At 41.5% G+C, this 65,981-nt stretch overlaps 2 protein-coding genes across 2 annotated transcripts; one reads left to right on the top strand and one right to left on the bottom strand.

The window, feature by feature from the left end:
- The first annotated feature begins 30,800 nt into the window (after positions 1 to 30,800).
- Positions 30,801 to 39,500, top strand: LOC109243237 (fibrous sheath CABYR-binding protein-like). Its single transcript, XM_019410150.1, has 4 exons — positions 30,801 to 30,921; positions 31,144 to 31,235; positions 39,133 to 39,288; positions 39,405 to 39,500. Exons 1-4 carry the CDS (start codon positions 30,801 to 30,803, stop codon positions 39,498 to 39,500), a joined length of 465 nt encoding a protein of 154 aa, XP_019265695.1.
- Positions 39,501 to 47,323: 7,823 nt separating this feature from the next.
- Positions 47,324 to 49,986, bottom strand: LOC109243236. Its single transcript, XM_019410149.1, has 4 exons — positions 49,653 to 49,986; positions 48,885 to 49,181; positions 48,743 to 48,792; positions 47,324 to 47,407 (listed from the first exon to the last, which is right to left on the bottom strand). The coding sequence occupies exons 1-4, from the start codon at positions 49,984 to 49,986 to the stop codon at positions 47,324 to 47,326; spliced, it is 765 nt and encodes a 254-aa protein (XP_019265694.1).
- Positions 49,987 to 65,981: the final 15,995 nt, after the last annotated feature.

Genomic DNA, 65,981 nt, shown 5'->3' with positions numbered 1-65,981 from the left:
TTCCCCTTACCCCCCCTCCCCCCCCCCCAACAAACAATCTAACAAAACCCTTCCCCTCGCCCTTCCCCAAATCAAAAACAACACACCCCTCCCCCTTCTTCTCCCCAATTATTTTTTTTAACTCAACAAAATCTCCTCCCCTTCTCCCTCTTCTCTACTCAACCACTACCCTAACTCCATTCCTCACAAGATCTTCAAGTAAGTAACATGCTTCTACTTTCTTTTTTTTAGTTTTTTTTTTAATTTTTTTCATTCTTTTTCTCTTCTATTGTAAGTGTAGGATAGTAGAAGTTATAGGTACTCTTATCTTTGTTTTTGATTGTTGGTATATATGTTTGTATGTGAGGATATTAGATTTGGTTGGGTTGGGGAAGACATTGTTGAGTTTGTGAATAATGGAAGTTTAATTGGGTCTTTGGGTACATAGGGGGGCATATGCACAGTAAGTGTTTGTTGAATTGCCACAATGAGTTTTTAGTATAAATTATGACCAATGATGCGAGTGAAGTCTGAGTAACCACCCTTGGGTCACATATTCCCTCAATTGTTGATAGTGGTGGTTGTTGTGTAGGTACCATGAGATCTTCAAAGAAGAGACGCACTACCGGTGCCTCATTAAGTGGTCATGGAAGCTCGTCCCGGGCATGGGCACCAGCCAGTTCAGCTCAGTTTGATCGAACCAGTTTTGTCTCCAGAGCTGCCCAAAACCGTTTCATTTGAAGGCTATTAGAAAGCCTAAACCGGAAAGGGGAGTTGACAGGGGATCCCTCCAAGCGAGTGCCCCAATATGTATTGGTAGTTGATTAGGCGCAGGATGGACATTTTCTTCAAAGAGCCGGAGGAGGGTAACTTGATGATTGTTAGGGAACTCTATGCCAACCGCTCTGAACACGAGGAGCACATTTGCACTGTGCGACAAAAGAGGGTGAATGCCTCGGTAGAAGACATCGGGAGAGTGTATCGATTGCCTGTATTCACTGGGGAGGTGGATTACTATGATACTTACCGGCGAGAACCAAATAATTGGCACATGTTTTTCAGAACTATATGTGTACCAGACAAAGAGGTAGTGTGGGTTGTACCGGGATCGAAGTTGCACTCAGCCTCACACACCTTTGAAGGAAAGTGTTGGTTTTACATCATCGATAATCGACTGCTGCCGTCCCACAACACCACATAGGTAAATGGTCCAAGAGGTGCTTTGATCTGGTGCTTCGTGAATGGCCAAGATTTTGATGTGGCCAAGGTTATTCAATCTGAGATATTCATCCGTTCAACACTGAGGAGGTATGGTTCTTCTTCCCATCTCCGGTCACTAGATTGTGCCGGGTCGTAGGGGTGCCAGAGAACCCCAATGTGGATGGCAAGGTAAAGAAAGAAGCAAATTTTCGAGCAGACAAAGTGACCATTAGGAAGGACACGGTGGTACCCGATACAGCTGATAGTGATGATTCTGAGGCGTCAGAGGAGAGCGATGAAGAGCAGGAGGAAGTTGGGCCTTCTTCAACCCCACAGGAACAAGTAGCCGCGGTTGAAGGACCATCTGTAGTCAGACAGAGTACGCGGATGACAACCTTAGAACAGGAAATGGCAGGGCTGCGCACTTTCCGTCACAGAATTGGGGACTAGAGTTGATGCCTTGGCCACCTAAAATGCAAAGTCGGAGAAGAAAATCATGGGTTGGCTGCGTGCGCTGGGGAGGGCGTGTCATCTCGACCCTGGCACTGTCTCCGATCAAGACAGATCTTCTAGGGAAGTTCCTTTACCTCGCATTACTTTATTTTGTATGACATGGGGACATGCCATCATTTTAAGTGTGGGGTGGGGGATACTTTGTGGTATGCTGTATGTAGAATAGTTTTGTAGTTTATTTACATAAATCATTTTCGACTTGTCCCGATGATGGATATCATTCGACGGGTTTCTTGAGGGACTAAAGTCTAAGAAAAAAAAAACACTAAAAGATTTCTTTTGTAGTAGTGTATCAAATTCCCCTTGGTTTTTCTTTAAGCCACAGTTCTTTTCCAAGGGTTTCATTTGAACCGGGCGTAGTTAGTTTTTTTTATTGTTAGTAGGAACTTTTGGGCTATGGGCAGAAATAGAAATAGGATCTCTTAACGTCGTAATGCCTTGAATATAGCGGGTACTTTGGTGTGACGCTTAGGCTCAGTTGTCAACTCTTGTAAGAATGACTTAAACTGTATGTTCTTAATTTGGCTTGAGTACCCTGAGAGTGTTTGATAACCCAATCTGGAGTGAGTCATGTTCCATGGTTGTGTGAGGCTTGTTGTATTCTGTGCACGACATTTGATGCCTAGAACTTGCCCCGTGTGTCTGCAAAGCGAAATAGTAGTCTTCTTTAGTTTGGGAAGTGATACAGGTATTTCTTTGTTGAACCATATATATACTTCTTCCACCCATTTGTTATGTATCGTAGTTAACCCCGTTAAGCCTGTAATCCTGTTTCTTTAGCAACCAGACTACAAGCCTTACTCATTTGTTTGAATTAACCATCTATTTGAACCTTCTAACCTCTCATGAGCACTTGAATAGTTATGAACTTTGTAAAAGTTAAAGTGTGGCATGGTTGGTTTGGCTTTTGAGTGGAACTAATGAAATAAGGAGAAAGGTGCACTATTTTGAAAAAGTAAGAGCCACTTGAATTGAAAAAAAAAGAAAAAAAATAGTAGTATTGCTGTGAAAAAAAAAATATTCCTTGAGAAGTGGTGACTATTGATGTGATTGTGCTTAAAGAAGTATGGGGTAATATACATTGATGTGAAGGTGGAATTTGGTTTGACATAAGTATGGGGTTTGTATGTTAAAGTATATGTATTAAAGTGCATAGGGAGGTGTAGTCACTCATCTAAATGTATCCTACCCGTCCCGCAGCCTATATTACAACCAAATAAAGTCCTACTTGATCCTAGACTGAATGAGCTCGATTAGTAGAGTGGTACACTACAGGCAAGACTATGGTGCATCTTTTGTGGCAAATGAATGTCATTTCTGAGGGTGAGTAAATTCTGTTCTTATTGAAGTTCCTCAGTGTGTGTGCATTTTATTGATTGTGATGAGTCTCTTTTGTTGTGAGCAGGTACTTGATTCATGAAGGAGAGGTAAGTCTGGACCTCTGAGTTAGAGTAAGTAAGTCGGTTAGGAATATTGCGTGGCTCGCGGGAGTCAACTCTTGAGGTGTGGATGTTACACTACTGCACTCAATCTATGTGGAAAATTCTTGGTGTGACGAGTTAGGGAAGTCGCTCAGGGAAGTTTGGCCTTTGTAGAGTGTGGTTTTATTGCTCGAGAACGAGCAAAGGTTTAAGTGTGGGGTGTTGATAGTAGACTATAATTATGCAACTTAGATACTATTTACACTCTAATTTGGCCGCACTTTATCAATGTTTGAAGGTTAAAAGATAACAAAATGCTCTAATTAAGAGTTTTATGTTTTGCAGGAGCCACTCCGAGATATGAGGAAGCTAAAGAGTGTTTTGGAGTCAATATAGAGCGTGGAAGCCCAATCAGAGGTTAGCACGGTCGAAAAGGAGAAATAAAAGCAAGTGGGAAAGTCCCCTCCAGGTGCGCGGCGACGGATTGAACCGCGGATTGGCCGCGCACTGAGGCAGAATACTGGGCGAAATTCGCGGTCCAATCCGCGGCCGCGGACGAGATGACGGAAGCCAATAACCCAGGGTAAATTATGTAATTTCCAAGGCGACTAACCTAAACTTATATGAATCCTAATTCGCCCATAAGAGAAGGAGAGTTGTTTTTAGAGAGATTTTGAAGGCAAGAACATGGGAGAAAGATAGAGAATTCCCTTAGAGTTTTCATCTTCTTCTTTTTAATTCCATTGTTGATTATGACTTTCTATAGTGAACTGTTATCTATTAGTATGAGTAGCTAAACTCGTCATCTAGGGTTGATGGAACGAATTATTGGATGAAATCTTGACTCTATTTTGATATAATTGAGCCGTTTTTACTCTATGATTGTTCAACTACGTGTTGTCTTGTGATTAATTGAAAGGCCCCTTGATTATTCGTGTCTAGTTATCTTGTGTTGCTTGAGAAAGAACACTTGGTTAGATTGTTGTTGAACAACACCACTTTTGGGTAAGTTAAGAGATTAATTACTTGAATTTAAAAGCAGGGTTAGAGATAACGAAGCTTTTGTGGGATAATTCTGAGTTGCATAAATTGTTAACTAGAGTAGTTCGAAAGAATGCTTCTAGTAAATTATCGTAATTGATCGAGAGATAATTGCGGTAGCCCAGAACTCATATTCCTTATAGAGTGTTACGGCGAGATTATAGCTAACGTGTCAGGAATTAATCCGACAATTGGGGAAATCAATAACCCTAGACCATTTTACCATTGAATTGAACTCTATTCTTGATTATTGCTAGTGTTATAGTTATTTTTCCTTAGTTAACTTAATTCTACTCATTATCCATTAAAAATCTTGCATTCGGGGATTGTTTGAGCTTATCATTAGCAGTGTTAAAAGTTATAGTAAATAGGTTAGTTCCCTGTGGGATTCGACTCCGGACTTGAACCAGATTATAATTACGGTGACCGCTTAGTCTTTTTTATAAGGCATAGTTCGGCGTGATCACACATTACAATAGCCACCCGTATCACTCCGCGTAATAGTCACCCTTATCGCTCCGCCCAAATAATAAATACAATAGCCACCCTTATCACTCCTCTCAGACAATAAATTACAAGACCCACCCGTATCACTCCGCATAATCAACAACAGTGAGATGCCACCCTTATGCTCCGCACTGTAACAATCAATCCACACACGAATCCACATGTTCTAACGTCACAACAACACAACATATCAATTTGTATCATAAGTGCCCATAGGCAACAACCTTTCCAAAACAACAATACTCATGTAAACACAACACATAGACCACGACTCAACCTCGATGTTAACAAGAATCTTTATAATAACAGAATGCAACGGAAAATAACTCAACAATGAAGGATACTCCATAAAACAACAACTTCAACTAAACAGGTTAATAACTCTCAATAAACCCACCTTCCATTAGTTGCTTATGAATGAACTTAACAATGAAAGTCATGACGTATACTAACAACTTCAATTGAATACATATAAGAGTAACCCAACAACGATGGATAGAACACGTACTAACAACTTCGGTTAAAGCATAATAAACTAGACAATGAAAGATATAGCATGTAATAGTAACGTCAATTAAGACACATAAGAGTAAATTCGACAATGGAAGCTAGAGAATAAAATAAAGACTACAATCTAAGCATATAAGAATGAATTCAAGAACAATGATGTAACAATTAATAATAACTTCTAATTAAATACATATAGTAACCTAAGAGTCTAAACCGGTCAATTTTGCCACATATAGGCCGTGTACACACGAGTCACCTCATGTACACGTCTCCACATAATTCAAACAATACAATCAACCCGAATCCTAAGGGGTAGTTCCCCCACACAAGGTTAGGAAAGATACTTACCTCAAAGAAGCTAAATCAATACTCTAAAAGGTCCTCTCCGTGTGAAACAACCTTCGGACGGCTCAGATCTAGCCAAAATAACATAATATGATAGATAAAAGCCATAGGAAAACATTCTGAATAATAAAGCTTCGATCTTTAATGAAAAACTAAAATTCAACCGTGGGCTCGCACCACGGAACCCGACAAAATTCACAAATCTGATTACCCATTCCGATACGAGTTCAACCATACTAAAATTATCCAATTCCGACATCAAATTGGCCTTCAAATCATTATTTTTGTGTTTTAGAAAGTTTTTACAAAAATCCCGAATTTCTCCCATTCAAATCACTAATTAAATGATAAAAACAAAAATTGGAATCATGAAATATAACCAAATCCGAGTAAAAAAAAATACTTACCCCTCTACATGCAGACAAAATAGCACATCTGTGAGCAAAACCACATCTGCGTCTTCCACTCATCAAAACCAATGTCCGCACCTGCACAAAGCCTTCACATATGCAACTACACAAAAGCGCCAAAAACAAACTTCTTGCATCTCCGATCCATAACCCGCAGATGCGACCATCACACGACTTATCCTGCACCCGCGAAAGAGAATCTCCCGCGCACGCCACAACATCACAGAAGCGACACAAAATCATGCAGAAGAGGATCGCATCTGCACTCCAAAATGCGCAGATGCGAACACCAGAACCAAACCTCCTTAACAGCATGAAAATGATCTGAAACTCATCCGAAACACACTTGAGGCCCCCGAGACCTCGTCCGAACATACCAACAAGTTCCATAACATAATGTAGACTTGCTCGAGGCCTCAAATTATACCAAACAACATCAAAACTACAAATCGCACCTTAATTCAATCCTAATGAACTAATGAACTTCTAACTTCTGCAACTCGTGCCGAATCATATCAAATCAACTCGGAATGACCCTAGATTTTGCATGCAAGTTCCAAAGACACAACGGACCTATATGAACTCCCAAAATTATAATCCGAACCCGATATCAATAAATTCAACTCCCGATTAAACCTCTCAAACTTCCAAACCTTCAACTTTCCTAATTTTGCCAAAAAGCATCAAATCAACCTACGGACCTCCAAATCAAAATCCGGACATACATCTAAGTCCAAAATCACCATACGAAGCTATTGAAATCATCAAAAAATCATTTCGGAGTCGTCTCCGCAAAAGTGAAACTCCTGTCAACTCTTACAACTTAAGCTTCTAAGATAAGGATCATTCTTCCAATTCAATCCTGAATTGCCTAATAACCAAAACCGACCATACAAGCATGTCATAATACATAATACGAATCTTCTCAAGACCATAAACCACCGAACAAAAACGCTAAAGCTCAAAACGGCCATTCGGATCGTTATAAAATATTTGCTACCAAATTCTTTTAGGTGGGTTATGTTAGGTTTTCTGTCCTTAATTAAATCATAAAGGGTCATATTAATTAGTGGTCTAATCATAAACTTATTGATAAAGTAACATGCAATGTTAACAGCTTCAACCGACGTTTTAGGAAGCTCACTAGCAATTAGCATGGTTGTTGCAATATCTTCTAAAGTCCTATTTTTCCGTTACACAACACCATTTTAGTCCTAGGTGCAGAGAAATTATGATCTATGTCATTACTTACATAAAACTCAAGAAAGATGGAATTTTCAAATTCAGTTTAATGATCAGATCTAATGCTAGCTATATGCATGAACATCTATTTTTCTTTGTAATTTCACAAAGGTCATAAAAATATCTTATGTTTCATCTTTAGTTGCCAAAAATATGGTCCAATCTAGAAAAGTCATTAACAATTACAAATACATACCTTTTTCCTCCTCCACTCTGAACCCTCATAAGTCCACATAGATCCATATGGAGCAATTCTAGAGGTCGATATGTACTTACAACTTTATTTTATTTGAATGATTATCTGATATTTTACCTTTAGCACAAACATCATAAATTTTATCTTCCTGAATTTTGATTTTGGCAGGCCAAATATCAGGTCCTTGGAGATCAGTTAGTTCAACATAGAAAAACTGACATGCCCTTGCCTGTTGTATCATAGAAACGAATCAGTATCAAGTGCATTAAGACATGATAGTTTATTTTCAGGTGAAGACATAATATCAACTTTATTTATATTTTTGTGGATTTTTCCTTTGAGAATTAAGTTTCTGTAGTTTCATTTCTAGCGATATAATTTTTAGAAGTGGAACGAATTGGGTTCTCTTTGTCATACATTTAGGTACACTCAACAGATTGTGCTTCAAACCTTTAACATAATGCACATTTTTAATAGCATGAAATGAGACTTACCAACCTTACCTATGCCGATTATGTTATCTTTCTTGCCATTTCCAAAGACTATACTCCCTCCTTGGTAGGCTCTCAGTGAAAGGAAATTATCTCTATTTCCAATCATATTGCGGGAGCAAGTATTATCCACATACCACTAGTTCTTTCTTCCTCTCACTTTATCCTGCAAAAATGTTCAGGGGTTAGTTTTAAGAACCCAGACAAGCTTGGGTCCCTTTTTTTAGAGTAAAAGAATAAATCACATTTTTAGTCCATCCTGGTAGTTTTTCACTTTTCAGTGAAGAACCAGGTTTAATAGGCAGAATAGTTCGGGACCCCCCTGAACTTGGCAACTTTTGTTTAGTTCCACGTAAACTTCATGTGGTCTTTAATACACCCCTTAAACTTGGAAAATATGGATTTTTTTTGTCTATGTGTCTTTTTTTTACAATAATTTTTTTTTATCTTTTTAAGTCCACCAAATATTTAAATCATTTTTTTCGTGCCAAAATCTGTATAAAAAAACTTGAAACAATGTTATTTTGACTATAATTTTTATTTGGATAAAGATAATAATATTTTAATCAAGTTACTTTTACATATTTGGTCAGGAAAAGAAGAAATATACAGTTAGAACATATTATCATTGCATCTAAAGAATTAAAAAAATACGTTGTTGGAACTCCATATATTGGCTAAATAAAATTTTTAGCTCAGAATAGTAAAATTCCGACTAAATATTTACGAATTTGACTCGAAAAAGAAAAAATCTTAGTTTAAATAAATAGTCATCGCATGAAAATAAAAATAAAAATAAGCAGTACTTTTCTCTTTTTGTAGAAAATATAGCATTTTCACTTCATTTCTTCGGCTAAATCTTCTTTTGATTTGGCTAAAATAAATGGATTTCAGATAATTTTTGTAGATTTGGGCTAGAATAAAAGTTACGAAATACATAGTTGAAACATCTACTCATTGTATTTACAAAAAATTGTATAGGAAAAAAATATGCAATGCATAGTAGGAAGAAATAACGAGAAATACAATTGGAACAAATAATTCGGTATATTTGATTATGTGACAATTAATTTTTGTAAAATATCCCATTTGAAAGCTAATTTTTTGATTTTTGTTCCTTCCCACGTACCTAAAAGAGAGTGTATTCATATTATTTGCCACACCAACATCTAGGAGGGTCAAGACTATCAAATTTTCATGTTCTGGGGGGTATTAAAAACCACATAAAGTTTAAGGGAGAAACTAAATAAAACTTTCCAAGTCTAGGAGGGTCCCGAACATTTCTGCCAGTTTAATAACCTTCCTTTTCTCAAGATATGCGACATTATTCTGACTTGCTTTGATTCTAGCTTTGTATGTGTCTTGAAGTGTCGATTATTACCACAGTTTGCTCATAGACGATTGTCAGGGATATCAACATACTTGCTATGTGGATTATATGGAGTTTTAGCCTTAGTATGTCCTAGACTCATTTTTTTGATACTATGGTTTTCATGCACCTTAAACATTACATGTGAAGACCTGGTCTTTTTTAAATTTATTTCTAATTCATGTTTAGCCTTATCTAGATTTTCCTGAAGCACCCTAACTTTTTTGAATTCAGCTAGAAGATTTGTATTAACTATCTTTAGTTTACTCTCTAGTTTCTCCTGAATAACAGTGGCTAAGTCTTTCCCTTGGTGGGATCATTGAGCAATTTCTTGTTCTCAATTTCTAAGGCAGCCTTTTCATATTCTAAAGCAAGAATCAGGTCCTTGAGATCAGTTACAGAGACTTCAAGGTTCTCTCTACTTCCTTCTAGATCTTTGTTCTCAAACCTAAGTGAAGCATTCATTCATTAATTGTTCCTTTTCAGAGAAACCTTTTGATATGCATCAATCAAGACACCAAAAAAGGAGATTAATTTCTTTATAGAGTATATATGAATTTTATCTTTAATATCCTGAAAACGTATCTCAGATTCTTCTTCTCATCAACATCATAGTCTGAGTTTGCCATTAACGCCAAGAAATCTTTAGGTTCTGAATCATTATCTTTATTGGCCATCAACAACTGATCATCTTCATCACTTTCTTCATTATCATCAAACTCATCCATTGAGGATGATTGCATAGCTGCCATTGCTCCTTTTACAATTTTGTTCATAGCCTTATTTTTCATCCTTCGTCCTGGAACCCGGTCTCTTTTCTGTTGTTTTGCCTTCTCACGGTTGTTCCTCTTCCACTCAGTTTTCCATAATAGGCAATCCTTGGTAAAGTGATCTTTCTTTCCACACTTGTAGCATTCATCAGTAATGTTTTTTCTTTATAGCCTTGGTTTTTGATGAACTATCTTATTTCAGAAATCCACCTTTCTTTATTGTTCACTGGAAACATCTAGTAAGGAGTGCCATGTCATCTTCTTCAATGTCCTGCTTCTGAGTGGTCTTGAGAATTAGGTTATTAGTCTAGCGAGGTTCAGCGAATTGTCAAACTAGACGATTTTGATTAATCTTTAAATCATTCTTCTCCAGGATGCCAATAAGATCATCAAGAGTCATTGTGTTCAAGTTTCTTGCATCAATAATTGTATTGACTTTACTATCCCATGAGAGTGGCAGTATACTCAATATTTTTCTCACATTTTGTTTCGTGGGATAATTTCTGCAGGAGATATCACCTTGTTGATGATTGACGTAAGCCTTGTATGCATCACCAAAATTGTTTCTCCCTCTTTCATCTAAACAATTCATATTTCCTAGTTAACATATCGATCTTTGACTGTTTAAATTGAGGGTACCTTCATGTGCACATTACAAGGCATCCCATATTGATTTTACATCTCTACATGCTGAGATTCTATTGTATTTATCTAGACCAATACCACAGATTAGAATCTTCTCGACTTTAGCAATCTTTTGAACTCTTTTGATATCTTCTTCAAAATATTTTTCTCTTGGATTTGGTCCAATGGTGATACTTTTGTCATCAGCCAGCATGGGAATCTTTGGTCCCTTTCCAATAATATCCCAAATCTACAGGTCTTCACCTTTCAGAAAATCACGCATCTTTTTCTTCCACCAACCATAGTATTTTCTATTAAATAATGGTGGTCTAACAGTTAATTGTCTTTCTTGAGCATCCAGTGCTAAAAACATTGTAGATACTTTTAAGATGTTAGCCTCTTATGAAGAACCTACTCTGATACCAATTGCTATTTTAGAGTTGAATCAGGTACAAGAAGGGAGGTTGAATTGTGTCTTACCTGATTTTCGCGATTTCAAAGAACACGGTGCTTTGAACTAGGAAGACATACACAGGCATAAATAATTGCAAAAATTAAATGATACAACGATTTTTACGTGAAAAACCTCCTTGCTCAAGGAAGTAAAAATCACGACCTACCCCAGTAAGACTTGCCTCAAATTTCACTAAACTTCAATGAGCAATTTTAGGTTACAACTCTATAACAAAGAGGACTAACTCTGGAACCCTAACCTCCCAATTAACTCAATTGTAGTTACCCCTTCCCAAACTAACTCTTGTCTAGGAAGCTACCAAAAACTCAAAGTTTTAGCACTAACCTATGATTATACACGTCTCAAAAGCAAATAAGTTACGATTTAGAATACTTGACTCAAGCTAAACAACTAAAGAGCTTCGACAACTTTGTCTTCAGACACAGGTTCTTCAGTTGAGAAGCTTGAGTCTCCAAGGGTATCTTCTTGCGTTAATTTGTATTGCTTGAAGTAATTTTATGTGATTTTTCTCAATAGCATTAGTCTTGAATTGCGGCAGAAACTCTCTTTTTATCGTCGCAAAGTTGGCCAAAATCTTCTTCAATTAATGCTCCAAAACCTAGAATATTTCGGTTTAGGAAAACCTCTCATGTTTTGATTTAATTTCCTTATTTGTTTCTAACTCTTCAACCTTTTCTTTCCATGCAAGTTTTCTGCCAAAAAAAAAAAAAATCTTTTTTACCACGAAGACCTCTAATTAATGCTTTCCGTGCCAAGTATGGACAGAGCTTCTTGAGGAATCCAACTTGCATATGTATTCTGATATTTTGCGTTGGATCATCACTCTGCTTTTGTTCTGCTACGAATCTGGTTCATTTGTCAATCTTCATCTAACATCAACACACATATTATCCTGGAATATGAAACCTTGTTCTTTTCAAGATAATCAGTTCTAGTTTGTTAAACACTCAAAATATAATACATGCTCAGCTCAACATACTCCAAGATAGGGGTATCCAGGAAAATCAAAATCACCAAGAAGAATAGTTTCTTTGAGAAATTAGTCCTCCTTATGAAAGGGAGAAAAACGGAAAAAGGGAGAAAATAACAATTATGAGGTTAAGGAAGACAAATACAAGCCCCTAGATCAAGATCAAGGAATAGAAGCACGGAAGAGTATAAGACACCAAAATAAGCTGAACCGGGAAATGGGAAGACTTCCTAATCCCCCAGATCAAGAGCTAATACCTAACAGAGAGGACGGGTTAGAGAAGAGAGAGGATCAACCATATACACAGGTTCTTATAAAGAAGTCTAACAACAAAGCAGAATATGCAATAGAAAGTGATATTAGAGGAGAAAGTAATAAACGTGTAGAAGGTAGTTTTGAAACGGTTATTCAACATACTTAGGAGAATTTAGATGATGAAGCTGCGGAAGCTCAATTTCAAACTGGTAAGAACTCTCTCTCGATAGTGAATTAGAAACTTCAAAGGGGGACCATACTAAGGTGGATGAGGATGTGGATATGATATTAAATCAAGACAAAAAAATTGTGACAGACACACACAAATTATCACCAAGAAGACACTCTTCTAAGAAGAATGGATGGCCTAATAGTGAGAAGAACAAAGCCAATATGAATAGAAACACAGATCTAGCATCCCTTGTCTCTAATTACTATTGCAATTTTTGGAATATAAGGAGTGTTAAATCCCAAAGTGCTTATGAAAGACTCAAGACACTCAAGAATCAATACATGGTTAATTTCATGGGACTACAAGAACCTTTTGTGAGTGCTGAACAGCTATATGGATACACGAGACAAATTGGGATGCAGGGATATAACTCTAATATTAATAATAAAGTCTGGTTTCTTTGGTCCAATGACTTTGAGATTGAGGTTGTGACTGATACCGCACAAGGTTACCTACAGACTTCATCGCATAAATTCTACTAAAGTGTTTCATATTACTATTGTTTATGCCAAATGCATAACTCTATTGCAAAAGGATATATGGGGTGAACTGAATGATCTGGCTTACATTAATAAGTTTTTAGGGTATAATGAGTGATTTTAATGTTACAGTTGAACATGAGGAGAAAGATGGAGGAACATCCCATAGAATTGCAAAGAGTTTTGGCTTTATTTCTTATATGACAGAGTGCGGTATGCAAGATGCAGGTTTTACTCGTAATGTTTTTTCATGGGGTAATAATAAAGGTGCTCCTAGTACTATCTAGAAGAGGTTGGACTATTTTCTGTATTTTTATGAATGGTTTGATCAATTTAGCAAGAATATTGTACCTCACTTAGTATGGGCTTGCTCTAATCTTACCCATCTTCTTATTCAACTTGAAAATGTCAATGGAAACAGTCTTAAATACATTACTTTGTAAATTTTTGACTGAACATGTTGAGTTTCTGGATGTGGTCAGAAGCATTTGGGAAGAGGGATGTCAAGGAAATCCTATGTGGATTCCACATCAGACGGTGAAGAAGGTTGCTACTACGCTTAACTCTTGGTCAACAAAGATTTATGGGGATATCTATGAGGACCCTAAAAGATTGAAGAAAGACATAGCAAACTAAGAACAATTGTATACGGTCAAAATCAAGGAGCCCGATTTCGAAGTCTTAAATTAGGCTATAAGTCCGACTCCGGGCGACTCGAAGTGGAGGTCGGACCCGGCTTAAGGACACACACCTCGAGGAAGCAGATCGAAGGCCTAGCATGATCTACATCGAGGGCAGCACAATCTCGAAGACACTCAAGAAAGAGCGGGAATTTCTCAAGGACACGTGGATCAGGGCATAAATTAAAGGATTAGATTTGTACGAAATGGTACAGGTCCGTACTAGGTTGTTATACACCGGTACCAATAGAATTCTTTACCACAATGAGTAATGTACTATATTGGGGGTTTTCTCCTACTATATAAAGTGGACCCGAGTCATATGTAAAGGGCATATTATTCACTGCAATAGAACATTCTACTTTGCTTTTCTTGTTTAACGTGCTCAGCAATTGTTCTTCAGCTTTATTGTATTTACTTTATTGTTCATACTTTATTGTTCTTAACTGAGCTTGAGGCCCCTAGGGTAATCAAGCTCGAAGCCCCTATTGCTCCAACAACGCTGATTTGGTTCACCAATTCTTCTTACTTAAGCTTAGTATTACTTGTATAATCACTAGTATTAGAATATATCACATATCTTTAGAACCACAAATTATCTTTAATTGTCACTCACATTTTTCGAGGTAAACAGTTTGGCGCCCACCGTGGGGCTAAAGATAATAGTTATTATTTTAGTGCTAGTTTTCTGATAACACACGTTATTCTTCACACTTTTTCTTGTCAAAGATTCTTTGATTTCAGATTTGGATATGTCTTGAACTCAAAACGCACCTGCTCATGACAGTGAGGGACTTGGAGAAAACAGCAGTATAGGGGTCGGTGTACCACCCATAAATCCTGAGTGGGTGCCAAATTTGGAGCCCGTTGATATCAGTTCACATAACGCTCTAAACACGGATGCAGGCACAAACCCCGTAAGGAATGCACACAAGGAAGCCCGAGCCAGAGACCAGGAAACGCGAGGAATGGAAGAAGGAGGAGTCAGCCTCCAAGTGATATTCGAGATGTTGCAAGCTCAGCAAGTCGCCATCGCTCAACTTCAGAGTTAGAACAGAACTCCAAACACCCCCGAACCAGTGGACGCCGGGCATACGGAACCTGCACCTGAAAGGCCCGATGCAAATGGCTCGGGGACTGATCCTGCTATTATGAAAATGCTCAAAGAATTGACCAAAAGAATCGAGTCCGGAGAAAAGAAAATTGAGGAAAATGACAAAAAGGTGGAGACGTACAATTCAAGGGTCGACCAGATACCAGGAGCACCTCCGATTTTGAAAGGACTGGACTCGGAAAAGTTCATACAAAAACCTTTCCCCCCAAGTTCGGCTCCAATGCCCATTCCCAAGAAGTTTCGCATGCCCGATATATACCAAAATATAACGGAACAACTGACCCTAACGAAGATATTACTTCGTACACTTATGGAATCAAAGGAAATGACTTGAATGACAATGAAATCGAGTCAGTATTATTGAAAAAGTTTGGGAAAACACTATCAAAAGGAGCTATGATCTGGTATCATAACTTAGCTCCTAATTCTATTGATTCATTTGCTATATTGGCAGACGCCTCCGTGAAAGCACACGCCGGGGCCATAAAGGTGGCCACAAGAAAATCGAACGTCTTCAAAATAAGACAAAGGGATGACGAGATACTGAGGGAGTTCGTGTCCCGGTTTTAGATGGAAAGGATGGAATTACCACCGGTCTCCGATGACTGGGCAGTTCAGGCCTTTATGCAAGGTTTGAATGAAAGAAGCTCGATTTCATCCCAACAGCTAAAACAGAACTTGATTGAATATCCAGCTATGACATGGTCGGATGTGCATAATCGTTATCAGTCAAATATTAGGGTCGAGGACGACCAGTTTGGAGCCCCCTCGGGCTCACTTCATCCTAAACAGACCGGGGATCAAGGTTCAACAAAGAACGGTATCAATCATATGCCGATCGAAGAAACAATGGCCCGAGCCACAACATCTATCGGAGCGATCGAAGAAGTGACCCAGGTCAAGGTTCTCGGGGACTCATGACCAAGAATGGGTTAGATAAGCACGCCGACCCCGGCGAGGTCCCCCGACTATCAGAATACAACTTTAGCATAGATGCATTAGGGATCGTCTCAGCTATTGGGAGAATCAAAGATACTAAGTGGCCCAGGCCAATATAGACCGATCTCTCCCAAAGGAACCCGAACTTGATGTGCAAGTATCATGGCACGCATGGTCATAGAACGGAGAATTGCAGGCAGCTAAGGGAAGAAGTGGCTAGGTTATTCAATGAGGGTCACCTTCGAGAATTCCTAAGTGATCGGGCTAAGAATCACTTCAGGGAGAGGGATGCAGGCAGAAAGAATGAACCTAAAGAACCTCAACATGTCATTCACATGATCATCGGTGGAGTCGATGTTCCGCAGGGACATATATTAAAACGCACCAAAGTATCCATCACTAGGGAGAAACGGACCCGGGATTACATGCCTGAGGACACCCTTACATTCAGCGAGGAAGACATCGAGGCTTTATCTCAACCTCACAACGATGCACTGGTAATTTCTATCCTTTTAAGAAAAGTTCAAGTTAAACGTGTTCTCGTGGATCTAGGTAGTTCATCAATTATAATAAGGTCAAGGGTCGTGGAGCATCTCGGGCTGCTCGATCAAATCATACAGGCATCTCGGGTCTAGAATGGCTTTAACATGGCAAGTGAAACAACGAAGGGAGAAATCATCCTCCCAGTCAACGTGGCCGAAACCATACAAGACACCAAATTTCATGTCATCGAAGGTGACATGAGGTATAATTATTTGCTTGGAAGGTCGTGGATCCATAGCATGAGGGCAGTGCCGTCGACCCTTCATCAGATGATGAAGTTCCCAACGAAGGATGGCGTGAAAACAGTATATGGAGAGCAGTATGCAGCTAAGGAGATGTTTGCAGTACATGACTTGGCACCGGTATCGACACCATCCACATCAAAAAGTCCAACGACGAACAGGTGGCCAAATAGCAATCACAGTCCGTGCCCTCGGTTGAGCCCGAGGGACAAGTGTCCGATGAACAGGTGGCTGAGGACGAAGAAGAAGATTTCCTCATCCCCCGAACCTTCAGTGCCCCTAAGGAATCGAATGCGATGAAATCCATGGTCGAAGAACTCGAACAGGTCATATTGATCGAGCATCTTCCAGAATGAAAGGTATACCTGGGGACGGGGTTAACCCCCGAACTCAGGAAAAAACTCATTCAGTTTCTCATCGATAATATTGATTGCTTCGCTTGGTCCCACTTAGATATGACAGGGATCCCACTGGATATAACTACCCATCGACTAAGTGTCGATCCCAGATTTAAATCGATGAAGCAAAAGAGGAGACCTCAGTCCGAGCTAAAGCATGCATTCATCAAAAAAGAGGTAATCGAACTTCTCAAAATAGGGTCCATAGGGGAAGTAAAATATCCCAAATGGCTAGCTAACGTAGTGGTATTCCCTAAAAAGGGGAATAAACTTAGAATGTGTGTAGATTACAAAGATTTGAACAAAGCATGCCCTAAAGATTCTTTCCCATTGCCAAACATCGATCGTTTGATCGATGCTACGGCCGGCCACGAGATCCTTACCTTTCTCGATGCCTACTCCGGGTCCAACCAAATTCAAATGAACCCAGCGGAAAGGGAAAAAACTTCATTCATCTCGAAGTACGGTACATATTGTTATAATGTAATGCCCTTCGGGCTAAAAAATGCAGGAGCCACATATCAACGCGGAGTTAATAAGATGTTCGAACATCAAATAGGCAAATCCATGGAAGTTTATATTTATGACATGCTAGTTAAGTCCCTGGGAGCAGAGGACCATTTGACCCATTTGCAGGTGACATTCGACATCCTTAGAGTATAACATGAAGCTGAACCCCGAGAAATGCGCTTTTGGAGTCAGCTCGGGCAAGTTCTTGGGCTTCATGGTATCTAACAGAGGTATCGAGATCAACCTCGATAAAATCAACGCCATTGAGGAAATCACCGTGGTGAACAATGTGAAAGCTGTGCAATGGCTGACCGGACGGGTAGCTGCCCTAGGTCGACTTATCTCGAGGTCGTCAGATCAGAGCCATCACTTCTTTTCCCTACTTAAAAAGAAGAACAACTTCGCATGGACTCCGGAGTGTCAACGTGCCTTGGAAGAATTAAAATGGTATCTCTCGAGCCCACCCCTACTCCATACTCCAAAGGGGGATGAAACACTCCACTTGTATCTGTCCGTGTCCGAGGTAGCGGTAAGTGGCGTGTTGGTTCGAGAAGAGCAAGGTACACAATTTCCTGTCTATTATGTAAGTCGGACCCTAGGAGACACTGAAACCAGGTTCCCATAATTGGAAAAGTTAGCTCTTGCATTAATAAGCGCATCTAGGAAATTAAAACCATATTTTTAATGTCATCCTATATGTGTGCTGACTACATACCCGCTTCGAAATGTCTTGCATAAGCCCGAATTATCGGGCAGATTGGCCAAATGGGCCATCGAACTTGGAGGATATGATATCGAATATCAGCCTCGAACGGCTATCAAGTCTCAAATTTTTGCAGACTTCATGGCCGACTTCGCACCGGCCCTCGTACCCGATAGAGAAAAGGAACTCTTGTTAAAAACGGGTACGTCATCGGGGGTTTGGACCCTCTTCACAGACGGTGCCTCGAATATGAAAGGATCCAGGCTCGGCATCATTTTGAAACCGCCTATGGCAATGTTATTAGGTAATCTATCAAAACTCCTAAACTAATTAACAATGAGGCCGAGTATGAGGCCATGATTGTAGGTCTTGAACTAGCCAAGGGCCTTGGAGCAGAGGTCATCGAGGCAAAGTGTGATTCCCTTTTGGTAGTAAATAATGTAAACAGAAGCTTCGAGGTTTGAGATGATCGAATGCAAAGGTACTTAGACAAACTTCAAATGACATTGCACCGTTTCAAGGAATGGACACTGGACCATGTACCTCGAGAACAGAATAGCGAGGCCGATGCACTAGCAAACTAAGGGTCATCGGTTGAAGAAGACGATATCGTCCCGGGGGCTATCGTCCAGCTATCAAAAATGGTGGTCGAAGAAGGCCATGCAGAGATTAATTCAACAAGTTTAACGTGGGATTGGAGGAATAAGTACATCGATTACTTGAAGCATGGGAAGCTCCCTGCGGACCTAAAAGACTCAAGAACACTTCGAGCAAAAGCAGCTCGATTCTCGCTCGATGAAAATGGAATGTTGTACAGAAGAAGCTTCGATGGACCACTGGCAGAATGTTTAGGACCCGGGGACACTGATTATGTACTATGGGAAATCTATAAGGGCACCTATTGGAACCATACTAGTACAGACTCTCTGGTTCGCAAGGTGATCAAAGCAAGGTATTACTGGGATAACATGGAAAAGGATACCAAGGAGTTCGTTCGGAAGTGTGATAAATGCCAGAGATTTGCACCAATAATCCATCAACTCGGTGAACAACTCCACTCGGTCCTATCCCCGTGGCCATTCATGAAATCGGGGATGGACATCGTCGGCCCCCTACCAACGACGCCAGGTAAAGCCAGATTTAATTTGTTTATGACTGACTACTTTTCAAAATGGGTTGAAGCGCAGGCCATCGAGAAGGTAAGAGAAAAAGAAGTCATCGACTTCATACGGGACCACATCATGTGTCGGTTCGGGATACCCGCCGAAATAACATGTGACAATGGAAAACAGTTCATCGGCAGCAAAGTGACAAAATTCCTTGAGGACCATAAAATCAAAAGGATCCTATCAGCACCTTACCACCCAAGTGCAAATGGTCAGGTCGAGTACAGAAACAAAACCATCATTCGAAACTTGAAGAAAAGGTTAGATGATGCAAAGGGGAAATGGAAAGAAGTGTTGCCCGAGGTGCTATGGGCATATCGAACGACGTCGAAGTCAAGCACGGGGAAGACCCTTTTTCCTTGGTATATGGGTCCGAAGCATTAATTCCAGTCGAAGTCGGGGAACCCAGCGCCAGGTTTCAGCATGCCACCGAAGACTCAAATCACGAAGCAATGAACACTTCTCTCGAACTACTAGATAAAAAATGCGAGGCCGCATTAATTCGAATGACCATGCAAAAATAAAGGATCGAAAGGTATTACAACAGAAGGACGAACTTTCGATATTTCAGAGTCGGGGACTTAGTCCTAAGGAAAGTCACTCTTAACACTCGAGACCCAAACGAAGGGAAGCTAGGTCCCAATTGGAAAGGACCGTAGTTCTCGGAGTCACAGGGAAAGGATCCTACAAACTTAGCACAATGAAAGGCGAGCAACTACCAAACAATTGGAATATATCAATGCTCAAGTGATATTACTGCTGAGATGTTCGATTGGATACATCGATGCATCTTTCAGCTCGAACACCTTGGGTTTGAAAGCATGCGTTGCACTCTTTTTCCCTTAGATCGGAACTTATCCCGAATGGGTTTTACCGGCAAGGTTTTTAATGAGGAAACACCTATATGCTACCTAAGGAACATTCAACAAGTATTCAAGGCATCTTTTCGATGAACCTCAAATACTGGGGGGCATCACCCTCGGAGGTTATATTTTTGAGAAAGATATTTCACGCCTAAGAGGGCCCCGATAGGAGAACTTTATAATGGGCCAAACGGTCAAATGAACCGTGTCCATATAGAATAGTCGATCCCCGACGACAAAACATGTACGCATGTATCAACTATTTAAAGAAGCATTCTGGTTATATCAAAAAGACTTTGTATCTCGTACGAGCTCTACACTTACAATCCTACGGGAAGCGGCTCAAGGGCCGAAGCACCCCGAAATACCCGGGGACTGTCACTGATAGTCAATATATCCGAGTCATCAAAAATCGGACTCATAAGACCTCAAAGAGGCAGCCCCTCGAAACAAAGGCCAAGGCTAATAAACTCGGGGACTAACTTATCGAACAAGTTCGGAAAGTTATCGAGATACAAGTTCAAGTGACAAACCTGAAGGCTACGGCCATACCAAAGACTACGGTCACATAAAGGCTACGGCCAAAATAATGCGATTTGGAGACGTCTGATTTTCGCTATAAAATTAAAGGCCTTCAAACATTTAAAAACCGGTTAAGTTAGGCTACCCCCGACAAAAGCAAAATATAAGGGGCTTCGATATATTCGGCCCCTGAAAAATCTAAGGGCTTTGATAAATCATCCCTCAAATAATCCAAAGGCTTAGATAACACCAGCCTTCAGAAAACCCTTAAGAGGTATTCGATTATGTCTACACAAACGAAATGACTAATAAGGTTCTGATACGTCGAGCCTTCGAAAAACCTAATGGGTACAAAAACACATGCTAAGGCATAACTAAAATTTCACTAAGTCTTTTAGCCGAAATGAGGGAAACATTATATAACCATTTTAGAGGCCGAAACGGCGCAATTAAAAGATCATAAGGGCCAATTCTAAAAAAGAGCCTAAGGGCCGATATACAAGAGCCTAAGGGCCAGCTTAAAAGAGATATAGGGCCAAAATGTTATGGGAGTCCGAGACTCCGTTCTCATTCAACTTGAAACCAAAGGCCCCATTACTCCGAGCTCGCATTAAATTGATTTTAAGTTCGGCTAGGGGATCATCTAAAACCCTAAGGGGTATGATCTTGAGCAATGAAAGCCTAAGGGCTTATTACGAGTCCAAACGGATACTCGAGCTTAGTATTTGAATCATCGGAATTTTTCATAAATGGGGACAAAATAAAAGTCAGCACAAATCAAGGATAGAGCAAAAAGATACTTTATATTCATTAAGGAAATTTACAAAACATATTACAACGCCCACAAGGGGCCCTTGCACAAAAAGGGAACCTAATCTATTTTCGGGGCCACGCCCCCCGGAGTGTAGTCTTCATCTTCAGTGTCTTTATCTGCAGGAGTCTCTTCCCCTTCGGGAGCATCTTCTTCATTTTCCTTGTCCCCGGAGCTGCTCACCATATCCTCGTCATCGGAGGAGACAAGAAACCTAGCATCGATTTCCCGCGCCTTTGCTTCGGCTATCCCCCCGACGAGGTTGAACCCTCGGGCATGTGTTTCTTCGAGAGTCTTCCTCCGGGCTTGAATGGCTGCAGCTTCCCTCATGTATATAGCAATGGATTTATCAGCCGCAACATTCGTCTTCTCAGCTTCGGCCTTAGCCAGTACAGCTTCACCCTTAGCCTGTGCAGCTTCGGCCCGGGCTTTAGCCAGCTCGGCCTCCAACCCCTTATTTTTCCTGGCCTGAGCCAAATCCTTCGCTTCAACGCCTCGGAGCAGAGCTTCAGCCGAGGCCAGTTGGGCCGTAACAGCTTCCTTTTCGGCAGCAAGTTGATCCATGTTCTTCTTCCACTGATGACAATCAGCCCGAACTCGATCTACCTCGCCTCGGAGCTGCCCAAGCATATCAAGCTTTTGCTGCAGCTGAGATATCGAAGTGTTAGCCTCTGAAGTAGGGCCAAGAAGGCCAAACATTGTTAAAATCACCGTTACCTGCTCATCTAGCTCGGACTCGCTTTTTTGAGCTTTAGCCAATGCTGTTCGGAGATCCTTATGCTCCTCTTCTCTTTGGCTACAGAGGAGCCTCAAGGCCTTCTCTTCGCCTGAAACCTTCTTGAGCTCGGCCTCACATTGGCTCAACTCAGTTCTAAACTTTGCAACGGCCTATGCATGAAACCGATAGGGCATGTCCTTACCCGGATAAGGAGACGTTGAGCCTCTTTGAAAAGGGAGGATGCATCATTAAAGTTGTTGGCATCCTCGATCCCAACATAGCAACCCTGAAAAGGACCATCTTCGATAACCTTATTTGCGTCGGGCTTAAGCATAGCATTAGCTTCTTCGATTGCCCCCTCAGAATAAGTTAGCAACGAAAGGAGTGACCCGTTATCGCGGCCCCGAGCTCCTTGCTCGGGGCGTTCTCATTATAATTGGGGGTCTCAGCATCTACCCCCTCCGATATAGTTTTTGAAGGCAGAGGGTCAATCTCGACCTCCGGAGATGCAGGGGCCTTTCCCATTTCTCCCTTCGGGGCACCCTCACCACGGGATGATGTGTCCAATTTGGAAGGCTTGGCGACCTCGACTGGCTTCCTAGTTCGAGTCACCAGCGCCGACCCTTCATCATCATTCTCTTCATCATTCAGGAAGTCTTGGGCCGAGTCTGCGACCGTTTGAACAAATCTTTTCCACAACCTTCGAGCGGGGGTCTTCTTATCTTGAGTGTCTTCGGGTTTCGAGACCCTCTTTCTTTTCTTGCCCTTCTCGGACTTCGGGTTTGAAGGCTTGGTCTTTTCTCCAGGCGGGGCCTGCCTCATCTCGGATGCATCGCCAAGGCCTGTACAAGCAAGCGTGAGTAAGTAAAAATGCTGCCAATATATGGAAAGTGTTGGAACTGCTGAAAGGCACTTACCACGGTTCTTGGCCTCCCACTGGCCCTTTAATAATTCATACCACTTGCGCTCATCATAGGAAGAAGTGGCAGCTAACTTTTGAACCCAATCCTCGAGGTCGGGCACTGCCAACATTGCCCAAGCCTTATCTGTCAAATGAAGGGCAACGACGTTATAGAATATGGGAACAGAATATGAATAGGTAACAGGAAATACGAACTCCACTTACGGTTAAAGTTCCACCTCTCTGAGAACGGCATTTTATTCTCGGGAATGACGTCCGAGGTTCTTACTCTAACAAACTGGCTCATCCAACCCCGATATTTGGTTTCGTTAATGCTGGCGAAGAAGGACTTCGATGTTCGGCGTTGCAACTTGATGAGCCCTCTAAATAACTGGGGCCGATACAATCAAACCAGGTGACTGAGGGTGTATTCCAAACCCTCGGCCTTTTCAGGAAAATACCGCAACATGATCACGATACGCCAAAAGGAAGGGTAAATCTGACCGAGGGTGACTTCGTACATTTTGCAGAAGTCTATCACTACCGGATCGAGGGGACCCAGTGTGAAGGGGTTAGTGTAAACAATCAAAAACCCCTCCTTGTAGGTAGTATTCATCTGGGCTCGGGATCTGAACCTCAACCTCGTCTCCCCAGCGACATTCCTCATTTACTTCCTTGGTAAGCTGCTTCGTTATCAAGCTAATATATCGGGATACGTGTTTGCATTGTCCTTCGACATCGGGAGGATTCTCGATACCAAAGTCTTTCTAGATGATGCAATTGTCGGGGGTGATTTCGTCAATTGTTGGCGGTACCACCGGTTTGGTCGGCCGGGAAGCAGAAAAAGATGATGTTGTGTCCCTTTTGGGGACTGTCTTAGAAGTTCTGGCCATGGTTATAAGCTAAGTAACACGGGTGCACAAGGATATGGTGTTTCAGACAAGAGCTTGGCATTTTCCGACGCTTAAAGAGGCGAAGGAAATAGGGGATTGGAGAAAGAGATGAAGATGGCAAAGGGAGGAAGAAAGAGTAAATTTCTCTACTTGGTGGAATCGCTTCATATTTATAGAAGGGAAATGACGGTTCGGCGGCATCAGTGGCCGGCCAATACTGGCATGCATTCAATGTTTTTGGGGAAGCGGACTGACGGGACGTTTCGGTCACTTCGAATGCTGGAATCATGGGGATGACATCATCACTAAGGACTTCGGGAATCCAAATCGTTTCATATCATTTCATTCTAAGAAACGCGGGGACTATCTGTATATGGTCAAAATCAAGGAGCCCGATTTTGAAGTCTTAAATTGGGCTGTAACTCCGAGTCCGGGCGACTCGAAGTGGAGGTCGGACCCGGCTGAAGGACACACACCTTGAGGAAGCAGGTCGAAGGCCTAGCACGACCTACATCGAGGGCATCACAATCTCGAAGACACTCAAGAAAGAGCGGGAATTTCTCAAAGACACGTGGATCAGGGCATAAATTAAAGGATTAGATTTGTACGAAATGGTACAGGTCCATACTAGGTTGTTATACACCTGTACTAATAGAATTCTTTACCACAATGAGGAATGTACTATATTGGGGTTTTCTCCTCCTATATAAAGGAGACCCCAATCATTTGTAAAGTGTACATTATTCACTACAATAGAACATTCTACTATGCTTTCCTTGTTTAACGTGCTCAGCAATTGTTCTTCAGCTTTATTGTCTTTACTTTATTGTTCATACTTTATTATTCTTAGCTGACCTCGAGGTCCCTGGGGTAATCAAGCTCGAAGCCCCTATTGCTCCAACAACGCTGATTTGGTTCACCAATTCTTCTTACTTAAGCTTAGTATTACTTGTATAATCACTAATATTAGAATATATCATATATCTTTAGAACCACAAATTATCTTTAATTGTCACTCGCGTTTTTCGAGGTAAACAACAATTACAGGTGGAGAGTAAGAATGAGAATAATAGAATCAATCTGAATAAAGCAAAAGCTTAATACATTCAATATCTCAAGCTACAAGAAAACATTCTGAAATAGAAAGCTAGAGTGGACTGACTCACTGATGGAGACTCTAATACTGCATATTTCAATGGAGTTATTAAGGACAAAAGAAGAAGGTTTAGTATTGTCACAACCCAAAATCCCAACCACGGGGTCATGACGGAGCCTAACATCCACTTGCTAGGTAAGATAATGTTAGTTAAAGAATTAACCAATTTTAACAATTTAAAAGCAGAATAATCATAATTAATGACTAATACTCTTTGAAATACATGAAATAAATACATATGTCACGCAGTTTATGCTACTCCCAAAAATTTGGAGTCACAAGTACATGAGCAACTAGAATTCTACAAATGTGGTCTGAATGAAGATATATCTATTTGAAGAAAGATAAACAGTAAAAGCAAGATAGAAGGGGAATTCAGATACTACGAACACCGTGCTACTCTACCTCAAGTCTCCTGGAAAGTTGGATCTGAGCAAACTCCTCTACGCATAGTAGGGACCAACGTCGGGATCTGCACAAGAAGTGAGGGAGTGTTTGTAAGAAATATGATTTAGAAGCTGCTCTCAGTAAAATTAATTTACTGTTTCAGCTTAAGAGTTATTTACTGCAGTAATTTAGTTTGAATTTGAAATAATTTTGAACTAGTCTTTAGGAGTGAACTAGTCTCTAAGAGTTTGTTATTTTCAGCAGATTTTGTACTAGTTTTTAGGTCTTTTAAGTTAGTATTTCTCATATAAATTGTAGTCAAAATGCAGTAAAATAATATAGAATTTTCAGCTTCATTTCCTTTTACATCTATTCCGGTATACTGTTTTTATTTTCTTGTCATCTTCCTCTATTATTTCCCTTAATTTCCTTTTATCAAGAACCAACAATTGGTATCAGAGCCATCTTATTCAGGGACCTAAGTAAAATTTTTTCTTGAGCGAGATGGAGACTAAAATGAGTTTTTCTCAATTGGCTCCTCCAGTCTTTGATGGTGAAAATTACCAGTTATGGGCAGTGAATTTGGAGACTTACTTGGAGTCTTTAGATCATTGGGAGGCCGTGGAAGAGGATTATGATGTTCTTCCGCTGCCTAACAATCCCACCGTGGCCCAGATCAAGAGTCACAAGGAAAAGAAAACCAGGAAATCAAAGGCGAAAGCAACTTTGTTTGCCGGTGTGTCTGCAACAATATTCACGAGAGTTATGGCTCTCAAATTAGCAAAAGAAATTTGGGATTATCTGAAGGGAGAATATACAGGAGATGAAAGAATACGAGGCATGAAGGTGTTGAATTTAATAAGGGAATTCGAGTTGCAGAAAATGAAGGAATCTGAGACTGTCAAAGAATACTAAGATCGGTTGCTTGACATTGTTAACAAGGTAAGATTGCTTGGTACTAAATTTAAAGATTCAAGAATTATTGAAAAAATTCTTGTTACGGTGCCTGAAAAATATGAAGTATCCATAACTACCTTGGAAAATACAAAGGATCTATCCAAGATTACCTCGGTAGAATTGTTAAATACATTGCAGGCACAAGAGCAAAGGAGGCTTATGAGGTAAGACGGTATGGTTGAAGGAGCCTTGGCAGCCAACCATAAAACTCAAAGCAAGAGTAATAATTCAAAGAAAAATTACCCACCTTGTTAGCACTGTGGCAAAAAAGGCCATCCACCATTCAAATATTGGAAGAAGCTAGATGCAAAGTGCAAAATTTGCAACCAACTTGGTCATGAAGCTGTAATTTGCAAAGGCAAATATAACAAGCATGAAACAGATGCCCAAGTCGCCAATGAAGAAGAAGAAGATCACTTTTTTGTGGCAACTATTCTTTCAACCAAAAAGTTTGATTTTTGGTTGACTGACAGTGGTTGTACAAACCACATGACATATGATAGAAATCTTTTCAAAAGAGTTCACGTCTATAGGAAATAAGAGTCAGAATTAGAAATGGTGATTATATTCTTGCTAAAGGAAAATGAACTGTTGCAATCCCAACAAATTCAGGTACTAAGAAAATTTCAGATGTTCTTTATATTCCTGATATTGATCAAAATTTATTAAGTATTGGACAACTAATGGAAAAGGATCTAAAGTATCCTTTGAAGATAAATATTGTCTCATAGATGCAACTGGACTTGAGATTTTAAGGGTTGAAATGAGAGGTAAAAACTTCTCATTTGATCCAACCGAAGATGAAGAATGGAGCCAAAAGAATCTACAAAGTGCAGATAATCCTCCAACTGAGGACATATGTGAAAATGAGGTAAGGAAAAAGTTGTCAATATTTCAGAAAATGCAAATCTGGAAGAAAGTTGACAAGTCTCAAGGCAAGATGCAAATGAAGCCGAAAGAAGAGCCAACTTATTTCATTGACAATCATGAGATGAAGCAAAATAGAGAAGTGAACTCGATTCACTGCAAGTCCAAAGATCAGTTGGCAGATTTACGTACAAAGTCGCTTCCAGTTAAAGGTTTACAAGGCAGAAATTCAGAATTTGCAGCTTCAAAAGCAAGGAGGAGTGTTAGAAATATGCTTTAGAAGCTGCTCTCAGTAAATTTTTTTTACTGTTTCAGCTTAAGAGTTTTTACTGCAGTAATTTAGTTTGAATTTGAAATAATTTTGAACTAGTCTTTAGGAGTGAAGTAGTCTCTAGGAGTTTGTTATTTTCACCAGATTTTGTGCTGATTTTTAGGTCTTTTAAGTTAGTATTTCTCTTAAAAATTATAGTCCAAATGCAGTAAAATAATATAGAATTTTCAGCTTCAGTTCCTTTTACATCTATTCCAGTATACTGTTTTTATTTTCTTGTCATCTTCCCCTGTTACTTCCCTTAATTTCTTTTATCAAGAACCAACAGTGTTGTATAAGTACAACTGACTCCATGTACTATGTAAGTGTCGAGTCTAACTCGACGAAGTAGTGACAAGGCTATAGCAAGACACTCATCTCATGCCCCGAGCCTGGGGGCGAGACCGACACCCAGTGCCTCACCTATTCTTGCGTATCACTTGCGACTAAGAGACTCTGATATGTAATGTCATACTTTGGCAATGGGCACCATTACAAGATAATGTGCGATGCAAAATATAAAACTGCATAGAGACTAACGCTGACTAAATGTCAACATACAGTAGGGCCGGCAGGGCCGTCATAATTACTACAACTAACAAGCCAACAAAATATACGTACAGGGCCTACAAGCACAACATACTGCACTAACTGACAGGATATGTCTACAAGCCTCTACTTATAGATGTACTGTGATCGGAACGGGGCCTCGACCTACACATAACCTATCTACATATATGTACAAGATGTACACCAAACTTCTAGACCCGGCAACTCCGAAGGACGGGGAGCTTACCGTTAAAGCTGAACTCGGGCAACACCTACTGAGGAGGTCTACCCGTCTGTCTATCTGAACCTGCACGCATGAAATGCAGCGCCCTCGGAAAGGGACATCAGTATGAAATAATGTACCGAGTATGTAAGGCAATATACTGAAAGATGAAACTAAACTGATAATATAATAACTGAAAGCAACTGGGAGTCAAAGAAAATCTGAAGATATACTCACCTGCTGATACTGACTCTATTCTCTCAATATAATAAGTAAAATAATTGTCTGGCCCTATAAGGATATATATATATATATATATATATATATATATATATATATATATAATTGCTCTGCCGTAGTAGGCTCGCTCATAGGCGCTCAGCCATACTAGCCTTTATATCTCGACCAAATGGGCTCGCTCATAGGCGCTCGACCATAGTAGGATCGGTATATAACTTACCATCTGATCAGAGGTTTTCCAATAGGGGCCTGCCCATCGATTATAGCTCGATGGTAATGAAAATACTGTAACACTGTATATATAGACTCTCTGCTCTCTTGTTTGGAAGAAGGAAATATTCAATTGACACGGTTATAGAGAGAATCAATTAATGGAACGTGAATACATTGGAATTTTTCTGTCTCTTTAATAAATTAACTCTAAAAGTTCTGTTTAAATTTGTTATGGAACTCATGTATAAGAAAAAATGACACTTTGCATCCTATGATATTGGTATACGCCAACCTTTGAGAATGTCTGCTCATATGAGATCCATGGAACATATACACTATTATCGGAAACAGACTTACAAGATTAGGGAAATATACGTAAATTCCGGAATATGAATTTTTCTTTATGTCTTGTTATCAAACTTGTGTAATTATGAGATCATGCAAAATGAAGGAAGAGCTTAGCCTTAACATACCTGGAGTAGGAAGAAATCCATACGATATTTTTGAAAAAGATTGTACCGTACTCCCTTAGAACCGTAAAATTTTTACGTTGTTAAGCTTCTAATAATCGTCGTTGGATTTTGGTTGAAAGATGTTTTGTTGACAGCTTGCTAACGTTCTGGGTGTAAGAACTTTGGTTGAATGGCTAACGTTGATCTTGGTTGAAAGAAGTGTTTGTTGTAAAAATGCTTAACAATCTGATGGCATAGTCTTTGGTATGGGAAATGTAAGAAATGACTTATTTGTTGAAAGAGTTTTGTTGTAAGAATGAGTTTTGTTGTAAGAATTAGTACCATTATGCCACCTGATCAAGAATGACTCTTAGTCATTTCTTTAGCTAGCTGCCACGTTTTGGGGTTGTCTCATCTCATAGTTAATTTATTAATTAGGTTATATCCCGATATCCAGTAATTAACCAATTACCCGCATAACTAAGAATTGTCTCAAATTACTTAAAATTCTACTTATTTTTAATATATTTTATACATCATACTATCGTGGTCATATGGTACCTTGCATGGTACTAGTCCATAAGTATCGGGTATTATCGCTCGACCCGTAGTTTATTCCAATTCGACTACCTTCAATGAAACTCATTTTCTTTAATTCGTATACCCTTTACTTCATGGCACTTACTTATTGCTTGGTATAAATAGCATAAATATGCCAACATCAAGGTGGCCTATTCATGGTTTGAGTTGTGGGAAGATTCCCAAGAGGAGGGGAGCCCTCCGGCGAGGTGGAGCGAGTTTGCCGACGCCTTTGTAGATCATTTCCTGCCTGCTGAGAGAAGGGTAGCCCATGCAGCAGAATTTGAGAATCTAAAACAAGGTAGCAAAAGTGTGTGGGAGTACCACATGGAGTTTGCCCGTCTGTCCAAGTATGCTATTCACATGTTGCCTACAATGGAGGCCAGGGTGTGCCGATTTGTTCAGGGCCTTAATCATTTGACTGTTAATGAGGCTTCTACAGTTGCCTTGAATTCTGACATGAATTATGGGAAGATGGTGGCATTTGCTCAGGCCACAGAGAACCGTAAACTGAAGAGCAGGATGGAAAGAGAGGGTTACAGCAAGGCTCGGTCAGCGGGAAACTTGGGAGAGTCACTAGGTGGGGGAAGATCAGCTTTCAGGGGAGGATCATCAGGGCGGTCCCAGTTTGTTGCACAATCTTCAGCCAGTGCACCGCCATTAGGGCCCAGCCAGCAGCAGTAGTGGTGTCTTTCAGGCCCAGTCAGAGCAATAGGGGATCCCACCAGCGGGGTCAGTCAGGAGAGAGATCCCAGCAGCAGCAGAGGTCCCCGTGCCCCAGGTGCGGGAAGATGCACTCAGGGATTTGCTACATGGAGTTACCCGTATGCTATGGATGCGGATGAGGGGCCATAGTCAGAGGCATTGTCGTGTATCCCACCAGGGTGCGGGTAGGGGCACAACACAGCCAGCCAGCCCAGCACCTGCTACATCTTCAGCCCCCTCTCCAGCTCGAGGTACCTCAGCACCCGTGGGGCGTGGTGCAGCTAGGGGTGGTGTGCTGAGTTCGGGAGGACCCAGTCGGTTCTATGCTATGAGTGGTCGCCAGACTGCAGAGGCTTCTCCAGATGTTGTTACAGGTATTCTGACTGTCCAATCTCATGATGTGTATGCACTTATTGACCCCGGTTCCACCTTGTCCTATGTTACCCCTTATGTTGCTATGGAATTTGGGATAGAACCAGAACAACTTCATGAACCATTCTCGGTATTTACTCCGGTGGGTGAGCCTATTACGGCTGCACGAGTTTATAGGGGTTGTGTTGTTACGGTACGTGGTAGGGATACCATGGCCGATCTTATTGAATTGGGGATGGTCGATTTTGATGTAATAATGGGAATGGATTGGCTTTATTCATGTTTTGCCAAACTTGATTGTCGGACTAGAACTATGAGGCTTGAATTTCCTAATGAGCCCGTTGTGGAATGGAAGGGAGACAATGTAGTGCCAAAAGGTCGGTTTATTTCTTACCTTAAGGACGCAAGGATGATCAAGAAGGGGTGTATCTATCATTTAGTCCGGGTTACGGACACCGATGCCGAGGCACCTAGCCTTGAGTCCGTGCCAGTTGTGAATGAATTTCCGGATGACCTTCCAAATGAGCTCCCTAGAATCCCACCAGACAGGGAGATTGATTTTGGGATCGATGTGATGCCAGGCACGCAGCCTATATCAATTCCACCTTATAGAATGGCACCAACATAATTGAAAGAGCTAAAGGAACAATTGAAGGATCTGTTAGAGAAGGGTTTCACCCGGCCGAGTGTGTCACCATGGGGCGCACCGGTTTCGTTTGTAAGGAAGAAAGATGGGTCTCTACGGATGTGTATTGACTACCGACAACTTAACAAAGTCACAATCAAAAATAAATACCCTCCACCAAGGATAGATGATTTGTTTGATCAATTGCAAGGTGCTAAGTGTTTCTCAAAAATTGACTTGCGGTCCGGGTATCATCAATTGAAGATAAGGGACCAGGATATTCCAAAAACCTCTTTCAGGACATGGTATGGGCACTTTGAGTTTCTGGTGATATCTTTTGGGCTAACAAATGCCCCGATAGCTTTCATGCATCTTATGAATCGAGTCTTCAAGCCTTTTCTAGACTCCCTTGTGATAGTGTTCATTGACGATATTCTTGGGTATTCCCGAAGTCGGGAGGACCATGCGGACCATCTCAGGGTAGTTCTACAGACTCTTCAACAGCACCAATTGTATGTGAAATTTTCGAAATGTGAATTTTGGCTTGAATCTGTCACGTTCTTGGGTCATGTCGTCTCCAGGGAAGGAATTATGGTTGATCCTCAAAAGATTGCAGCAGTGAAGAATTGGCCTAGACCTACCACTCCAACAGAGATTCACAATTTCTTGGGTTTGGTCGGGTACTAATAAAGATTTGTGGAGGGATTTTTTACTCTTGCCTCTCCATTAACTAAATTGACGCAAAAAGCAGTTAAGTTCCAGTGGTCCGATGCTTGTGAAAGGAGCTTCCAGGAATTGAAATCAAGATTGACTACAGCACCGGTATTAATCCTGCCAGAGGGTACAGAGATATTTGTGGTGTATTACAATGCTTCAAGGATTGGGCTTGGGTATATGCTAATGCAACACGGCAAGGTTATAGCCTACACTTCTAGGCAACTCAAGAATCATGAAAAGAACTATCCAACCCATGACTTAGAGCTTGCGGCAGTGGTGTTTGCACTAAAGATTTGGTGATATTATTTGTATGGGGTCCATGTGGATGTATTTATGGACCACAAGAGCCTTCAATATATTTTCAAACAAAAGGAGTTGAATCTGAGACAGAGGAAGTGGCTCGAGTTACTCAAGGACTATGACATTGATATTCTCTATCACCCGGGGAAGGCCAATGTCGTGGCGGATGCTCTTAGTCGGAAATCTATGGGAAGTTTGGCTCATTTGAAGGCATATCAGAGGCCGTTGGCCAGGGAGGTTCACTAGTTAGCTAGTTTAGGAGTTCGTCTTGCGGACTCTAGCGAACGGGGAGTGATCGTGCAGAATAGGGTTGAATCATCGCTTGTGGCGGAAGTGAAAGAGAAGCAATTCAACGATCCATTGTTAGCACAACTGAAAGAAGGGATTCATATACACAAGACCACAGCTTTTTCTTTTGGCATGGATGATGGTACCCTACGGTACGAAGGTCGCCTATGTGTTCCGATATTGACGGTCTTCGGGAAAGGATCATGGCAGAAGCTCACACTTCCAGGTATTCCGTGCACCCAGGTTCTACAAAAATGTATCATGATCTCAAGGAAGTTTATTGGTGGAACAACATGAAAAGGGATGTGGCGGAGTTTGTGGCAAAATGTTCGAACTGTCAGCAAGTGAAAGCCGAACATCAAAGGCCCGGTAGATTTGCTCAAAACACAGAAATTCCAATGATGAAATGGGAAATGATCAACATGGATTTAGTGGTAGGGTTACTGCGCACTCCGCGCAAGTTCGACTCAATTTGGGTAATCGTGGATCGACTCACAAAATCAGCGCACTTCTTGCCATCCAAATCTACCGACACAGTGGAACAATATGCTCAGTTGTATATCAAAGAAATATTCAGGTTGCATGGCACTCCAGTCTTAATCATTTCGGATCGAGGGGCTCAGTTCGCGGCAAACTTTTGGAAGAAATTTCAGCAAGGCTTGGGTACGCAGGTAAATCTTAGTACGGCTTTTCACCCTCAGACCGACGGACAAGCGGAGTGGACTATTCAGACGCTTGAGGACATGTTGCGTGCTTGTGTTATTGATTGCAAAGGTAGCCGGGATGATCATTTGCCACTCATAGAGTTTGCTTATAACAACAGCTTCCATGCTAGTATCCAGATGGCACCATTTGAGGCGTTGTATGGTAGAAGATGTAGGTCTCCCATTGGGTGGTTCGAGGTTGGAGAAGCTGAAATGATAGGGCTGGACCTTGTGCATCAGGCCATGGAGAAAGTCAAAATTATTAAGGAAAGGTTGAAAACTGCTCAGAGTCGCCAAAAGTCTTATTCGGACATTCGTCGAAGAGATTTGGAGTTCAAAGAAGATGATTGGGTATTTTTGAAGGTTTCCCCCATAAAGGGTATCATGCGGTTTGGAAAGAAGGGAAAATTGAGTCCGAGGTACGTCGGACCGTACAGAGTCATTCAGAGGATCGGTCAGGTGGCATGCAAGCTGGAGCTGCCACCCGAGATGTCATTGGTACACCCAGTTTTCCATGTGTCTATGTTGAAGAAGGTAGTGGGAGATCCGTCCACTATTGTGCCGGTTGAAACTATTGAGGTTAATGAAAAACTGTCATATGAAGAAATACCAGTTGCCATTCTTGACAGGCAAGTCCGAAAGTTGAGAAATAAGGAAATTGCCTCCGTGAAAGTGTTATGGCAGAACCAGCAGGTTGAGGAAGCCACTTCGGAAGCCGAGGAAGAAATGAAAAAGAAGTACCCGCATTTGTTTGTATAGCCATGTAATAACTCCTATGAATTTGGTTCCTATGAACTCAGTATCACTTGATTTGGTCTATGTAAAACTGTTCCGTTTTGGTTATATGTCGCCTATGGGGCCATGGTTGGTGTCGTTACGAGTTATGTCTTATCTATGGGTTGTGTATATGCTGTTAGGATATGTTTCTGAGGCTCTCTGGCAGGTGGATAGGCCTAGTTACAAAGGAAACTCTGGCAAAATTTTTGGAAATTTAGGGAGTTAGCCAAATTTGGGGCTGTTGATATGATTCATGATGTGAAAAAGCTGAAGTTGCATAAGGTTGCTAATAAGTGAACCTTGATCCTCATTCGAGGACGAATGATCTTAAGTGGGGGAGGATGTAAGGCCCCGTGAAATTCTTACTCAAAAACCCGAAATCTCGTAGTGCAGAGTTAGGAATATGTGTTACAAATTTACAAAATTCTTCACGGCGAGCAAGCTCGCCGCGGTTCGGACCTTTTGGATTGATCTGGGCATTAAAAAGTTAGGAAAAATATTTTTCAGAAAAGCGCGTTTCTGCGGTCCATTATGCGGTCGCATAATAGCTATGCGGACCGCATAGTGTCCGCAGAGTGAGGCAGGATGTTAGTTAGTTTTGAGGTCAACTATGCGGCCAATTTTGTGATCACATAATCAATATGCGGGCCGCATAGTCATCGCATAACCTCCTTGGAATTTTGCGAGGGGCAGTTCTACGGTGCATTATGCGACCGCAGAACAAGTATGCAGACCGCATTTTTGCCGCATACCCGGGCAGAATGTTCATGTTTTGAAGGTCATTTTGCGGTCCCTTTTGCGGCCGCATATCAATTATGCGGTTGCCTATGCGACCGCAGATTGAGTCGGGGCTCCTATTTTCTAACTTTTAAAACCCGACCCCATCTCATTAACAACACCCCATTACACCCTTTTATGCTATTTTCTACTGCATTTAGAGTGAGAGAAGGAGTTCTAGAGGGAGAAACTAATTCTCACCAAGTCACTACAATCCCTGCCCAAATCTTTGAAGATTTTCAAGTAATATTGCTAGGCCTTCATCCTAAGAGGTAAGAACTTGTGCCCTAACCTTAATGTCGAAGTTTTTATTAAAATAAGTGATTAACAAGTGGGTTCATGGGTATAAGGATTGATTATCTTGCATGCATGAATGATAATAGGGTATGGGGAGATTGTGAGCTAAAAATATAACAAATGGGGTGTTGGATGTTAAAATCTCTCACAAAAAGGTCCTAAAATCACAATGCACACTTAGTGGTTGATAATATATTCAAATGAGCTAGAATCTTAATCATCTCTCTATTTTTTGGTTCAACTTGTAATTTTCATAAAATAGATTGAAGCTGCTAAGAGTTCCGAAATTTTATAAGAAGTTAAGGAAAGCCTTATTGAGTTATGTATGGCTAAAACCCCCTCTTCTTAGAAATTGAGCTCCTTTGGTGTCCATGCAAATGTTGTAAGACCGAAAATTTATTGATGTATTGTGACGACCCAAAGGGTCATCACCTATTTCCTCATCCACTCCGTTCTTCCGAGGTCTTGAAAACCTAATTGTTACTTGCCTCGATTTGCGTGCGCAGTTCGGGCGTGTAGCCGGAAGGCTTATATATGAATTATGTGTGAAAAATGATGAATTTTGATATTAATATGATTAAAGTTGACTTTGGTCAACATTTTGGGTAAACAGACCCGGACCCGAGATTGGACGGTCCCGGAAGGTCCGTAGAAAAATATAGGACTCGGGCATGTGCCCGGAGTCGAATTTCGATGTCTAGAGCCCGAGGAAAGAATTTTTCTGTGAAATTGTTTCTCTGAAATTATTAAGGAAAAAGGAAATGAAAATTGATTAAAAGACTGTGGTATTGGGCTCGTATTATGATTCCGACGCCCGGTACAAGTCTTAAATATGTGTTAAGCGCTTTCTGTAAAATTTGGTCGAAATCGGACGTCATTTGACGTGTTTCGGACCCAAATATCTAAAGTTTGAAGTTTATGAAGTTATAATGAAAAATGATGAATTTGGGGCTTGATTCAATGATTTTGATGTTATTTTGGCGATTTGATCGCACGGATAAGTTCGTAGGATGTTTTTGAGGTTGTGTACATGTTTGGTTTGGAGCCCCGAGGGCTCGGGTGAGTTTTGGATAGGCCACGGGGTGAAATTTTGGACTTAAGGAATTGCAGGTCTGCAGGTTTCGCATTTCCCAAATATTTTTCGCAATTACCAGGATTGTTCGCATTTCCCAAACTTTCTTCGCAATTCCCAGGTTCGCATTTCCCAAACCATTTTCGCAATTCCCAAGCCTGTTCGCATTTCCCAAACTTTCTTCGCAATTCCCATGTTCGCAATTCCCAAACCATTTTTGCAATTCCCAAGCCTGTTCGCATTTCCCAAACTTTCTTCGCAATTCCCATGTTCGCAATTCCCAAGCCTGCTGGGTTCGCAATTGCGAACCCATGTTCGTATTTCCCACATCTGAGACCTGCAATTTTTCATAATTAGACGAATTTTAACCCTCTTTTCTTCATTCTTTCAAAACCCAAACTCCATAGGCGATTTTCCAAGAAACCTATATTCTCCAAATCATTTGTAAGTCAATTTTTACTTAACTTCTTCAATCTTTAACATCATTAGACATGTTTTTATCTTAAAATCAAGGATTTCCATGGGTGAAAATAAGGATTTTGGGTAGAACTTAGGTTTTCTTAAAATTGGGGATTTGGACCTCCATTTGAGGTCCGATTTCAAAACAAAACATAGATATGAACTCATGGGGGAATGGGTAACCGGGTTTTGGTTCGAACCTCGGGTTTTGACCACGTGGGCTCGGGGGCGTTTTTGGAATTTTTGGGAAAAACTTGGGAAAATCATTTTTATGCATTCAAATTGATTCATATAGTGTTTATTAAAGTAATTGAACAATTTGTGATTAGATTCGAGCGAATTGGAGGTGGAACCGCGAGGTAAAGCGATAGTTGAGGATTAAGTGGATTTCAAGGCTTTGAGCTAAGTGTTTGGTTTAACCCTTGCTTGAGGGAATAGGAGTTGAGTCTTGTTGCTAATTGCTATGTGATCGAGTACGATGTATAGGCATGGTGACGAGTATCTATACATTGGTGTCTAGCATGACCGTGAGTCCTTATAATGTGATGATCATGGCTTGGTTGTGAACTCCGTGTTTATTGGAGGATTTCTATAAACATGTGAACGGTGATATGATCATTTGATCCTAGGAGCATTGGCTTGAATTGTGATACGAATATTGAAAGTATATGAAATGACTTGAATCTGTGGAGCGTTGGCTCAAGATGGTAGAGTTGATTATAAGATAAAAAAAGTAAGAAAGAGAAAGCGTTGTTGATTATTCCCTTGCCGGGACGTTTGGTTGAACTTGTTGGTTTCTTTCCCTTGCCGGAATTTTTGTCAAATATTTGCTTATTTTTTTTATGCCTCTTAATCGTGACTGTTGTTTGGGGAGTCAGACTGTTAAATGATATGGATCGGGTTGCGCGCCGCAACAATAATATGTGAGGATCGGGTTGCGCACCGCAACAATAATACATGATAAATGATGTGGGTCGGGTTGCACGCCGCAACAGTGGTATTTGTGGATCGGGTTGCACGCTGCAACAGTGGTATTTGTGGATCGGGTTGCACGCCGCAACAATGGTAAATTGTGGACCGGGTTGCACGCCGCAACAGTTATTGATACCATGTGTTTATATTGAGTATTGTTTTCCTTGTTCATTGTGAATCTAAGCTGCTTTAGTTTGTTACTCGGAATTACTGTTACTATTGTTATCTCCCCACAGCATGTTTCCCCCTCCCATATTGCTAGTTGTTTGGTATTTTGTTTCCGTTGTATATTTATAACTGCACAGGTTTATGTGGTGTCCGGTCTAGCCTCGTCACTACTTCGCCGGGGTTAGGCTAGACACTTACCAGCACATGGGGTCGGTTGTGCTGATGCTACGCTTCTGTGCATTTTTTGCACAGGTCCAGGTTCTGAGGAGCAGCAGCAGCATTAGTACGGGAGCAGGCTTTCATTATCACGAGACCGAGGTAGCCTTGCAGGCGTCCGCAGGCCCGGCGTCTCTTCTTTATGTTCTCTTTTAGACTGTTGCCTCCTTGTCTCGAGACAGACAGCTTCTCTGTTTCTTTCAGACCTTTGTATTTAGTATATTCTTAGTGGTTCATGAGTGATGTGACACCAAATCTTGGGTAGAAGCTATTATTAACTGTTTCGCGTTTTGATTCAGATTTATAAATCAGACTTCCGCTATTATTCTTAGTAAATTTCATGTTCTATATTGATGCTATAAATTGTTAAAATAATTGTTTAGTGATGAAAAGGTAAATAAGTTGGCTTACCTAGCTACCACGAGTAGGCGCCGTCACGATCCCGATGGTGGGAAATCCGGGTCGTGACAAGTTGGTATCATAGCACTAGGTTACATAGGTCTCACAACTCACGGACAAATTTAGTAGAGTTTGAGGGGTCGGTACGGAGACGTCTGTACTCGCTCCCCAGGGGCTACTGAGTTAGGAAAAATCTCTCATTTGTTCTTTCTTGTCGTGCGATTTGGTTTCTCAATGCTGATTGAATTTATACTCTATTCTTTCGCAGATGGCGAGAACACGCGCTTCCTCATCCATCGATCAGCAGTCCGAGCCCCAGGCAGCTCCCGCTAGGGGTAGGGGACGTGGCCATGCTAGGGGCTGTGGTAGGGGTAGAGCCCAGCCACCAGTAGCAACACCAGTGGCGGAGCATCAGGTTGACCTTGGCGAGGAGGTTCCGGCCCCAGCCCAGATAGTTCCGGCAGGCCCAGCTCAGGTCCCAGAGGGGTTTATTACTACCCCTGTTCTTCAGGACGCCTTGGTCCAGTTGGTTGGCCTCATGGAGAGTGTCACCCGAGCAGGATTGCTTCCTATAGCACAACCACTTCCCAGGCTGGAGAAGGAGCCCAGACTCCTACTGCACGTACTCCGAAGCAGGTAGCTCCCCAGACTCAGATTCCACCGGGTCAGCCAGCTGCGATAGTTTAGCCGGGGGTAGTTGCACGGGCCGGTGATGGAGCGGCTATGTCCGCAGATGCTTTGTGGAGGCTGGACAGGTTCACCAAGCTCTTCACTGCTACATTCAGCGGAGCTTCTTCTGAGGACCCCCAGGATTTCTTATATAGCTGCCACGAGGTTCTTCGGAACATGGGCATACTGGAGTCCAATAGAGTTGATTTTGCGGCTTTTCGTCTATCTGGATCCGCCAAGACTTGGTGGAGGGATTACTGTTTAGCCAGACCAGCAGGGTTGCCGCCTTTGACTTGGGATCAGTTTTCAGAGTTGTTTCTAGAAAAGTTTCTTCTCGTTACTCAAAGGGATGCTTACCGGAGACAGTTTGAGCGTCTCCAGCAGGGGTCTATAATGGTCACTCAGTATGAGACCCGGTTTATCGATCTAGCTCGCCATGCCCTCGTCATACACCCCACTGAGAGGGAGAGGGTGAGGAGATTTATTGATGGTTTGAACCAGCCTATTCGTCTTCAGATGGCCAGAGAGGCAGGTAGTGACATTACTTTTCAGGAGGCGGCCAATGTGGCCCGGAGGATCGAGATGGTTCTGCCACAGGGGGGGTGGTCATAGGGCAGATAAGAGACCCCGTCACTCAGGTCGATTCAGTGGTGCCTCATCTGGAGGCAGGGATTCTTATGATAGGGGTCAGCCTTCCAGGCCCTTTCAGTCAGCCCTCCAGGTTTCGCAGGGTGCCCCAGGTGATCGTGGTTTTCGTGGGCATTATTCCGATCAGCACTCACTCAGTGCACCGCCAGCTCCCATCAGTGCACAGCCTCTTCGGAGTTTTCGTGGAGGTCATTCGGGTCGTCAGGGCCAGTCTCATCGTACGGAGGGATGTTATGAGTGTGGTGAGTATGGTCACATCAGGAGAGCTTGCCCTAGATTGAGGGGTACACAGTCGCAGCAGCAGGGTCCTCGCCCCATGATTCAGGCACCAGGTGACCCACAGCCTGCCCATCCAGCCAGGGGCGGGGGTAGGGATCATAGAGGTGGAGGTCGAGACCGTAGAGGTGGAGGCCGGACCGCCAGGGGTAGGGGTCAGCCGGTAGCCGATCGTCCCAGAGACATGGTTCAGGGAGGTGGGGCTGAGCCCCGGTTTTATGCTTTGCCAGCCAGACCAGAGGCTGAGTCGTCAGATGCCGTTATTACAGGTACTATTCTGGTTTGTGATAGAGATGCGTCAGTGCTATTTTCCCTGGGTCGACATATTCGTATGTGTCGTCTTATTTTGCACCCTACCTGGCTATGTCTAGTTATGCTTTGGACATTCCTGTTTATGTATCTACACCGGTGGGTGACTCCATAGTAGTCGACCGGGTGCATCGTTCCTGTGTGGTTGTGTTTGAGGGTCTTGAGACCCGTGTTGATTTATTGCTTTCAGATATGGTGGATTTCGACGTCATATTGGGGATGGACTTGTTGTCCCCGTATCATGCTATCTTAGATTGTCACGCCAAGACCGTGACCTTGGCTTTGCCAGAATTGCCCCGACTAGAGTGGAGAGGGACCCCAGGTCATACCACCCGCAGTGTTATTTCATATGTTAAGGCTCGACGCATGGTCGAGAAGGGGTGTTTAGCTTATCTGGCGTATGTTCGCGACTCCAGCGCAGAGGTTCCTTCTATTGACTCTGTTCCTGTTGTTCGAGAGTTCCCCGAGGTTTTCCCTTCAGACCTGCCGGGTATGCCGCCCGACAGGGATATTGATTTCTGTATTGATCTGGCTCCGGGCACGCAGCCCATTTCTATTCCGCCGTATCGTATGGACCCGCCAGAGTTAAAGGAGTTAAAGGACCAGTTGCAGGATTTCTAGAGAAGGGTTTTATCAGGCCTAGTGTTTCTCCTTGGGGTGCGCCGGTGTTATCGTGAAGAAGAAGGATGGTTCGATGCGGATGTGTATTGATTACCGGCAATTGAACAAAGTGACGATAAAGAATAAGTATCCACTGCCGAGGATTGATGATTTGTTTGACCAGCTTCAGGGAGCAAAGGTGTTTTCAAAGATAGACTTGAGATCTGGCTACCATCAGCTGAGGATTAGGGCGTCTGATGTCCCTAAGACTGCATTCTGCACTCGGTATGGGCACTATGAGTTTTTAGTCATGTCATTTGGGTTGACCAATGCCCCAGCAGCATTTATGGAGTTGATGAACTAAGTGTTCAGGCCATATCTAGACTTATTCGTGATAGTCTTTATTGATGATATTCTGGTGTACTCCCGCAGCCAGGAAGAGCACGAGCAGCACCTCAGAGTGGTTCTCCAGACTCTGAAGGATAGTCAGTTATATGCTAAGTTTTCGAAGTGCGAGTTCTGGTTGAGTTCGGTTGCATTTCTAGGTCATATTGTATTAGCAGAGGGTATTCAGGTGGACCCGAAGAAGATTGAGGCAGTCAAGAATTGGCCTCGACCAGCTTCAGCGACCGAGATTCGGAGTTTCTTGGGGTTAGCAGGTTATTACCGTCGGTTCGTGGAGGGATTTTCGTCTATTGCAGCCCCAATGACCAGGTTGACCTAGAAGGGTGCCCAGTTCAGATGGTCAGATGAGTGTGAGGCGAGCTTTTAGAAGCTCAAGACAGCTCTGACTACGGCAGCGGTATTGGTTTTGCCCACGGGTTCAGGGCCTTACACAGTCTATTGTGATGCTTCCCGTGTTGGGCTTGGTGCAGTATTGATGCAGGATGGCAAAGTCATTGCCTATGCTTCGAGACAGTTGAAGATCCATGAGAAGAATTATTCGGTTCATGATCTAGAGTTGGCAACTATTGTTCATGCTTTGAAGATTTGGAGGCATTATCTATATGGCGTGACGTGTGAGGTGTACACGGATCACAAGAGCCTTCAGTACCTGTTCAAGCAGAAGGAGTTGAGTGTGAGGCAGAGGAGGTGGTTGGAGTTATTGAAAGATTATGATGTTACTATCTTGTATCACTCGGGTAAGGCCAATGTGGTGGCCGATGCGTTGAGTAGGAAGTCCGCCAGCATGGGTAGTCTTGCTTATATCCCGGTCAGCCAGAGACCGCTTGCTTTAGATGTTCAGGCTTTGGCCAATCGATTGGCGAGATTAGATATTTCTGAGCCTAGCAGAGTGTTAGCTTGCACGGTCGCTCGTTCTTCTCTATTGGAGCGTATCCGTGACCGGCAGTTTGATGATCCCCATTTGTGTGTCCTGAGAGACACGGTGCAGCGTGGAGGTGCCACGAAGGTGACCTTAGATGATGATGGTGTTTTGAGATTGCAGGGGCGAGTTTGTGTGCCCAATATTGATGGGATTCGACAATTGATCTTAGCGGAGGCCCATAGTTCTCGGTATTCTATTCACCCGGGCGCCGCGAAGATGTATCAGGACTTGCGGCAACATTATTGGTGACGTAGGATGAAGAAGGATATTGTTGCGTATGTGGCTCGGTGTTTGAACTGTCAGAAAGTCAAGTATGAGCATCAGAGGCCCGGTGGGTTATTTCAGAGGATTGAGCTCCCCGAGTGGAAGTGGGAGAGGATTACCATGGATTTCGTTACTGTACTTCCGTTGACTCGGAAGAAGTTTGATGCTATTTGGGTCATTGATGATAGGCTGACCAAGTCAGCGCATTTCATTCCAGTGGCAGTCTCCTATTCATCCGAGAGGTTAGCTGAGATTTATATCCAGGAGATTGTCAGCCTTCATGGTGTGCCGGTATCCATCATTTCGGACGGGGGTACGCAGTTTACCTCGAGCTTCTGGAGAGCAGTTCATCAAGAGTTGGGCACCCAGGTTCAGTTCAGCACAGCATTCCATCCTTAAACGGACGGTCAGTCCGAGCGGACTATACAGATTTTGGAGGATATGCTCCGAGCTTTTGTCATTGATTTTGGAGGCTCGTGGGACCAGTTTTTGCCTTTAGCAGAGTTCGCCTACAATAACGGCTACCAGTCCAGCATTCAGATGGCCCCATATGAGGCGTTGTATGGTAGGCGATGTCGGTCTCCAGTCGGATGGTTTGAGCCGGGAGAGGCTCGGTTATTGGGTACAGACTTAGTTCAGGAGGCCTTAGATAAGGTCAAGATCATTCAGGAGAGGCTTCGTTTAGCTCAGTCTAGGCATAAGAGTTATGCAGACCATAAGGTCTGAGATGTAGCTTTTATGGTTGGTGAGCGGGTATTGCTTCGGGTGTCGCCTATGAAGGGCGTGATGAGGTTCGGAAAGAAGGGCAAGCTTTGCCCTAGGTACATTGGCCCGTTTGAGATTCTTGATCGAGTAGGAGAGGTGGCTTATAGACTTGCATTGCCACCTAGCTTATCAGCCGTGCATCCAGTTTTTCATGTGTCTATGCTTCGAAGGTATCACGGCGATCCTACCCATGTGTTAGACTTCAGCACTGTCCAGTTGGACAAGGATTTATCTTATGAGGAGGAGCCGGTAGCTATTCTAGACCGGCAGGTTCGTCAGTTGAGATCTAGGAGTTTTCCCTCTGCTCGTGTTCAGTGGGGAGGTCAGCCCCCTGAGGCCTCGACCTGGGAGTCCGAGTCTGATATGCGGAGCCGTTATCCACATCTGTTCCCCGACTCAGGTACTTCTTTCTTTTGTCCGTTCGAGGACGAACGGTTGTTTTAGAGGTGGAGGATGTGATGACCCAAAGGGTCATCACCTATTTCTCATCCACTCCGTGCTTCCGAGGTCTTGAAAACCTCATTGTTACTTGCCTCGATTTGCATGTGTAGTACGGGCGTGTAGCCGGAAGGCTTAAATATGAATTATGTGTGAAAAATGATGAATTTTGATATTAATATGATTAAAGTTGACTTTGGTCAACATTTTGGATAAAAGGACCCGGACCCGAGATTGGACGGTCCCGGAAGGTCCGTAGAAAAATATGGGACTCGGGCATGTGCCCGGAGTCGAATTCCGATGTCTAGAGCCCGAGGAAAGAATTTTTCTGCGAAATTGTTTCTCTGAAAATATTAAGCAAAAAGGAAATGAAAATTGATTAAAAGACTGTGGTAGCGAGCTCGTATTATGGTTCCGACGCCCGGTACAAGTCTTAAATATGTGTTAAGCGCTTTCTGTAAAATTTGGTCGAAATCGGACGTAATTTGACGTGTTTCGGACCCAAATATCTAAAGTTTGAAGTTTATGAAGTTATAATGAAAAATGATGAATTTGGGGCTTGATTCAATGATTTTGATGTTATTTTGGCGATATGATCGCACGGATAAGTCCGTAGGATATTTTTGAGGTTGTGTACATGTTTGGTTTGGAGCCCCGAGGGCTCGGGTGAGTTTTGGATAGGCCACGGGGTGAAATTTTGGACTTAAGGAATTGCAGGTCTGCAGGTTTCGCATTTCCCAAACTTTCTTCGCAATTCCCATGTTCGCAATTCCCAAACCATTTTCGCAATTCCCAAGCCTGCTGGGTTCGCAATTGCGAACCCATGTTCGCATTTCCCACATCTGAGACCTGCAATTTTTCATACTTAGACGAATTTTAACCCTCTTTTCTTCATTCTTTCAAAACCCAAACTCCATAGGCGATTTTCCAAGAAACCTATCTTCTCCAAATCATTTGTAAGTCAATTTTTACATAACTTCTTCAATCTTTAACATCATTAGACATGTTTTTATCTTAAAATCAAGGATTTCCATGGGTGAAAATGGGTATTTTGGGTAGAACTTAGGTTTTCTTAAAATTGGGGATTTGGACCTCCATTTGAGGTCCGATTTCAAAACAAAACATAGATATGAACTCGTGGGGGAATGGGTAACCGGGTTTTGGTTCGAACCTCGGGTTTTGACCACGTGGGCCCGGGGGCATTTTTGGAATTGTTGGGAAAAACTTGGGAAAATCATTTTTATGCATTCAAATTGATTCATATAGTGTTTATTAAAGTAATTGAACAATTTGTGATTAGATTCGACCGAATTGGAGGTGGAACCGCGAGGTAAAGCGATAGTTGAGGATTAAGTGGATTTCAAGGCTTTGAGGTAAGTGTTTGCTTTAACCCTAGCTTGAGGGAATAGGAGTTGAGTCTTGTTGCTAATTGCTATGTGATCGAGTACGATGTATAGGCATGGTGACGAGTATCTATACATTGGTGTCTAGCATGACCGTGAGTCCTTATAATGTGATTATCATGGCTTGGTTGTGAACTCCGTATTTATTGGAGGATTTCTATATGTTGTGAATAACATGTGAACGATGATATGATCATTTGATCCTAGGAGCATTGGCTCGAATTGTGATACGAATATTGAAAGTATATGAAATGACTTGAATCTGTAGAGCGTTGGCTTAAGATGGTAGAGTGGATTATAAGATAAGAAAAGTAAGAAAGAGAAAGCGTTGTTGATTATTCCCTTGCCGGGACGTTTGGTTGAACTTGTTGGTTTCTTTCCCTTGCCGGGATTTTTGTCAAATATTTGCTTATTTTTTTTATGCCTCTTAATCGTGACTGTTGTTTGGGGAGTCAGACTGTTAAATGATGTGGATCGGGTTGCGCGCCGCAACAAAGATATTGAGGATCGGGTTGCACGCCGCAACAATAATATGTGAGGATCGGGTTGCGCGCCGCAACAATGATACATGATAAATGATGTGGATCGGGGTGCACGCCGCAACAGTGGTATTTGTGGATCGGGTTGCATGCCGCAACAGTGGTATTTGTGGATTGGGTTGCACGCCGCAACAATGGTAAATTGTGGACCGGGTTGCACGCCGCAACAGTTATTGATACCATGTGTTTATATTGAGTATTGTTTTCCTTGTTCATTGTGAATCTAAGCTGCTTTAGTTTGTTACTCGGAATTACTGTTACTATTGTTATCTCCCCACAGAATTTTTCCCCCTCCCATATTGCTAGTTGTTTGGTATTTTGTTTCCGTTGTATATTTATAACTGCACAGGTTTATGTGGTGTCCGGTCTAGCCTCGTCACTACTTCGCCGGGGTTAGGCTAGACACTTACCAGCACATGGGGTCGGTTGTGCTGATGCTACGCTTCTGTGCATTTTTGCACATGTCCAGGTTCTGAGGAGCAGCAACAGCATTAGTACGGGAGCAGGCTTTCATTATCACGAGACCGAGGTAGCCTTGCAGGCGTCCGCAGGCCCGACGTCTCTTCTTTATGTTCTGTTTTAGACTGTTGCCTCCTTGTCTCGAGACATACAGCTTCTATGTTTCTTTCAGACCTTTGTATTTAGTATATTCTTAGTGGTTCGTGAGTGATGTGACACCAAATCTTGGGTAGAGGCTATTATTAACTGTTCCGCGTTTTGATTCAGATTTATAAATCAGACTTCCGCTATTATTCTTAGTAAATTTCATGTTCTGTATTGATGCTATAAATTGTTAAAATAATTGTTTAGTGATGAAAAGGTAAATAAGTTGGCTTGCCTAGCTACCACGAGTAGGCGCCGTCACGATCCCGATGGTGGGAAATCCGGGTCGTGACAAGCAATCAAATAATTAAGTGCAGCATTGAATAAATAAATCAATATGATAAACTAAGAAATCAAAATCAATATCCGAATAACAATAGTCATGAAAGAACCACAACCCTTGAACGTGAAGTTTAGCTCCACATAGACATGGTAGAAAAACAACAAATCATACAAAGAAACATAAAAATTACTAAGTTTGGTGGAAGAAAAGATGAAACACGGCCTCCACGGCGGCTCTGTGCTTGTGTTTTCCTCTCAAGAACGCCCTCCCCCCTTCAAAATACCGTTTTTTCATGTATATATACCAAGTAGGGTTGGGCCCAAACAATTATACCTTCTCCAATGTGAAAAAAGACATTTTTCCCGGGTGACTAGCGCGACTTCGCGCTAGAGCTCGCGCATTTTTCCTGACATTCTGCCTCCAGCTTCTAGACTAGCGCGACTTCGCGCTAACTTCGCGCATTTTTCACTCTGTTCCGTTCCGAATTTGGAAAAACGTAAAACAGAAAAGTTGTAGCACTATGAGTTAGCTTTCTAACAATATATTGTGGAGCTAAAATGGAGTTCTGAGCAAAATGTTATATCTATTTTACTAGACAGTACGCAATCTGCCTACTGGAGTCTTCGTTCGCTCTAGCTATCNATTGGCCTGATCGGGATCGAAAATGCGAAGATGAAATCACCACTGCATTTAGGATTATCTAAGTTGCAAGGTTAACGTTGAAAGTGGAAATGATGTGAAATATGGGGAAGAAGACCTTGAGTTACGAAATGTGGCCTAGTGCCAAGTATGATGAGATAACTGTGGCCCCAAGTGCCCATGAGTTGATATATTTAAATAAAGATTGAAATGAGATGATTAATGAAAAAGGAACAATGTCTTGGTAAGACGGCCTAGCCGATCGGGCCGTGATCGGACGCCATGCCGCACACATGGTGGTATTGTGCTGATATTGAATCCGGAAAGTGAGAATGAGATTGTGATTGAGATACATGTCTCAAATGAGGCAACCTAGCCGATCGGGTCGTGATCGGACTCCGCGTAAGAAAGCGGTGGTATTGTGAATGATGATGAACAGTATTAAATGCCCCAACCTAAAGCTATGGAAATTATGTGAAAGTTGTATGATCCTTTTATTTGATGACATAGTGATCGTTTAAAGCTTTTGATTGATCCTTATGATTTCTTTGTTCTTGTATGATAGTTCTTTTTAATGAGATGGTGTTTAGTTATACATACTAGTACTATTCCATGGTACTAATGTCCCTTTTGCCAAGGGCTCTACATATTTGAATGGATGTAGGTGGCTCCATAGCAGACAGTGCTGATCGTAGGTAGCGGAGCATCCTCCACTCAGCAACCTTGGTCAGCCCCTTTTCTTCTAGGGGTTATGCAGTGTGTCTTTTGTTATAAATTTTCACTTTTTGAGGTATAGTCGGGGCCTTGTTGCCGGCATTATCATAACTGTCTTTTGCTTCTTTAGAGGCTCCGTAGACGTTTGTGTGGGTTATGTACGGTGATGGATGGGTCAATGAACTATGTTGTAATTCTAAACTCTAGTTCTTCTAAACTGCACTTGTATGAAATCTTGGAAACTTAACTATGGTTTAAATGTGGTAATACGAAATGAACTAGCAATGTTATATGTACGATCTTTCCTACTTCTAAATATATGAAAGCATGGTTTTCTTGGTCATAGTGAGTTTGATAGAAAGTGTTCAAAAGGCTTGCTCAGTTGGGTTCACTCGATTGAGCGCCGGTCGTGCCTCCCGAGGTTGGGGCGTGACATGTTTACTCTGAGATACCTTGAAAAAATTTTGCCAGAGTCTCCTCCATACACTAGACTGAAACCACCCTGCGCGCAGCCAGAAAACATGCTATATATGCCACACTTGGCCTCATACAGTTGTTTATTATGAATTTGAAAAGTCAAAACTAAGAGCTTACAGGAGAACCTACTGGCCTGAATAGGGCTGTGCTGAGGTATCCCACCTCGAGCTATATCTTCAGTTTGAAATAGGTGGGGGTATTTAGACTTCATTTCTTCCTCTGCTTCCCATGTTATCTCTTCCACCTTTTTGCTTCTCCATAAAACCTTCACGGATGCTATCTCCTTATTTCGTAGCTTGCGGATTTGTCTGTCTAGGATGGCAACCTGAATTTCCTCGTATGACAAGTCCTTTGTAATTTGTACATCATCTGTGGGCACCACTCGGGTAGGATCACCAATGCACTTCCGTAGCACTGATACGTGAAAAACCGGATGGACAGACTCCAATTCTGAGGGTAATTCTAACCCATATGCTACTTGGCCCACTCTCTGAATGATCCTATATGGCCCAATATACCGTGGGCTAAGTTTGCTTTTCTTGCCAAACCTCATCACACCTTTCATAGGTGACACCTTTAAGAATACCCAGTCATTAACCCCGAACTCTAAATCTCATTGTCGCATGTCCGAATATGACTTTTGACGACTCTAAGCTGTCTACAGTCGCTCCCGGATAAGCTTTACTTTTTCTATGGCCTGCTGAACCAGGTCTAGCCCATGTAACCCAGATTCTCCAACCTCAAACCACTCTATAGGAGATCTGCACTTACGCCCATACAAAGCCTCGTATGGAGCCATCTGGATACTAGAGTGGTAACTGTTATTATATGCAAACTCGATAAGAGGAAGATGTTCATCCCAACTTCTTTTAAAATCCAGCACACATGTTCGTAACATATCGTCGAGCGTCTGAATTGTGCGCTCGGCTTGTCCATCAGTTTGTGGATGAAAAGCTGTGCTGAGATTCACCTGAGTTCCTAGACCTTTTTGAAATGACCTCCAAAAATGTGCTGTAAACTGGGCCCCACGGTCTGATATAATAGATATTGGCACTCCTTGTAGTCGCACTATCTCTTTAATATATAAGTTTGCATAATCTTCTGCTGTGTATGTAGATCTGACCGGTAGAAAATGAGCTGATTTTGTGAGCCTATCGACTATCACCCATATGGAATCGAACTTACGATGAGAACGAGGTAAAGCCGTGATAAAGTCCATGTTTATCGCCTCGATTCTGTGTTGTCTTTGATGTCTGATATTAAGGTAGTCTAATTCCAAAACAACTGCAGTTCTTTTGAGGAAGCAACCTCTCCCCTCCCATGTGGGTTCACCCCTGAGTATAATGCCTTAACGGCCTTTTAAGCGCCTGTCACAACGGACTCGACACAAATGGGGCGGGATTGGTCATGGAAGATCCTTAGACATAATAGCCCTCATTACAGGAACAAGGGATATGGAACTAACTAAGGATCTTAACATGTGACAGGAGACAGGAAAAAAGTCCTTAGTCACTCCGTTGGGGATCCGTATATGTTGTTCAGGTCGATTAGAAGGTGTAAAAATAGCTAGAACTGAATGTGAAAAGTATGGAAAAACATCTCGTAATGTATTTAACCAGAAAATAGATTATGCTCCTGCGGAAGTATCTACTCGTTTAATTGGCTCGCGTAAAGGCAGAAGAAAGAAAGCATGAACGAAAGAAAGCTGACCAGTGTCCCGATGTTAGATTCTGAAGAACCGACAGTTCTATTAGTGACCCATTCAAAAGAAGCTGGCTGCTTTGACTTTGATTAGCCAATCGAGTGTGGAGGGAGCTGTGCTCCTCTTCATTTGTTCCCATTAACGACCACAAAGCCCAATAGTGCTCCTGCTCGCTACTTGCCCACTTTCCCTTTTTTACTACTTTGACTAGCGCCCGGGGGTATATCGTGGAAATTTTTTGAAAGACAAGACTAGCCTGAGAGAAGACGGCCTCTCTCGGGAAAGATGGCCCAATTTCTCTTCTTACTTTTTTATTTCAGCTTTCTTTTTTTTTTCCAGGGGTCCAGAAGGCTAAAAGGTGGGGGAGACGGAAGCCGATTCCATGTCGGGATCTCTATAGTCTGCATTAGTCCTCCGGGCTTCTGGTGTTCTATCTTCGCCTGGTGGCAACTAGGACACTGAGCGAAATACTCAGCAATGTTCTTCTTCATATCGTTCCACCAACACACCTCCGTAATGTCATGATATATCTTCGTCAACCCAGGGTGAATGGAGTACCACGACTAATGTGCCTCTGACATAATCGTGTCTCGTAGCCCTGCTACATCTGGAACACACAAACAACCCCTGTATCTAAGAATCCCATCTCCCTTGAGTTCCAACAACGGCTTCTTCTGCTGCGGAACTCGCTCTCTCAACTCGACCAACATTGGGTCCTCGTACTGCCTCTCCTTTACTTCAGCTATGAGAGATGATTTTGTAGTATTTTGGAGTACAACTCCTCCATTGCCAGAGTCTACTAACCGAACCCCCAAACAAGCCAATTGATGAATCTCTCTAGTTAATTGTCTTTTTCCGGCCTCTACATGTGCTAAGCTACCCATAGATCGGCGACTTAAGGCATCTGCTACAACATTAGCTTTCCCTGGATGGTAGAGAATGTTAACATTGTAATCTTTCAATAACTCAAATCATCGCCTCTGTCGCAAATTCAACTCCATTTGCTTGAAGATATATTGCGGGCTTTTATGATCTGTGAACACATAGACATGAACATCACATAAATAATGCCGCCATATCATAAGTGCATGGTCAAACGTAGCTAATTCGAGGTTGTGGGTCTGATAATTCCACTCATGCTTCCTTAACTACCTTGAAGCATACGCATTTACTTTCCCATGTTGCATCAGGACACATCCTAACCCAACACCTGAGGCATCACAATACATGGCATAACCATCTGGACCCTATGGAAGTGCTAGAACTGGCGCTGAGGTCAACCTGTTCTTAAGCTCTTGGAAACTCTGCTCACAGGCCTCTGTCCACTGAAACATAGTCGTTTTCTGCGTCAGCTTTGTTAATGGTGCTGAAAGAGAAGAAAAACCCTCTACGAACCTCTAGTAGTATCCTGTTAAGCCTAGAAAGCTACGAATCTCGGTCGGAGTGGTAGGTCTAGGCCAGGATTTGACAGCCTCAATCTTCTGAGTGTCTACCTTTATACCTTCGTCGGATACAATGTGCCCCAAGAATGCTACAGACTTCAACCATAACTCACACTTAGAAAACTTAGCAGACAATTTATTATCACGGAGGGTTTGGAGTACGGCTCGCAGGTGGTCCACATGCTCATCCTTTGAACGTGAATACACAAGAATATCATCAATAAAGAGTACTACGAACAGATCTAAATATGGCCGGAATAGGCTATTCATCATGTCCATAAATATGGCAGGCGCATTCGTCAACCCGAAGGACATGACAAGGAACTCAAAGTGGCCATATCGGGTCCTGAAGGCTATCTTGGGAATTTCTTTCTCCCGAACTCTGACCTGGTGGTACCCCGACCTCAAATCTTTTTTTGAAAAGCATCTAGCTCCCTGAAACTGATCAAGCAAGTCGTCTATCCTTGGAAGTGGATACTTATTCTTAATAGTTACCTTGTTCAGTTGCCTATAATCGATACACATCCTCAGCGAGCCGTCTTTCTTCCGTACAAACAGTACCGGTGCACCCCAAGGTGAGGTACTGGGTCTGATGAAACCTTTCTCCAGTAAATCTTTTAACTGCTCCTTCAACTCCTTCAATTCGGTAGGTGCCATTCTATATGGAGGGATGGATATTGGTTGCGTTCTCGAAAGCAAATCTATTCCAAAATCAATCTCTCGCTCTGGCTGAATACCTGGAAGTTTATCTAGAAATACATCCACGCACTCCTTTACTACTGGAATAGACTGAAGTGTAGGTATCTCAGCATCTGTATCTTTAACTCGCACAATATGATAAATGCACCCTTTTGCGATCATTTTCCTCGCCTTTAGATAGGAAATAAACCTACCTCTGGGTGTCGCTGTATTACTTACCCATTCAAGGACTGGCCCACCCGAAAAATGAAATCTGATTGTCTTTGCTCGACAATCAACTGTGGCATAACAAGCTGCCAACCAGTCCATGCCCATGATAGCATCAAAATCCAACATCTCTAGCTCAACTAGGTCGGCTCAGGTCTGACGACCACAAACTGTCACCGTACAACCTCGGTAAACCCGTCTAGCGATAATCGATTCTCCGACCGATGTAGATAACTCAAAAGGATCACTTAGTATTTCAGGGACTATACCAAATTTCCTCGCGACAAATGGGGTAATACATGATAAAGTAGATCCTGGGTCTATCAAGGCATAAACATCGTGAGAACAAATGGTCAACATACCTATCACCACGTCTGGTGAGGACTCTTGGTCCTGTCGGCCTGCTAGCGCATAGATACGATTCTGGTTACCACCTGAACTGGACCCTCTACCTCTGCCTCGACCTCTACCTGCCGAAGACTGAGACTCGCGCCCTGAAAGATGCACGGACATAGCTGATTCTGTTGCTGAATTCGTTGGTTGCGCCATACCCCCTATTGACACCCAATTTTTTCCTATATATTTTTCAATATGCAAAATACCTTCAAAATAGCATATGTATGCATATATAAGTATTGCCAAGTGTTTTATTATTTTTTCCATAATTTTTTAAGGGTTTTAAATAAATTTATTTCCCTATTTTATCCATAAAACCCAAACAATAATTTCCAAAATTATTATTTTTGGTAGCTCATTTATTGAACTTTCACATTTATGCTAAGATATAGCTAAGGTACTTTTTGCATATTTTTACAAATCTATTTAGTATTTTTAAAGCTAAATTGCATATAATTGCAATATTAGCCTCTTTTAAGATTTAACTACGTTTATATTCATAAAATTAACTCCTGTATTTTTAAATTGTTAATTATATATTATAAATCATTTTAGTAATTTTAATTTGTTTTCAATAATTGATTTATTATTTTTTATAAATTAAATCGGGAAAAATGGCTATTTAAAATCTAGCCAGATTTGGCTTGCAATTTCAGCCTAAAATTGGGCCCAAATCAGACCCAATTTTCCAACCCAATTGCAACCCAAACCCGACCCCTAACCCAACTAAACCTACCCAAACCCGGATCCCCACCTAACCCCTTTAATCCCTACCGTTGATAATTTAGATCAACGGCCACCAGCTTCCCTTTCATTTTTAATTCCAAACGACCCCTTACCCTACTTCATTATTCACCTACCGCCGCCCTTGAATTCCCTCTTCTCTCTCAATTCTCTCCAAAACTCTCATGAACCCTAGCCGCCGCCCTCTCACCCCACCCTAATACCTGCCTAATTTATGACCTTCCGTGGTCATTTGAGTCCTGTACCAGCCTCCCATGGCTCCTATGTGTTGGGTTCTATGCTTTCATGACCAGAACTCGAAGGAGTCTGGTCCAGTCCTTGCTCGACTGCTGTTCATGGCTTTTCTCCGGTCATCCCTGACTTTTCTCCGGCCAGCCATGGCCGTTCGAGTCAGATCCTTGTCTCTTCTGGTTAGATCGGTAACTTTCAAGGCCTTTCTTACCTTTTCTGGGTTTTTCGAAACCCTAACCTTTAAGACCTTTCGATTTCTTTCAGATCTACTTTAGATCTGTACTTGCTATGAGTGTTTTAAGTCTTTTCTCGAAAGTTTTCAACTTTCTTTCAAAACGACCCTTCATCTTCTCCGATTAGGGTTTTCCTTTAAGTTTTTCTTTTCAAAGATCTCTGATTTTAACGTGTTTGTGATTTTGCTAAGTTTTGCTCATGTTGTTCTTCTATTTGCTTCAGCATGTTAAAACCCTAGTTCCTTTTATGGTCTCATTCGAGTTCTGAAACTGTTTGTTAGATGTGTACTTGTTTGATTTATTTGTTTATCATCTTTTAAAATCGATTACTATTGAAAACCCTAGGTCTTTTTGGTCTGAAACTGTTTGTTTGAGTATGCACTTGATTCGACTAAAGTTCTTTATTTCTGACTCTCTCTTTCTTAGGTGACTTATCTGATTTTTACTATCTTTCAACTAGACTGTGGTTGAAACCCTAATCTCTCAAAGGGGTTTCGCCACTTGTTACTGCAAGACCTGTACTTGTTCCCTCTTCTACACTTTGGCTACATGTGTGAGCCTTGACTATCTACTGAATCCTATGCTTATTTCTGCTACTATTATATGTTGTTTCTTTTGCCAATGTGTTTGGCCTCGCATGACTGATGTTTTGTTCACTCCATTTATATACTGAAGTGCAGAAGCATATTCCTTCCTTGATTGATCTCGATCTTGTGACTGATTTAAAATGCTTTTCTTATATGAGCCCTGATTTCACTCGCCTGTTTAAAATTAATTGATTCTCTTCCCTTTACTGTGATGTTTTTACCTTGCTGATTTCTTTCCCAAAATAAGTATATTTTGTACTCAGACTTGATTGTTCACTGCATGCTTTTACTGCCCCCTTATATGGCAATAATCAGCCTATTTCCAAACTGATTTTCTTCCCTTAATTAGACCTGTTTCTACCCGTTAAACAATGATTCCTTAATTAAAGGGAATCACTTGGGTTAATTGATTCTTATGGTGATTATTTCCATGTTGGTGTTAAGACTTTACTGATTACCTTATTTTTTTTACTCGTTTTCAAAACTATAAATACCCACCTTCTTTTCTTGCAAAAGAGGAACAACTTGAGTTCAAAACACACACTTACACTTAAAACTCTCTCTTCTCTACTGCTACTTGTGCCATTGCTTTGGCTAGCCGGCTGAAAGCCAAGGCTAGACTGTGGACTTTTGTTTGCTTTATCTTTCTGCACTTTGCTTCTGTACTGGTATGTTCTAATTAATCTTCAAGCATCAAAAATAACATGTTTTCTTTACTATTGCCTTCACTCTTGCCTGTTTCCTGCTTGTGTTTAATCAAGTTTCATTCCTAAAGCATGCTGTAAATCAATGTGTTCCTTTATGTATAAATACTCTGTCAGTCATTTGATTATGTGACTATGCCTTATGAATCCCAAACCCCATATCCCATATGTGTTTGTATTCTCTGGTTGGTTTGAGGGCATGTCAGCATTAGACATTGTTGTGCATGACCCAAACCCGACCCTCCCTGGGGTCATATGCTTCATATCCCCTCTATGTGTCGTGTTCTCTGGCTGGTTTATGAGCATACCACCGCCATCTACTGTTGTGCATGCCCAAACCTGACCCCTTCCTAAGGTCATATGCTCCCTGCAATGAATTCCCAAACCCCTGACCCCTTTGTATAAAAATGCTGATTCTGTGTAGTGTTAGCTTTACTACTACTATTTTCCAATCACCCTTACCCCTCTCTATTCTCCATTCAGTTTTAAATCTCTGTTTTTGCACTTCAATTATACTCTTAGACTTAGGTTCTGCCCCTCTTGTGTGAGACTTGCCTTGGGACCCATAAGCTCCCTCTGAACTTGGACACATAAGGGCTGGCCCTTCCACACTGCACTCATCTCTATCTGGTTATGCGAACTTGGGCGTAAGCACTGCCCTGGGTCCCTTGAGATCCTTAGGGAACTTTGACACACTCAAGTCCGAGAAAGGCTTTGAAACAAATGGCATTTGAGGTGGTTTATTCCATAACTCAGAGAGGAAGTCAAGAATCAGGCTTCCTCTGGTTGTAACCCCTTCTTTTACATTTTTCTGATGTAATTCATTATTTGGTCTGTAATAAGTTGTAATAAACATTAGGGTTGGTTAGTGGAATGGGCTGGGTAATTATGCATGCTTAACTATTAGAAGTGTGGAGAACATGCCTATAGGACCTGTTTTCTGTATGATTAATTCAGCATTTAGATAATATGCCTATAGGACCTTTTTTTTAGTCTGCATGTTTAACTCGGTATTTAGAGAACATGCCTATAGGACCTGTTTTCTGTATGATTAATTCAACATTTAGATAATATGCCTATAGGACCTTTTTTAGTCTGTATGTTTAACTCTGCATTTAGAGAACCTGTCTATAGGACCTGTTTTAAATTCTGCATTTAAATAACATGCCTATAGGATTTGTCTTAAATTCTGCATATTTATTACCACACTTAAACACCATGTTCTTAGGATCCAATTGGTTATAATCCGGCATCATGTCCAATAGATTAAAATCAGTACCTTTTTCATAGAAATCATGCCTATAGGAATTTCAAGCAAATCCTGCCTGCTTCGTTTCACGTTCAACTAGATATCATGTCTATAGGAATTAAAATTAGCAATAATAGATATCAATGTCTATAGAATCTACACCAGTCTAGTCTACAATCAGTTCAACTCATACTGTTCTAAACTAATTTTTAAAACAACTCTCTCTCTTCTTATTAATACGGTTTAGAAAGCATGTCTATAGGATCTCAAATCGTTTATTTTAGAATTTTTACTGCTTTGCCACATTCTATATCGGTAATAGATATCATGTTTATAGGATCTCACCCAAACACTTAGGCAAGCCTCAGGTGACAACAAATAAAATTGAACCCGCCTTTGTTAATTAGTAACTGCTACAACTAGCAGGCAGACCTGATTCGGACTTCTTATCTGAGTTATGTAATAAACTGGTCTGCCTCAACAGTTAAAACTCCCCTTGCCTTAGTACTTTAGATTCAGACCCTGACTGTGTTTAAGTCATGCTATTTATGTGCTTTGCTTGAGGAGGTATACATGAGCCTTTTAGTTGTTTATATGTTTCCCCTTTATGTGCAGTCCTATCTGTTTTTGTATGTCGCCTTAGCTTTTTCTCCTTTTGAAACCTAAAAGTCAGCCTAATATCCCTCCCCTTTAGGAATAGTAGTCCTATGTTCCGGGACTGATAGGAATGGGACGGGTAATAGCATGCAATAGTGGTCGAGACCAATCCGCGCTTTAATACCTCGACGGGGTGGGAAGGGTAGATATGGATATGATGACCGGTGCGCTAATACCACGTGTAGCCCCTCTTTTGAGGAGTGATTACCGGGTATTGCATTGATGTGATCCATATTATAATAAACCTAGGACCCCTTTTCTTTTCATTTCCCGCTTCTTTTCAAAATCCGCCTTTTAATAATTGCTCTTTCGAACTTTTATGTGTTTAAACTTAAATCCCCTACTATTTGAGCCTATACTTGTCTATTTGCTAAATTGCACAAATTCACAAAAAATTGTCTGGCCGGGAACCACACTAGTGGATCCTGAGGGGTGTCTAACACCTTCCCCTTAGGATAATTTCAAGCCCTTACCCTATCTCTGGTTATCAAACAAACTTAGAAGTGAACCTTATAGGTGTCCTAATACAATTTAAATCATTAGGTGGCTACTCTTCAAATGCAAAACCCAGTTCCCAAAAGGATGAGTTGTCCTATGCCCAAAATGTCATAAACCCGATTTTCCGATGCAAAGAGGGAAAAAGGGGGCGCGACACCCCCAGAATCTCTATTTGGGCAATCTCGCATCATATGCCCTGGACTTCCACATGTATAACAAGCATCAGAACCGGCTCGGCATTGGCCCAAGTGTCCTCTATCGCAGATGCCACACCGCGGCGGGAATGGCTATGTCTACCCCGAACCTTATTATCGCTGCAAACTTGACGCCTGGAAGCTCTCACCTGGTCCTGACTGAGTATAACGGTCATACCTGTAACCCTGCGACTGAGGTGGCGGAGGTCTAGGTGGCCGTTCGAAGTACTGGGGCCTGTAACTACCCTAAGACTGCTCCTGAGACCTGGCAAATCTCATCCTCTTACGCTGCCCTAACTCAGTCCTCTCCACACCCTACTGTCGATGCCTGTCCCTTTCTGTATTATAGGCAAATGTCTGAATCCACGAGATATCCATACTATCTTGCAATGCAGCGGTGGCACATGCCTCGGTCAAGTCTGGGTCCAACCCTGCTATAAACCTGTGGATCCTATCCCGCATAGTAACAACTATGGATGGTGGATATCTGGCCAATGAGTCAAAACAGAGTCTATACTTTCAAACACTCATATTGCCCTGCTTGGGGGCTAGAAACTGATCAAATCGGGCCTGTCGGGTCTCTCGCAGTAAGTACTGGTCAAGGAAGGCATCTGAAAAATTCTCCCAATTAGTTGGAGGTGCATCACGTCCCCTGGACCTTTCCCATCCCTCGTACCAAAGGATGGCTATATCTCGGAGTCGAAAAGTTGCTAGCTCAACTGCATTTTTCTCCGTGGCATGCATAACTCGAAAGATCCTGTAAAGCTTATCTATGAAATCCTGCGGGTCCTACCTCTGATCTGTCCCCGTGAACTGTGGGGGACTCAAAGCAATAAACTCTCGGACCCTTGAACTCCCAGATCCGTCGGAAGGTCCTGCACTAGCGGATGCCCTAGTCTGTTGTTGGGTAGCTACTAACTGTGCCAACAAATGCACCGCACTCCTTAAGTCCTGATCTGATGGAAGCGGAGGGGGAACTGGATATGCGGTCTCCCTAGGAATCTCCTCAGGTGGCGGAGGAGCCGGTAATGGCTGGGTAGGGGTCTCTCCCTGGGCCTCCGATTGGGCCCCATCTACTAGGGGTACCCTACTAGTCCCCTCACCTACTGCTATTTCTCTCCACTGGCTAGCCGTAGTCTTCCTAGTTACCGTTATCTGTGCATGCAAACGCCAACACGCAAGTTTAACTCAAATTTCATGTAACTCAGTGCTACAGCACGATTTAGATTTGAAAGAAGGGTAACCAACTCCTAAATGCCCTGTAGTCCCCTGCTTACATAATGTGGTGCACCACAAATCTATAACAAGACCCTACTAGACACGGCTTGTAGATTCCCTAGGACAGAACTGCTCTGATACCACTTTTGTCACGCCCCGAGTCTGGGGGCGAGACCGGCACCCAATGCCTCACCTTATTCTTGCGTATCACTTGCGACTAAGAGACTCTGATATGTAATGTCATACTTTGGCCATGGGCCACATTACAAGATAATGTGCGATGCAAAATATAAAACTACATAGAGACTAACGCTGACTAAATGTCAATATACAGCTGGGCCGGCAGGGCCATCATAATTACTACAAGTGACAAGCCAACAAAATATACGTATAGGGCCTACAAGCCCAACATACTGCACTAACTGACATGATATGTCTACAAGCCTCTACTGATAGATTTACTGTGATCGGAATAGAGCCCCGACCTACCCATAACCTATCTACATATATGTACAAGATGTACAACAAACTTCTAGACCCGGCAACTCCAAAGGACGGGGAGCTTACCGATAAAGCTGAACTCGGGCAATACCTACTGAGGAGGTCCACCCGTCTGTCTGCCTGAACCTGCACGCATGAAATGCAGCACCCCCAGAAAGGGACGTCAGTACGAAATAATGCACTGAATATGTAAGGCAATATACTGAAAGCTGAAACTGAACTGATAATATAATAAATGTAAGCAACTAGGAGTCAAAGAAAATCTGAAGATATGCTCACCTGTTGATACTGACTCTATTCTCTCAATATAATAAGTAAAATAGATGTCCGACCCTATAAGGCTCGGTATATATATATATATATATATATATATATATATATATAGAGCTCGATGGTAATGAAAATACTGTAACACTGTATATATAGACTCTCTACTCTCTTGTCTGGAAGAAGGAAATACTCAATTGAATATGAAGACCCGATAAGGAGAATATTATCACTATTGATTGAGTAGTTTTCCATTTTCTTTTGGTCTTTCTGGGCAAAGTAAAAGAAGACACCGTTATCGAGAGAATCAATTAAAGGAACGTGAATACATTGGAATTTTTCTGTCTCTTTAATAAATTAACTCTAAAAATTCTGTTTAAATTTGTTATGGAACTCATGTATGAGAAAAAATGACACTTTGCATCCTATGATTTTGGTATAAGCCAACCTTTGAGAATGTCTGCTCATATGAGATCCATGGAACGTATACACTATTATCGGAAATAGACTTACAAGAGTAGGAAAATATACGTAAATTCCGGGATATGAATTTTTCTTTATGTCTTGTTATCAAACTTGTGTAATTACGAGATAATGCGAAATGAAGGAAGAGCTTAGCCTTAACATACCTGGAGTAGGGAGAAATCCGTATGATAATTTTGGAAAAGGTTGCACCGTACTCCCTTAGAACCGTAAAAGTTTTACGTTGTTCAGCTTCCAATAATCCTCGTTGGATTTTGGTTGAAAGATGTTTTGTTGACAGCTTGCTAACGTTCTGGGTGTAAGAACTTTGGTTGAATGGCTAACGTTGATCTTGGTTGAAAGAAGTGTTTGTTGTAAAAATGCTTAACAATCTGATGGCATAGTCTTTGGTATGGGAAATGTAAGAAATGACTTATTTGTTGAAAGAGTTTTGCTGTAAGAATGAGTTTTGTTGTAATAATTAGTAACATTATGCCACCTAATCAAGAATAACTCTTAGTCATTTCTTTAGCTGGCTACCACGTTTTGGGATTGTCTCATCTCATAGTTTATTTATTAATTAGGTAATATCCCACTACCCGGTAATTAACCAATTACTCGCATAATTAAGAATTGTTTCAAATTAATTAAAATTTTACTTATTTTTAATATACTTTACACATCATACTATTGTGGTCATATGGTACCTTGCATGGTACTAGTCCATAAGTATCGGGTATTATCGCTTGACCCGTAGTTTATCCCAATTCGACAACCTTCAACGAAATTCATTTTCTTTAATTCGTGTACCCTTTCCTTCATGGCACTTACTTATTGCTTGGTATAAATAGCATAAATATGCTAACATCAAGGTAATCGCATCCCCGAATTTATGTCAATTTACTGAAGACGAAACTTTAACGTACTCAAAACACGAGATTTTGACAACTCACGATCAGCCTATACGAATAATACATAAAAGACAATAAAGGTCAACTAACAGAAGGCACCGAAATAACATCATCACAAATCCTCGTATCAAAGCACTGGAACATTATAGCTATAAACATTACAACACATCATACACCGTTGTGGCGTGTAACCAGGTCCCAACATTATCACCCTATCTATTGCGGCGTGCAACCTGATCCCAATATCATGTCAATAGCTATCGCGGCATGCAACTCGCTGCCATTATTAAGTCATTTATGTACTATTGCGGTGTGCAACCAGTTTCTAGTATCAACTCATTAACATGAATAACTCAATAAAATCAATAACATAATCCCAACACAAAGGGTACCAAAGCGTAAAAAGCACCAAAAACTACCAGAACAATAGAGAATAATCAATACCTCATACTCACAAACCTCAATAATTCATTAATACGAGAATAGCTAAAGGACTCACATAATTGGGTATAATATATTAAAGTGTAACAAGTAAGGTAAAGGTAATAAAGGCAAGTAAAGGTATGAAACAATGAAAATATCCAACTAGTACATGTGAAAGCATAAAGTAGGTAAGCAAAAATTTATCGAGGAATGAATAACAAGAACAACTAACAGTTGAATGACAAATAACAAATAAGGCATGAATAAGAGTTAATGACATGTAGCAATCAACACAAATAATGAGACATAACATGGTATAGATAATGATATAAAGGTAATTAATTCAACCCACATGCTTGAACTCATCACAACACATATACACTCATTACCTCGCATATATGTCGTCCTCACACATAATTCACGTGGAAAATAGACCAAAAAATGTCCTAATTCCCTCAACTTAATGTTAAACAAGACACTTACCTCTTTCCGCAACCAACTCAATAATCAACCATGGCTTTTCCTTTAGAATAAGCCTCCAAACCGACCGAATGTAGCCAAATATCATTCAAACAATCAAAAATAAGCTTTTGAAACTACCGACGAAAGAAAAATGTTCAATCTTTAGTTAAATTGAAAAAGTTAATGTTGGCCCAAGTTTAGATGAAGTTTTGAAGATTGACAAAATAAACTCAGTCATGAACCAAGTCCATCATGTGAGACACAGTGTTGATATGCTTACACATGTGACATACGCGTGAAGACGATAAGCCTCAAGGATCAGCAACAATATCTTCTGAATTGATCGAAAAGATTGCATATAGGATAAGGAGTTGAAGTCTCCTTATGAAAAGAGAATTATATCCGGATCAAGGATATGGATTAGGAGTTAGAGTTGTTCTTGGACTCGAATTGTCAAAGGATCCACAATTCGAGTTCCTATCAAACTCTGATTACTAACTCTATAAATATAATGATTGTTCTCTTTTACAGGTGATTGCACATAAGCAGAAGTTAAGCATATTTGAGAGCAAAAAGATCAAGTCTGATTTGCAAGCAACATATGCGAGATACAAGTGTGCACGTCTGAAGCTACATGAACTAAGATAGAAGAACCAGTTTCATCATTGTGTTTATTCTAAGGCTAGTTCAATTGTAGTAGGTTTTCATATTGTACCTTTCAGCTTTCATAGAAGCAATTGTAATAGGATATTGAGTATTCAAGTTAGAGTTAACCACATCAGAAACTGCCCTCAATGGGAGATTGAATGGAAGAAATAAAGAGCTGAAAGAAGAAACAGGAAGAAGGAACAGGTTCAACCAAAAAGAAACAAAGGTTCAACTAAGGCTATGGTTGCTGCTTGGGGAGAAACATCAGATGAGGACTCTGAAGATGAAGTTGAGGAGGATCAAGCTCTAATGGCCATCGGAGAATCAGAAGATGAACAGGAGGTAAGTATTCTACACCTTAAAGAAAAGATTAAGTTCTTGTCTAAAGAAAAACTGGCTGATCTGCTGATGGATTTCATAGATGAGTCTGAAATAATAAACAGTGAGAAGGATGTTCTATCTAAGGAATGTGTTATCCTAGAAGAAAAATGTAAAAGGATAGAGTCTAGGGCTGATGAGAGTGATAACACAATTACTGAGTTGAAGAACCAGGTTCATCAACTTGAAAATAAGATTCTAGAACTTAGATCTGAAAATATTAAACTGAAATTAGGGACAGAAAAGAAAAGGGCTAATCAATCATTTCTCACCCTAGAAGAAAATCTAGGAAAAATGAAAGATGAACTGTACAAGAAAGATGAATTGGTTAAAGCCCTAAAAGAAGATTTAGGAAAGGTAAAGCATGTACTAGACAGAACATGCAAATGGAACAAGGCTTCCGATGCACTCTCCTGGCTGCAAGAACATCATAGTAGCAACAAGAGAGGACTTGGATTTGGGACACAAGCTCCAAAATGGGATCCCAAAAACAAGTATCTCACACTTCCTGAGAATAAGATCTGCACACACTGTGGTAATACTGGCCATTACAAAAATGAATGTAATGCAAGAGAAAAGGCCAGTCAAAAGAACAAAGCCTTTGTTCAAGAAAAGCACAAACTGCCTGGTTGGGCAAAGAAAAATTTAATTCATCCTTTTGCCCATAGAAAGGGACCCAAACTAGTTTGGGTTCCTAAGACTAACCCATGATTTCGTTTTGCAGGACCAAGTGAAGGGAAGTAGCCAAATATGGTACATGGATAGTGGCTGCTCAAAACATATGACTGGTAACAAGAACCAGTTCCTTTCACTTGAGAACCTAAAAGGAGGTAATGTCTCCTTTGGAAATGGAAAGAAAGGTGAGATCATTGGTGTTGGAAAGGTAGGAAAGACAGACTCTCATTCCATTAAGAATGTCTATTTGATAGATGGCTTAAAATATAGCCTGATAAGTGTGTCACAACTGTGTGACAGAGGTAACCTTGTGGCTTTCACTTCCACAAAATGTTTTGTGATTAGCCTTACTACTGACAAGATTGTTTTGCAGGGAAGGAGAGTACAATATTTACATTGTAGATCTGTCAACTCTCTCTGAAAATGAACTAACTTGCTTGAGTGTGTTAATTAATGATCCCCTCCTTTGGCACAAAAGACTTGGCCACCAGTCTAAATCAATTGAACAAATTAGTCTCCAAGGACTTGGTGATAGGGTTACCTAATATCAAGTTCAAGGAAGACAAAGTTTGTGAGGCATGTGCAAGGGGGAAGCAGGTAAGGTCATCCTTCAAACCTAAGAAAATGGTAAGTACGTCCAAGACGTTGGAACTGGTTCATATGGATCTTTGTGGTCCAATGAGAACCATGAGCAGAGGTGGTAAAAGATATGTAATGGTGCTTGTTTATGATTATTCTAGATTTACCTGGGTATTGTTTCTAACTTCTAAAGATGAAGCATTTGAAATGTTCACTGCTTTTATTAGAAAAACCCAGAAACAATTAGGAAATCAACTTGCATCCATTAGGTCTGATCATGGAACTGAATTTGAAAATGCACAATTTGCTAAATTTTGTGATGAAAATGGAATAGATTATAATTTTTCTGCCCCTAGGACTCCTCAGCAAAATGGGGTAGTTGAAAGGAAGAACAGGACCCTTGAGGATATGGCAAGGACCATGCTACTTTCCAGTAAACTACCTCATAGCTTCTGGGCAGAGGCTATAAACACTGCTTGTTATATAATAAATAGATGCATGACTAGACCTCATGTAGAGAAAACTCCCTATGAGTTACTTAAAGGGAGAAAACCAAACATATCCCATCTTAGGGCTTTTGGTTGTAAGTGCTATGTGCACAATAATGGCAAAGACTCCCTAGGTAAGTTTGATCCCAGAAGTGATGAGGGAGTATCTTGGGATATTCTTCACATAGCAAAGCATACAAAGTGTTTAATAAAAGAACTCTATGTGTTGAAGAGAGTGTACATGTTGTGTTTGATGAATCTAACACTCTTTCTGAGAGACAGGAACATGAAGATGAAGCCATTGGACTGGTGAGACAATTGACTGAAGCCACAGCACAAGTAAAAGTGGCATCAAAGGAAGGAGCAGGTGATGGAACAGGTCCTCTCACCCAGGGCAACCTGACAGGGGGAACCAATCTGAAGGAACCTGTACCTGAACCTGTTCCTCTGCAGCATAACTATGAAGGAGAATCTAGCAGGAACCAGATGGTGGGGAAATCTTACAAGTACCTGAGTTCTCACCCCATTGAGAACATCATCAATGATCCAACATCTGGGGTCAAGACAAGATCACAACTGAAGAACCTGTGTGCATTTGATGCTTTTCTGCCCTCATTGAACCTAAAATATGAGTGAAGCTCTAACAGATGTAGATTGGG

This window comes from Nicotiana attenuata, unplaced genomic scaffold (genome assembly GCF_001879085.1).
Source record: "Nicotiana attenuata strain UT unplaced genomic scaffold, NIATTr2, whole genome shotgun sequence".
In the NCBI taxonomy this organism is placed as follows: Eukaryota; Viridiplantae; Streptophyta; class Magnoliopsida; order Solanales; family Solanaceae; genus Nicotiana; species Nicotiana attenuata.
This window is presented reverse-complemented; position numbering and strand designations above follow the sequence as displayed.

Coding starts and splice junctions, on each gene's coding strand:
- LOC109243237 (XM_019410150.1), top strand. CDS start 30,801: ATGCGGATGAGGGGCCATAGTCAGAGGCATTGTCGTGTATCCCACCAG. Junction 30,922..31,143: donor AGCCCCCTCTCCAGCTCGAG/GTACCTCAGCAC, acceptor AATTTGGGATAG/AACCAGAACAACTTCATGAA. Junction 39,289..39,404: donor TTCCGGCAGGCCCAGCTCAG/GTCCCAGAGGGG, acceptor ACCACTTCCCAG/GCTGGAGAAGGAGCCCAGAC.
- LOC109243236 (XM_019410149.1), bottom strand. CDS start 49,986: ATGGACTTTATCACGGCTTTACCTCGTTCTCATCGTAAGTTCGATTCC. Junction 48,793..48,884: donor TCAGGCCAGTAGGTTCTCCT/GTAAGCTCTTAG, acceptor GGCTGCGCGCAG/GGTGGTTTCAGTCTAGTGTA. Junction 47,408..48,742: donor TCTGGCAAAATTTTTTCAAG/GTATCTCAGAGT, acceptor GGAACGGAACAG/AGTGAAAAATGCGCGAAGTT.